This window comes from Mastigoproctus giganteus, chromosome 7 (genome assembly GCF_048544385.1).
Source record: "Mastigoproctus giganteus isolate SK-2022 chromosome 7, ASM4854438v1, whole genome shotgun sequence".
NCBI lineage: Eukaryota > Metazoa > Arthropoda > Arachnida > Uropygi > Thelyphonidae > Mastigoproctus > Mastigoproctus giganteus.
The window spans coordinates 97,725,998-97,787,812 of NC_143581.1; the positions used below are offsets into that span (position 1 = coordinate 97,725,998).

General features: G+C 38.4%; 1 protein-coding gene across 2 annotated transcripts; it reads right to left on the bottom strand.

Annotated features, from left to right (window-relative positions):
* Window positions 1–12,666: 12,666 nt before the first annotated feature.
* Window positions 12,667–53,005, bottom strand: LOC150083099 (uncharacterized). Of its 2 annotated transcripts, none has more exons than XM_090377038.1 (2): window positions 52,907–53,005; window positions 12,667–13,218 (listed from the first exon to the last, which is right to left on the bottom strand). In XM_090377038.1, the coding sequence occupies exon 2, from the start codon at window positions 13,208–13,210 to the stop codon at window positions 12,671–12,673; it is 540 nt and encodes a 179-aa protein (XP_090233164.1). In that variant the 5' UTR covers window positions 13,211–13,218; window positions 52,907–53,005; the 3' UTR covers window positions 12,667–12,670. The 2 variants fall into 2 exon arrangements, with proteins under 2 accessions (XP_090233164.1, XP_090233163.1); XM_090377037.1 differs by lacking the exon at window positions 52,907–53,005 and adding an exon at window positions 24,519–24,644.
* Window positions 53,006–61,815: the final 8,810 nt, after the last annotated feature.

The following is a 61,815-nucleotide window of genomic DNA, read 5'->3' on the forward strand; positions in this document are numbered from 1 at the left end:
CAGTCTGTAGGTGTGAGAGCTCTAAGTGATTCCCAGGAAAACGTCATCAATTTCAAAACACTGCCACCACCTGACTGTTTCTGTTTGGCCAAACAGCGGAATGATTCCTCTCCGCAGTTTGCAGCCGTCTGCTCCATCTACGGTCCATACAGCATAACAGAAAAATATGATTCTTTGGAAAGAGCAAAACCTTTTTTCCAGTTGTCAATGGTCGAATGACACCATTCAGATACATACTTTAGGCGTCGATGGTGGTAAGCATGTGGTATCTTGACCGGATGCCTACTCCAGAGGTGCATGCAGAGGGGAAGATTCGTTGGAGCATGATCTTGGAAACACCACGTCGTCCCCTGGTTAAAACCTATGCTCGGCCATTCCACCGTTTTCCATCTATCAGATCCTATAAGGCGGTCAGCCTACACTCATCACGCCATCGATGAGGCGTGAGCACCCGCCATTAGCCAGGCAACTACTGCTGCTTCCGAGATATTCATACACTTCTGGCTCAGCCTACAATGTCATGTCCAAAGCAGGTCGTTTTGCTCGTTCTCGCACAGAATTGCAGGCATACGTTCTGCTCACTTGCTTTTATAGCATGGTACCAATACGTGATGATGTTATTGAAGGAGCGCCCCCTCCCTTCATATCCAAATAAAAAAAAAATAATAATAATAAATTAGACTTTCCAGGTGTAATTGTTTGGGTAGAATTTCCTCTTAAGGAATTGGTTGTTGTTTTTTTTTTTTTTTGCCAACGAACAGATGACACTGGTCGGCATCAATTTACTCTCTGAAACAATTTCGGCAGATTCTCGTAGGAAATATGTTCAAAATCTCAGATATGTACTTAAAAAAATTATCATCCTCGCATTTCAAATATCGTAGGTTAATGACCGAAACCAAGGCCAGTAGTTGGTTTAATCATCTTTTTCATCTATTATTTTCATAGAACATTCAGGAGCTTTCTACTACATTCGAGAATGTTCCGGAATGTTCTGAATATTATTACGTGCGGAAGAAAGTGAGGATGTTTCTGGTTTTTTTGTTATTTTATTTTATTATTTATTTATTTATTTTTTTGGCTGGTGCAGCATAAGCCATAGGCTTCCTTGCACCATGTAGCCATTGCTAATACATGTACTAAAAGTCTGTCCTTGCAATTCCACACAAATGGACGGCGATAGATGAGTTGAAAACGCATGGCCAAATTGTGTTCGTGAGTGGAGTAAGGTACCGGACACGTATATAAATTTGAAAATATTTGCGTTTAGACTTCTTTCAGTTTTTGGTTCGACGTATGTACGAGGAAAATACATCGAACGAGGGAAATTTTCGAACATGAACTATATTAAAAATAAATCAAGAAACCGTCTGAACAATGCGAGTCTTTTAGCATGTTTAAAGATGAAAATTACGGCATCCTTGGCTGATGTTGACACTCGCAAGAGAAGTTCAGCAGCAAAAGTTACTTAATTCGTACCTAATTGAATGTTTGTTAGGTTTTTTCAGTATTAATATATAATATTTCAAAATATTATTTTTTTAATAAAACACCTCCCCACTTTATTCCATTTCTTAAAAACTGTTCCCTGCTTGAGCTGAGGAGCGGCTCTTCGGATTCTCTTTTAGATCAAAAATGGCTCCCCTCAAAAAAGGTTGCCAACCCCTGACACCCTCCAAAACACAGCGTACAGCCTCAAAAAATGGCGGCGAGGAGAAGAGGGGAAAAGCAGTGATTGACGGGTTGTGACTCTGCCCACTAATGCGTTCCCCCTCTTCCCTTCGACTGCACGTCATTAGAGGCGGACGTCACGAGGCAAAACAATACGGCGGAGCTGGAAATAAAGATAAAGGAACGGGAACTGGCAATTTTTTAAAAAAATGAAGTAACAAAAAAGTACTTATTCGGGGATTGTAAATGTCACGTGACATCGAAAATGAAGAAAGCTAAAATGCGAAACAGCAATTTTTTTAAAAAAAAAATTAACAAAAACTCACACCACGTTTAACCTGGTTCTTCTCACCCGTACATTACTAGGCGATTTTGCGAGCATTAACAACGAGAATTGTTGATGCACGTGAACAACAAAAATTGATTTTTTTTTTAATTTTTGGTGGGGGCTACCATCCCCTAACCAACGGTTTTTTTTTTTTTTTTTTTCATTTTTTGGTGATTACTACACGATTTCACGAGCAAAAGACACTTTTCCAAATACATTTTCCTTTTAGTTTTTAATTACGCATCCAAATAATCAGTCAATCAAATATTAACACCACGTGAACAGCGAAGTTCATAACCCAACGCGTGGTTCTGGCATGGTCTGGAGATCACGTAATCCTTCCCTGGACGCCGAGAGAGAGAGAGAGAGAGAGAGGGGGGGGGGACAGTGGTTCGCCGTGTCAATCACTGTCGTATCGCCGAGAGTTGGTACACGGTACACTGTACCCTGTACAGTACAGTGTACTGAAAAAAACTAAATATAGACAATTTCCAGTAGCTCATGTTCGAGGACATTAACAGGCTGGCTCAATGGTACACCCCAGGGGCTCACATCTGGTGAGTGTGGGCTTGGCACACCCAGGGTCCTGAGCTGGATTTCATCATTCTTCTCTTCCTTGGTGATTCCCTTTTATTTCTTTCTTTCTCTCTCTCTCTCTCTCTCTGGGTAGTTCGGAAATTTTTTTGTTTTTTTGGCTGGTGCAGCATAAGCCTCAGGCTTCCTTGCACCATATGGCTAATAATAATAATCATCATAAATCGATGCCTTTTGCTGTTCCGGTTATATGGCTTGAACCTCGAAACCACATAAAAGATTGTTACTTTTGAATGAACAATATTTCTGGCTTTTCTGGGAAATCCAAGCATAAAGTTGAGTATTCCAACATACCTTCTGCTCTAAGGCCGGTTCCTCACTGTGTAAATATGTCGAAAAATGTATGGACTTGACTCTGATTCAGATTTGATTCAGGATCGGAAAAGGGGGGTCTCTAGAAGATGCAGAACCCAGAACGAGTACAGATCCAGACTTTTCAAATCTTGTGGCTTTGCAGTATCATCTAATCATTCAGGCAGAATTAACGATTTGGTCAGAGATTTGGACCTCTCCAAAACTAAGGCTCAATTACCAGGTTCACAGCTTCAGCAGTGAAATCTTCTTGAAGAGGGTGTCAAGGTATCTTTTTATAGGAAGGGGCAATCTAACATAACGACCTATTACCCCATGGATGGTGCTTTGGTTTATTCTAACAATGTCCGGGAATTAATGAAAGAGTTACATCTGGGGCACGCTCCCAAACAGTGGAGGCTTTCCATTCATTCATCCAAGGTCAGTTTGAAAGATGGAAATAAGTATCCATCTATACCACTGCCCAGAGGCGGCTGGGTCAAAAATTCTTACCAGGGAAAACTTGTCAGTCCACCTCTACCCCATACAGTTCACATGAAGGAAACGTACGAGAACCTACAGGTTCTTTTGCAAAAAAATATGCTATCAAGAATACATGTGGAATATCTGTGCCGACCTAAAAGTGGTAGCTTTGCTGACTGAGTTGCAAGGTGGATGCACTAAATACTGCTACATTTTTATGCGAGTGGGACAGCCAAGTGAAGGGTTGCCACTACAAGATAAAAAAAAAAAAAAAGCAAAAAAAAAAAAAAAAAAAAAGCCAAACTGTTCAAAACTACACCAGGTCAGAAAACTGTGACACATCCTCCTCTGGTGGATAAGTCAAAAATGTAGAAGGATTTTCCTGTTTGAGGCAAAAATTTATTCAAATGAGTGAGACCAAGATAAAAGGGGGAATTTTTGTGGATCATCAAAAACTGCTATTCCAAGATGAGGAATTCACTAAAAAATTAACGCGACAAAAATAAAAGCCTGGAAGGCATTCGAAAACGTCCTCCGGAACTTTTTAGGCAATGAGAAATCATAAATTTACAGTGAAGTTGTGGATGGACCAATTTTGGCGTATAAGGGAGTTGGGATGCAAAATGTCGTTAAAGCTTAATTTCCTACATTCCCATTTAAACTTTTTTTCCTGAAAACTTGGGAGCTGTCTCCCAAGATATTTCTCAAATGGAAAAAAGATACCAGGGAAAATGGAGTCCAAATATGTTGGCAGACAACAGTTGGAATCTCGTAAGGGAGACGATCAATGAAGGATTATAAAAGGCAAAAAACGACAAAATAAGTGTTTTGTTATCGGATAAACATTTTTGTAAATAGAATAAGGTTGGCAGACACGTTGTTCAATACTTAGTAGTGTATGTAACATTTTCTTAAAATATATGAATCTTTTTTTACTAGAAACTTAGGTTTTGATGTTAATCCCTTATACCGGTGGGTGTTACAGCAATATGGTTGCCATATTTGAATTTAGCAACGTTAAATATACCCTGAATTTTAACAAGGAGCAAAAAAAATGTTTTTTTTTTTTTTTTTTCCTCTCTCACCAGTGTTATTTCAGGCAGCTATTTTTCAAAGTTACAAGAATTTTTTCATCTTAAAATTCACGTAAAAGACCTTCGTGCAGGATGGTGATCCGGCACATTATTCCGATATAATTGTCAGGGAATATTAGAAAATTCGTAAAGGAAATTCTTTAAAAATAAAATACATAGATAAAATGAAATAACAAATCATGCGTTATGTTAAAAACACGTTGCAAAAAATGTGTCAGAAAGAATGCTTTCATAGATTAAAGCCAAAAGTTTACATACCTTTCAATATGCCCATAAGTTGTTTATATTATGTTCAAGCTTGCTTCTCTCAGAAGCTCGCATTTCAATACTTTTTCAGAGAACCTAATGAAAGTTCACCCTGACTTTTTCTGTTTTTTTGGTACACCATGTATTTCAGACTTATCTTCTCAACGAGGGTCAAACAAATGAATTGTCAAAAATGCTGAACTGTTTAGCGTTAAAAATTAATTATAAAATGCAACAACGATATGCTTTGAATGATTTTATTACTAAGGCGCATGACAATAATGAAATGCAGGGGAGTTATGTTAAATCATTAGCAACTGGTTCAGTCCGTTTACCGGGTGGAGGGGCGATTGAAAGAGTTTATTTTGAACAATGGCGGTTCTAGGACTTTTGATTTAATCGTTATGTAGCAATAAACAAATAAAAAAAAATCCATATCATATTTTATAAAGGGGAAGGGACTGTAGCTCCTAACACTGCCACAAATTATAACTAAAATTTCCACAGATTATAATTGAAACCGTGTTATTAAATTACATGGTTTCATGGTTACTTGAAGGAGTTGTTATCCCAGACATCAAATTATGCATTTTGCTTAGTAGCTTTTTTTTTTTTTTTTTTTTTTTTTTTTATGAAAACCCCAAACACGAAAGGTATCAAAACCTATAGTACTTAGTACCGTGCATGGGTTGAAGGAGAAGTATGGGGGGGGGGGGATGCCGGAAACTTTGCTCTAGAGACTAAACATGGGTTTCACCACTTCAAGCCTCCAATAAGCAAAGCGGTGGTATTTCACCGGTTGATGAAAGTCATCTACAACCTAAAAATTTTGGGTGTATTATTTTTTGTGGTAAATATACTGATTCTAATGGTATAATCAAATAATGGATAGTTAGCAATTTAAAAGGAATGAAATTATTCTAATTGCAGTTGCGCAAATAAAATATATACTAAAAAAAGATTTATGGAAGTTATATTAATATAGGCCTACACGCTATTCGTTTCAATATTTGTTCTAATATAGGTTAAACTGAATATAAGAGCTTAACAAACCAAAAATAGCCTTACCTTACAGGCATAGACAGCACAAGCAAGCACATATAAAAAAGTAAAGAAATAATTCATAGAAAAATAAATGATTTTCAAATAACATTAAACTGCTGCAAGCGAATTTAAAACTAAGCACAACAAAAGCAAAATTTTTAAAGCATTGATTGCATAAAAACCAAACGACCACAGATTGCAAAACAATAAAGCCCCAACATCGTTCGTTACGCCCTCTACAAACACTTAGTCTCATCCAACATAAAAGATTTTACAATTTTAGAGAGAGTCTAAATTTGAAAGAATGCTGCCAAAAAAGTTACTAGCCAATACATTTTCAAATTCAGAAGCTCTCCATAATTTAAAATACTTCTGTATAATCCTTCTGTAATTATAAGAATTTTCAGGGTTAGGAGTTGACCAGAGTCCACGGCAATGCTCTTTTGGTCCATTATGCTCGTCGGTAACACAATGTACAGTACAGGGATTAAAAATAAGAATATTTTATTAAAAACGTGCCGTTTCGTAAAATTTTCCATTTCAATCCCAAAGTCAGGTTGAATAATGTAAATATTGCAATATTTACATAAAAAGTACGGTACAGTGCACGGGAAGCGTCAGCCTCTATATTTAGATCTTGGACATTCCTTCCCAAGTTAAATAAACTTTCTGCTTATACTAAGGGACGAGGTCAGAGTAGGTCACAAGAGAGGCAAAATACAAGAAACAGCACCGTATTTAGCAGCTAGAACCCCGGTCACTCAAGGCAAGTATATTTATGTGGCCTCGCACCCGACAACATGTCTATGGCAGCCTTATGTTTAAGTTTATGTTAAAATGTTTATCTGTCATTGTAGGCACTGATATCAAGTACGTTTTTTTTTTTTTTTTTTTTTTTTTATGAAAACCCCAAACATGAAAGGTATCAAAACCTATAGTACTTAGTACCATGCATGGGTTGAAGGAGAAGTATGGGGGGAAGGGGATGCCGGAAACTTTGCTCTAGAGACTAAACATGGGTTTCACCACTTCAAGCCTCCAATAAGCAAAGTGGTGGTATTTCACCGGTTGATGAAAATCATCTACCACCTATATATTTGGTTTTTATATAAAGTTACTAGGGAAATACTGTACATTTCTCGAAAAAAAAAAAAAAAAAAAAAAATGGCGCGCCTCCGTAGCTAGGTGGGAAGGAGCAGCAGTGCGTAGCACACGCTTCTTGATTAGACCGGGGTTCGAGCCCGTCACCACCAAATACGGAGGATGCGGAAAGGTCAGGGAATGACCACCGCATATTCCCGGAGCAATATGGCCATAGTTGCTAATGCTCCTAAAAACCAAATAACAAACAAACAAGCTCGAAAAAATTAACAGAAAACGTAGAAAATCGTACTGTAACATGTAACTCGTGCAGATTACGATGAAGCAGGACAATATTTGGTATGATAATGTACTATAGTACAGGGTTGTTAAAATTAAAGTATCCCTATATAGAGGGCTCTGGAGCGAATTCTAAGGCTCGTACTAAAGAGAAATTTGGACAACAGGTACAATAAAAAATACGCTCGCCATTTATTGAAAAAAAAAAAAAAAAGTTTTATCACTGTATGGCGCGCAACTATCTTAGTTACGATTATGCAAATAATGTAAGTTATTTGCATAATCGTAAGTTATTGCCACAGCGCCGTTATTCAGCTCTACTGTACAGTATAAAAGCAAAGCAGTCTCTTCAAAATCATACAATAGATGTTTGCCTGCACTACTGCAGCAATGCCAACAACGTTGCAGGAAAATGGGCTATTAGTGAAGCTGTACTATCAGAACAGCAACAATGCAGCTATGGCTATCAGAAAATTCCGGCGTCAGAAGCGCATAAGGCCCACGTGGACCCATGACTGTTTGTGCTATCCGCAAAATGATTGCGAAATTTGAGGCGACAGGCCATCTTGGCGTTCAACTAGGTAGAGGTTGAAAACGAGTAGACACCTCTCTTGGTGAAGATATGGCTATGGCTGTCGTGGATTTATCAAGTCAATCTCCAGAAGACAGCAAGAAACTTCGGGCAGGTATAAGGGACATTTATAGGGATTGTATAAGAATTACCAAAAAGGTCAGGTTACACAAGTGGATACAAGATGCTCGAAAATATGCTCATAAGACATCAGTGCGACGTATGATCCCTCCAACGGCTAAACAGTCCTGAAAGCGGCGAACCATGTTCGATATAAAGATGTCTATAAGATTCTGTGGCAACAGATCCCATTCTTGCACTAGTGCAAAAAGTGATCGAGGAATTAGCTGTCAGCGTGCGATGTATCGCCCAAGGGCGTCCCACACAAGTTCGATCGGATTTAAGTTTGCCGATCGCGCTGGCCACGGCAGTCGTTGGATATCTTCAGTTCCAAGTTTTCTCCAAACACTTGATTTTCTTCCATTGATTTTCCTCGAGGGACCCCTGAAAAAAAGTGAGCATAGAATTAAAGCAAAAAAACAGTGGGTTCTCCAGAAAAATCGGCTGGAGGGTTGGGGGGGGGGAATAATAACTTTTATTCCCTTTAAGCATAACCTATTATATTTTATGTTCCTTTTGTTAAACTACACATTCGCCCTCTGTATAGAGCAGTGTTGAATCCAGGGGGTGAGTTTCACCCCCGGTAGAATAAAATTATCCCCATCGGCGAGAAATAGTAATTTTTATTTTAATATTCATTCAAAGACGTTGAAAAAAAAACCCGTTATCACGAGATGGTTTGTGTGAAAATAAAGGGAACCTGAAAAAAAAAAATGCCGACACTTGAAATGTGGCTTTTGGTTACAATTTGAACAGCCAGAAATATTGCCCATTTAATTATTTTGAAAATTTCGTGTCTTTTGAATTTTAGTGATTTATTTTCGCCGTGTACCACCTAACGAGTACCATACTTAGTTGATGTGAATTTTTGTGTTATTTATTTGACATAAAATTATTTAATTCGTGTTATATCAGTTTACAATATTGTTTTGTTTTTTGTTTGTAGTTGTTGGCGCATCGGCTTCTTCGCATAATGCACCTCCCTAGGTTTTTGCAGTACTTTGATCCAAGCCCGAGGCGGGATTCGAACCCGCGATCTTTGGGTTGCCAGGCAGGCACTTTACCCACCCGGCTAGCCCGGTCGGCTTTACAATATTGTGTAAACTGATAATATATACGGGCCTTGAGTGACCGGGATTCAAGCCCGTGACTGCTGAATACGGTGCTGTTTCTTGTATTCTGTCTATCTTGTGAACTCCTCTGACCGTTTGGTCGTCCCGGAGCATAAACAGATAATTTATTTATGGCCCCGAAAGAGCACAGTAAGAAGAAAATTAAAATTAAACAAAAAAATGTTGAAAGGGTATAATGAGCGTGTATACCCTTTCAACGCCGTATTTATAGAAACGGTGATACAATGCCTTGCAATTATTGTCTGATCCAATAGAAGCGTTATCTGACGCAATATCTTTGCTTTGCGACCAACAAAATGACTCTAATCAAACAATATCTTATATGTTTCACTGCAAACGTTACTTTTTTTTTTTTAAGGTGATGCAGTTTTTTTTTTTTTTTTTTTGTCCGCCACTGTATAGTACACATTTCTCCCATCTATGGATCAGTTGTTTAATTTCTTGATCATAGAAGTTCCACTTTTTGCCAGAGACCACGATTCCACTTCATTGATGACTTTCAAAAACGAATCAAAGCGGTGCCCACACAATGGTTTCTTCATTTCTCGAAACAAGAAAAAGTCTGACGGTGTTAGATCAAGACAATAAGGGTTTCTTCATTTCTCGAAACAAGAAAAAAGTCTGACGGTGTTAGGTCAAGACAATAAGGGTGCTGCAGTAGTTCAAAGCCGCACTGGGCAACAAAGTTGGTGGTGGCAACGGCCTTATGAGCCGGTGCATTGTCTCAGAAGACAGACACCTTTGGGTAACATTCCACGCCTTTCCACCTTCAAAGCATCGCGTAATTTTTTCAAAAGATTTCTGTAGTGTTCTTCGGTAAGTGCGGAACCACAAGGTAGGTAATCTGTCAGGATAACCCCGTTTTCTATCCCAAAACACGGACAACATCACTTTCTTCGCAGACGGAGTGGTCTTTGCCTTTTTGGAAGGCGATGTGCTTCCACTACTTTGACATGTCTTTTGTCTCCGGATCATACTGGTACATCCAGCATTCGTCATTTGTCGCCAACCGATCAAAAACAGTTCTCAACATCCGCATTACACAAATCCAACAGTTGGCGAGAGCATTGCATTCGACGTTGCTTCTGCAAAGGCGTCAGCAATCGTCGAACCCATCGTGCGGAGACCTTAGACACGTGCAGATGGCAATGTAAAATGCTGTGGGCAGACCCATAACCAATTCCCACTGCATTTGCGATGAAATGAATTGTCACACGTCTGTCACTCAGCACCAGCTGTTCAACATTTGCAACCGTCTCACTGTCTGTGGATGTTGATGGCTTTCCTTCTTTTGGGTCGTCAAAGACACTTGTACGACCGCACTGGAACTCCCGTTTCCACTTTTTTTTACAATGTCATAGGATGGACAATTATGCCCATACACAGCTTTCATTTCTTCGTTATTTTCTGGACTTTCTTGCCCTGCAAATCCAGGAATTGATCACTGCTCGATACTCCACTTTGTCAACCACAGCGTCCTTCCTCAGATTCCTGGCTCCACCTCTGGTGTACGATCAGCTACAGGAATGAAATTTCACATGCTAGTTATTGAATATGAAGACAACTTATATTAAAAACGGCATCTTCCTACTGTTGTTTTATCTAGATCAGGGTACGAACTTTTTGATACCCCTCGTATTTATCATTGTTTCGTTTTTGATTTCTGTCCAGTTAAAGAACGGTTTCAGTCCCTTTAAAACTGAATCAAAAAGAGAATACTCGTTATAAAATGTGAATATAAACGGAGCATTTCAATTAGAAGGCACCGGGGTCTCTCTCGCTTGTGTTTTAGTTTAGAATATTTGTAGTCTGGATTTTTTTTTTTTTTTTTTGTCATATTTGGGTTGAATTATTTAAATTTACAAAAATTTCCATTTCTTATTGTTTAGGTTTTACTGTAGAGAAAAACACACACACACAAAAAAACACATATGTGTCGTTGCTCTTCGATACGCGCGTTTAGTTTTACGAGGGCAGGTATGTCGTGCCTCCTCATGCTTGCACCCGTGCTCGATTATTTATTTATTTTTATTTTTTATTATTTTTTTGTCCTTTCTTCAAGTAAAATCGGTGTGCCTTCGTTTCAAAAATACAGCGATGACCGTGTTTAGACTAAACCGATGATAAGGAATCAGTCTTTCCATTGTGAAAAAAAGTAGCTGATTTAGCAAAATTTAAATTTACAAATCATAAAATCTAAACGGTAATACTTGGTTCAATGTTAACATCAAAATTCTAAAATTTCAGCTCAAATAAATAAACAAATAATTGATTTTTATTCAATAAATCTTTATTGTACAAAATGACAATTACAACAATCCTTCACAGCAAGATGTTTGAGGTACAAACGTTTTAAATACGACAGAAAAGATAACAAATAGTCTAAACTTAAACGTAAACGAGATAGACCGCGATATAGACTTTTATTTTGCTTTTTACTTTACTGCAAATCGCTAGAAATTTCTAAAGTTTTGTATTTTTACGGACGCCTAAATATTTTTACCGACTTTATAGCCATGCTTAATTTTAAAGTATTTTTTTTATCGGACGGCTGACAACCCTGCTCTCCCCTCTATACTAACATGGAACTGCATTGAATTCATGGAACTGCACAAAAAGAACTAAAAAAACCTGATTATTATTTCAGGATCCTTTAAAGGGTTTCTAGATATCTTCGCATGCATCACGATAGTTACGATCTGTCTTTCCATATTGTGTGAGAAAGGCTTGTTTTCAAATCCAGTCATTAGGGGAGGAATTTTTATGGGATTTTACACACTGTTACGTAGTTAGCAAAGATCGCACATCCTCCTCCTCCGAACACGAAACTCGGATGTTTCCGGCAAAACAGACAACCCAAACCATTGGATACGTACTACGCCTCATAACCTTAGTTGTTTTGGCACAATAAGCGAACAACAACCAACGTGGCACCATACGCACCATGAACGTTTTTAGTTGCTGAATGCGTTGTTGCCCTGCTTAAATTCACAAAGTATTATATACCCAAACTGCTATTCTGAAAGGTCCAATTAGCTTAAAGCCTAATTAAAACGGGGAACTCTTAGCTCGTTGAAATCTAACGTTTTGATAGAATACACGTAAAATACATGTAGTGCGTGAGTTAGGACACTATTTGGTAAGGCGAAAAAGCCACATTTACTCATAGGATGACATGACATTTTACAGAGAGAGAGAGAGATTAAAAACTTAACAGGAAACGTCAATGGCGTTTTACACACTGCGGTAAACTGCAGCGATGTTACAAACGTCAATAGCGTTTCCTGTTAATGAGAGATAGAAATTTAGAGAAAATTAATTTTATCTTTCTGGCGAAGTTATTAATAGTTAACTAGAGCACTTTTTCAGTACCAGCCTAGAACACTTCAAAAGGTTTCAGTTTGTGTCCAAGAATTATCACTGTGCCTAGGACTGAGGGGAATGAGTGTGGCGGTTGCAATGCATATTTATGTGCTGTAACACTCGCTCTGCTTGGGCGTGGGAGGAACAGCGCGCATCCTCCTTGCAAATTGCAAATAAATAAATAAAATAATAATAAAAAAATAAATAAAAGAAAATAACTGGCTTCACTGAAATTGTTGGAATTTTCATTTTGAAATTAATTTGTGGTACAAATGTAGCCTACATATCAACTTGCATTACAAAAATTTACTGGACCAGATTGCCCATTAATATACTATTAATGTGTTTGAATTTATGTCTCCTGTAGACCACTAGGGCTTAATACTACGGGAGTTGGTGGGTTAACGACTACTGGTATGTCGACAGTCCCATTAGCATTCAATGGAGCAACCTTCTGTAATTTGTCACTTCCTGGTCCTGTCCAGCCAAGAGTTGGTTTCGGAGTTTCAGCCTTGCACACCTTTCTCCTGTCTGTGCTGTCAGAGTTCTCCAGTCTTGTTATTTTCCTCAGCTTAATGATGATTTCCACGGATAGTAGTAACACCATAACTCCCAAAGCAATGCACGTTGGGCCTGTCACAAGCCAGGGAGTTGAATTACCTTTGAACTGCGGTACCAGTAATCCGCAGCACAACAGAGTAACTCCAAGAGTAAGCAGAAGAGATCCGCACACAAAAATGCAAATTAAAGTGCCTCTAGTAGCCGCTTGGCGCCTTTCTCCAGCAATTTCCCTTTGAAGGATTTTCCTTCTCAAATCGATATCCACTGTTCTTTCTTGCTTATTTTTCTCTTCCATCTCTCGGTTCTTCTTTTGGAAAGATAAGATAAGCATGGTGGCCCCTGAATAAAAGAAAGAGCACTTATAAAAATCGATACCCACACTTTTAATTACAATATTTACGCCATTCAACACATATTCGCATTGCTCACTGTCATAAAATTATTCCACACTTTCTACTCTTGTAGTAATTATTTTATTTACTTTTATCAGATTTAATTATTAACTTAAGAACATTTTCATAACATTATTATTATTCATTATAACATGACACACACACACACATATATATATATCATTAAATTTAGGCACTTTTTAATGATTACATAGAAATATTAAAATTTACAAATACACTGACAAAGAATTTGTCATTTTATTTATGCGAGGGTGTACGAGAATTATTTTATTATCAACTTAAGAATAAGAAGCAGCTATCATGACTCAATCTAGTGGAGGGGTAATCGAGTAGGCACGGCAAGACTTACTCAATCTGCATGTGTAGCACAGTGGTTATAATCACCGCGTCGGGTGAAAAACGCATGGGTTATAATCACCGCGTCGGGTGAAAAACGCATGGGTTATAATCACCGCGTCGGGTGAAAAACGCATGGGTTATAATCACCGCGTCGGGTGAAAAACGCATGGGTTATAATCACCGCGTCGGGTGAAAAACGCATGGGTTATAATCACCGCGTCGGGTGAAAAACGCATGGGTTATAATCCCTTCAATGACACAAGGAACTTTTAAGAGCTTTTTTTTTTTTTTTTTTTTCACTCTATGGATAAGGTACAGTTGGTCCCAGGCGTAAATTCAAATTGAGAAAGGACAGATGTAGAATAGATGTGCGAAAATTTGCCTTTAGCCAGCGGGTGGTTGATTGCTGGAACAAACTTCCATCTGTCGTTGTGGAGGTTGATAGGCTGAATAAATTTAAGGAGGAACTGGAAGGCATTTGGAGGGAATGGTGTGATTTTTTTTTTTTTTTTTTTTTTGGCTGATGCTGCATAAGCTCATACATTTGCTTTCTTACATCACATGCCACTACTACTACTACATTAAGCCTGATATACCAGCATCAATATCATTTATAAATACCGAAGACAACAATGGACCCTACACTGAGGGACTCAACTAATAACATTAGTCCACAAAGAGCAGTGTCCATTGATTACCACTGTCTTCTCCCACTCAACCATCCCTTTATCCATAGCAGCAATTTGCCTCCAATGCTACACTGCTCCAATTTGCGCAGCAGTCTTCCATGTGCAACAGTATCAAAGTCTTTTCTACGATCCAAATATATTCTTTGTTCAAAGTTATTCTTTGCATCCAGTTCCTTTGTGACCACATCATAGTATCCAATCAAATTAGTCAGACAAGACTTCCACGTAACAAACCCATGCTGTGTTCGAGCTATAACTGAAGTCTTGTCTAGATGATTCTGCAATGCTTCTTTAACCAGTGCCTCCATTAATTTTCCTGGAACAGAAGTTAAACTCACAGGTCTGTAATTACTTGTGTCTCCCTTTGATCCTCCTTTGTGGATTGGGGTCACATTTGCACATCTCCAGTCCATGGGTACATCCCCTGAGTCCAGGGAAGCTCTCATAATTATGGCTAAGGGTTGGCTTACTTCCTTTGCTGCCTCCTTTAATATAACTGGATAGATTCCATCCAAATCAGGTGCCTTTCTTGTGTTTGTCTTCAACAATTTCTCCTCCACTTTACTCTCAGTTATTACAAGATTATCTAGCTTACAGCCAGAGTTGAATACACCTCTGGCATTCCCCTCCCTGAATAAATCCTCATGTGTGAATGTTGATTCAAAATATTCATTTAGTTTGTTAGCTACCTGAGCAGGTTCATCAACAGTTGAACCATCGATATCAAGTGGAATATCAAGATGATTCATCCCCTTCCTTCTAGAGTTTACATAAGTTAAGAACTCTTTGCTGTTTTTCTTTGCATCCTTTGCCAAAGATTTCTCGTAATCTGCCTTCGCCTGCCTAACCTCTTTTGTAAATTGGTTACAGACCAGTTTATATCTGTCACATGTTAATTTATATGTATCCCATGCATTTTTCTTCTCTGTCACATATCTAATTAGTTTATATGACATCCATTGAGGGCTAAATCTTGAACAATATTTCTTTGTTGGTATGAAAAGCCTAGTAGCTTCCAAGATTAATTCTTTGAATACTTCCCATTTTGAATTTGCTGTTGGCAACATCATCAGTTGGTTACACCGTATAGAATTTAAATACGGTCTCAGACCACCATAGTCACCTTTACGAAAGCAAACACCCTTCCCTTTACCCTTGACAGTAGTTACCTCTTTGAGTAAATCCTACTTCAGCACCCTGTGATCACTGACATTGTGGTTCCTTTATCTGTGAATTCTTGATGCATGAAGAATCACTACTGATAATCATATCAAGAGTATTACTCTCTAGTTGCCTCCCAAACATGCTGCTGTAGAAAACAATCATCCAATAAATCCACAAAAGCCTTGCTAGTGTGTATGTGAGTGACCAACCCACAAATTCCAGTCAATATCCAGGAAATTAAAATCCCCCATTATAAGACACTAATTTACTGGCCCACTCTGTTTCTCTGCACAATTGCTCATTGTACTCATCAGATTCGTTAGGCCTATAACACACGCCTACTCTCATTTTTCCTTTCCCAGTGCTTATGTCACACCAAACAGACAGGCGCCTCCATAACCAGGTGGACGGGAGCAGCAGTGCATAGCACACGCTTCTTGATTACAGCGGGGTTTGAGCCAGTGACCACCAAATACGGAGGAAGTGGAAAGGTCAGGGAATGACCACCGCATATCACTGGAGCAGTGTGGTCTTGGTTGCTAATGCTCCTAAAACCCAAATAACAAACAATAAACCAAACAGACTCAACATTCCATTGTCCACCCACATCAGTTGGATGCATTTCCTTAGATTTTGTGTTTCTTAACTAACAGCATAACCCCTTTCTGTACACAAAAAAATTCCTCAAATTCCAGTTCTGCACTGCTTATGTCTGTGTGACACCATAGCTCTAATATCCCAACAGTATCTGCCTTTGATGTCTTGACTAGCACTTCAAGCTCATCGAATTTATTAACTATATATACTCCTAGCATTGGTGTACATGCAAGTAGACATGCACCTGTGTCTACTCTTAGTTACCCTAACACAGCCCATGGATTTACTTGTTCCACTAAGACTCCCAGCAGTCCTGGAAATTTCCATTGTCTTGCTTTCCAGGCTCCTGCTCGGTTGCATTTCAATAGAAGTAGTGCAAGAATCAATTTTTCCTCTGCCAGCGGCTACTGTTAATCTATTAGTCCATGTATCCCCCCAAGCTATCAGTTTTCCGACCCACCTAACTCTGCCTTGATAGCATCAGCAAATATTCTTGCACCCTTTCTATTTAAGTGTATCCCATCCCTGTAGAAGCAGTCTTTCCTGTTAACAAGCACAGACCAGGCTGAGAAAAATTCTACCCTTTGAGCCTTGCACAGTCTCTCCAGAGCAGAATTGATTGACAAGGCTCTCATCATATACTCCCTCCTATCATGTCTGGGCAGAATTGCAGACACTTTCAAATTCAACCCTAACTCACGGCTTTTTTTCGGCATTGTCTTGTACTTGTTAAGTAATTCTGCCGGTCTCCTACTCTTAATATCATTAATGCCAGTGTTTACAACAATATTACCCTTTGTACCCTTAAAGGATGATATCTGTCCTACGTCATCAACCTTTGCCCCTAGTAGACATACCCTGGTCCTGTTCCATCTATCCTTTTTGCACAATATGTTCCCCGTTTCCCTGACAATAGAGTCACCTACGGCAACTAGTTCCTTTGGGACCAATGCATTCTGCCTTGGGGGTTACCACTGTGTTGCATGATGTTCAAGTGCAAACTCTGGCATTGATGTGGGCAGCTGAGAGATTGATGGGCCCCTCAATTTAAATCCTTCAAGGGCATCTACCCTGTCCTTCAAGCTCTCATATAAGCCCATAACAATGCCGAAGTGGTGCCTGATTTCCTTGCACTCCTTACGTCGCACACACACAAAGACATTCCCCTTGGCGATATCATGTCCCGTCCCAATTGTTCCACAAACATCAAACAAGCAGTGCATTTCAATAGACTGTGATTCAGAGGACAACTGCCCCCTCAGTCTGAGTCATGATTTCTATTCAAGTTCAATAAAATTCCAATACAAAATATAACACTATATACAACCCCGGGGACTCACATCTGACTTTTGACTCTCTCTCTCTCTCAGGGTAACTTGGGAATTTTTTTTTCCTGGTGCAGCATAAGCCTCGGGCTTCCTTGCACCATATGGCTATTATTAATAATAATAATAATATGTGAATAGCAAGGTCCTCCCCACTCACACTCGGAAACTGGGTTTTTCATCCAGCAAAACAGGCAACTCGACCAAAGAAGAGAACACACGCAATTTATGGGCATATTACACATTGGCAGATGGGTTCGTTCTCAGGGATCCTAATATGATAGGTTTTTTTTTTATTTTTTATTATTGTAATCAATACTTAGCGTCATGGGTGAAAGATCAGTGTCCAGTTTTCTTTCACATCGCATGCCTATAGACTTTTCATCGAAATAAAATGTGAAGCAGACGAAATTTTTTATCTAAGTTAAAGCTTATTTGGGTGGTTAAGTTTATCACGATCACAAGTGGACATAGTGCAGCAACGCCTTTAATGTAGTTGTAATCGTGCAAATGAGGTAAACGAACTCTCTGCTCGTTGATCAATGCGTGAGTTCCTTATGAGTAATGACGACGTGCAGGTTGCAGAATTTAAATTACACATTACGAGTGTCAGGAAATACGAGTTAGGTGTCGGAAATGACGTGGAAGGGTTAACGACTGACAAACACATGAATTAAAATCGAAATTTTAATAAAACGTAATAGGTAACAACTACATCAGTAAAATACTAAATAGAATGAAACTACATAGAAATAAAATTACAGATAAAACCAGGATTTTCCAAACTTTATTTCAATCGCGGACCAGTGTTTGCAGATTTTTTTTTTTTTTTTTTTTTGTGTGGTCCACCTATAGCTATAAATTAATGTACAGTATTTTCAATAATTATACTCGTAGGTTCAGGAAATAATGACACTACCATTAGGACATTTAACATACCAGTAATAATGCAATTAGATATTCGTTAAAGTAAATATAAATAAAAGATAGGCAATTCATTTCTTTGTTTATTATCTTTTTTTTTTTTGTGATAGTTGTTGGCGCATCGGCTTCTGTGGCCATAGTGCACCTCCCAAGGTTTTTGCAGTACTTTAATCCAAGAGCGAGGCGGGATTCGAACCCGCGACCTTTGGGTTACCAGGCAGGCACTTGATCCACCTGGCTAGCCCGGTCGGAAGTTTTTTATCAAAAGTTCACATAAAACTGATATATTTTAGGAAAGGAAATAAAGAAATTTTCTTATAGTTTTATGTAGGTATACAGTATTTCAAATAAGTTGTTCGCGGACCGGTATTTTCTTTTCGCGAACCGGTACAGGACCGCGGACCACATTTGGGAAACCCTCGATAAAACTATTTAGATAACTACTAAGGTGGAATGAGTGATTTGTAGTAAATATTACTGATGTAAGAGGATACCAGTTGTTGTTGTTATTTGGTTTTTAGGAGCATTAGCAACTAAGGCCATGTTGCTCCGGGGATATGCGGTGGTCATTCCCTGACCTTTCCGCATCCTCCGTATTTGGTGGTGACGGGCAATACCAGTTGTAATACACTTCAATCTGTTAAAGGATAGAAACAAATATATAGAAAGAGTAATAATAGATGAAATGATTTTACTGATGTAAGAAATAAAAATTGGTAATGTAAGAGAATGATTGAGTAATCATCGAGGATTCAAATTAAGTAATATACAACTGATACAAACTGATGTTAATAATTTGCAAATTGAGAATAGTTGATGAGAGAGAGAGAGAGAGAGAGAGAGAGAGATAGTATAGTGTACTGTAGTACGGTTCAAATATATGGAAATTATTTGTATGTAATTATTTGTTTCTTTTATGTAAATACTGTATATAATATTCATTAAAGGTTGTACATTTTTATGTAACAAATGTGTGCCTTAATGTTCTGCTGACAGCCGCTTTACACACTCTACAATCTAGAATTTTCTGTGAATGGCAGTCAGATTTGCGTAATATGGGGTGGGTTTGAGACTTCAGTAGGGTGGAAGTCAAAACGCAAAGATTTCCGTGAATTGCAGTTAATAACATTTTTATAACCCCCACAACCCTATCTTACAGGCAACTATCTTGAAACTGGATAAACGCTGGTAACAAATCCACACACGTCCGTGCAACAATAATGAGCAGCAACCTAGTAGTTGAATGCTTAATCTCATGTACGCACAATTCTGTATTCGTTAAAAATTTTGGCTCTAACGTCTTTATCCTGTTAGAATTGCCGATGACGGGGTCCAATACTTTGCATTTGTGACAAATGTAAAGTACTGCATATGGGTAAAAGTAACCCCAGAGAAACGTACCAACTGTGTAGTACTACACTTAAGGTGGTAGAAAATGAAAAAGACCTGGGAGTAATTGTGCAGTCAGATATGAAGTTTTCTGAGCAATGCAGACAGGCTGCCAGGGCAGGTCATGGGGTTTTGTCAATGATATACAGGAATTTTGTTAGCAGGGAAAAGGAGGTGATTGTCCCTCTGTATAAGGCAATGGTCATGCCACGCCTTGACTACTGCGTACAGGTCTGGAGGCCTCATTTTAGGAAGGATGTAGATTTGCTTGAGCGTGTACAGAGAAGGGCAACAAGATTGGTGAGGGGAATGAAGGGATCCTCTTACCAAGAGGCTTAAGTTCTGCAAATTGCAGTGGCTGGAGACTAGGCACCTGCGCGGTGATCTGATTGAGGTGTATAAGGCCTTGAATGGGTTGAGCACGCTGAATTCTGATGGGATTCTTCCACATTCAGATTACGAACCTAAGGGAGCATAAATTCAAATTGAGGAAAGACAGATGTAGAACAGATGTGCGGAAATTTGCCTTTAGTCAGCGGCTGGTTAATTGCTGGAACAAACTTCCATCTGTGGTTGTGGAAGTTGATAAGTTAAATAAATTTAAGGAGGAACTGGACAAACATTTAGAGGGAATGGCTGTGTGAATTTTTTTTTTTTTTTTTTTTTTTTGATGATGCTCATACACTTGCTTTCTTGCATCACATGCCACTACTACTACTATTACTACTACAGGCCCATTTACCTACATATGTAATGTTACTTTTATTTATTGAAACTTTTAGTGTGGATAAATTCACCAAGTGTAATTATATGCAATTTTTGATAAACTATTGATCTGTGAACGCAAACGAAAATGTAAAAGCTAATAAACTGATCTATAAGATGCTAATAATAAGTGAAGTAAAATTCGGAAGTGGTTCTAGCAAGATAACATAACATTTTATTTATATATGTCATAATGTTACAGGTATGGGAATCATTTCAAGCCATCCCAGATAGTTAGAGGGTCTTGTCTAAATTTGATGGTAAAAACAAGAGAATTATCGTAGATTTAAAGTACGGTATCCAAAATTGATTCACGAGCTATTCCATCACTATTTCCCAACTGTCCAAACTACACTGCTCGACAAAATTAACAGATCAAGACGTTTTTCATGAATATTTTATAATGAATAGTGTCGCCGAAGGCGAATATTTCATATAATAGGCGTCCTGGCATACAAATTCCGAGTATATATAATAGAGATCGATCTACCAACCTCCTGTAGCCCAGTGGTCAGGCGCGAGGGTGCATAAGTACACGTGCCTTGAGTGACCGGGGTTCAAGCCCGTGACTACTGAATACGGTGCTGTTTCTTGTATTCTGTCTATCTTGTGAACTCCTCTGACCATTTGGTCGTCCCGGAGTATAAACAGAAAATTTATTTATTTATTTTATATCAGCAAACTGTGCAAATTACTCCTGCGCGGTAGCACACCGGGTGGAAAAGGCCCAGGTTCGAATCCTGTCGATGACGCGAGTGGACATTTTTCATTCCGTGGCTGAGTTAGTCGGTCTCAGGCATAGGTAGCAAGGTTTTCCCCCCAGAAATTGGGTTTTTTTTCGTACAGCAAACAGGTAAATCAGACAAATAAATATATGGGTAGATGTAATCATTTACGGGGGACCCTAATATCATAATTTGTGCAAATTACTCATGCCTATAAAAACACAGGATGCGACCACACCGCTTCATTCCCGTTTTTTGGCTTGCTCAGTGAGATAGCCACATCTCCAGCACTCAGGATGGCAAGTCATCGTCGTTTAGATGATTCTTTGAGATGGCGTGCTGTTGGACGATTTGAAGTCGGCCAGTTGCAGGCGGAGGTGGCACGTTGGCTTAATGTGTCGCACAGTGTCGTCTAGGCAATATGGAAGAAGTTTCAGGAGACAGGAACCATACAAGAATAGCTGACAAAGATCGCTCGAGGGCTACGTCAATCAGAACAGACCACTATATGGCCCCATCAGCAAGATGGAACTGTACGGTGTCCTGTCATTAACTGTCTCTTCAGGTTGATGCGGGCACAGGCGAAAACACTTCCAACCTGACTGTGTTAAGAAAGCTCAGTTCAAGTGAGAAAGCCAGTGGTTTGTATCCCATTAACCCCAAACCACCGCAGAGCTCATCGAAATGGGTGCCAAGGTTGGTTATTGGAAGTTTAATGGCGCATCAGCATCTAAGGCTATCGTGCGCCAACTGGTGCCAAGGACATGTGACTTGGAGTCCTGACCTAAATGGGGACACAGTTCTGTTCTCTGATGAATCCCGTTTTAGCGTACAAACAGATTATAGACGTTATTTAACCCTCTAGACAACGAGGAATGCAGTCCCATCCTTCCAACATCAGAGAGAGGGACAGTTACAGTGGAGGCGGTGTTCTCATGTGGGGCGGAATAATGATCAACGGCAGTACCCTCTTTATGTTTTTGATAGGGGTAAGGTAACTGTGCAGAGATACCGAGAACAGATTCTTGAACACTATGTGTGACTTTTTAGGAGTGCGGTTGACCCAGATTTTCTTTTCATGTACCACAACGCCACTGCACATACAGCTCAAGTGGTTGAAGAATATCTTGAAACTGAAGATATTCGACGACTGCAGTGGCCAGCATGATCACCAGACTTAAATCCGATCTAGCATGTGTGGGACGCCCTTGGGCGTCGGATTGCACGCCGAAAGACAACTCATCAATCAATTGGTGAGCTTATGTCTGCGCTGGTGGAAGAATGGAATTTGTTGCCAAAGAATCTTATAGACACTCCTATATCGAACATGGTTCACCACTGTCAGGACTGTTTAGTTCGTTGGAGCGGAATCATGCGCCGTACTGATGCCATGTGGTCGTATTTTCGAGCATCTTTTATCGACTTCTCTGATGTGACCTTTTCGTTAATTCTTATACAACCGCTATAAATGTCCCTTATATCTGTCCGAAGTTTCTTACTGTCTTCTCATTTCATAGCTGTTCTATGGTACACCACCATACCAAATTTTGTCCCGCTTTATCGCTAGCTGCACGAGTTACACCACGTTTTCTACGTTTTCTGTTGAGTTTGTTGAGCATTGTATTTGTCATCACAGACGTTTACAAGAGATAGTCCCAAAAAGAAGCGAAGATTAGAAGAAAAAAAAAAACACTTCGAGAAGACACTGGAAAATTATATTAAAAGGAAATACGATTATTAAAAAGTTCGAGATGCATCTCCTGCGTTCGCACAACTAGCGGAGCGAATAGACACACAGTACCTGAATGTTGGCAAGTTATTTTTAAAAAAATGAATATACAGTATTATGCTTTTATATTTAATATTTCAGCCAGCCCTTCCGTTACCTATTCAGTTGTAATATTTTTTAAAAAAATTTTGAAACTATTGAATTTTCTCTAAATGATGTTTGCAAAAAATAGTCCTTTTGGAGAAATAATTCTAAAGTTGTTAATTAATGCCACTATCAATATTTTGCTTTACAATTATTGTAAAAAGACAAAAAAAAAATATATGTAGGAAAAGCAACACAAACGAAAAGTTTACCCCTTGAAAAGAGCTAAATTGAAAGTAAAACAATTTCTGTTCAACTACAGTAATCAGATTTGATGAATAAATATATACATTAGTTGGATTATAAATTACGAGTAAAGCATTCAAAATGTAATACAAAAGTTAACTATGAAATGTGTCTTCATTTCTTTTGAATATTATGATGAAAACAAATATCACACAAGTATCAAAATTGTAATTTTTTTCGTACTGTCTCTTGCAACTTATTACTCCATTATGCGCAGAAAATAAAGTACAGTGATATTCAACTGTTACTTATGCTTTTCTTAATTCTGTGCAGCGATGCACAGAATTAAGCTACTTATGGCCCACTTATGTGACGTCAACACGCAGTGCTATGGCTTTGTTCTTACGGTGGCGACGAATAAACCTTTTGACTTTGCTTTCGCCATGCAGATCTGGTTTCACATAGCACGGATTCACAATACGGTGATTTTTCAAAACACTTTCCGTATACATTGCAAGGTCAGGTGAATTAGTGGGCTTTTTTTTCATTTTTTAACGGAGCGAATACCTAGCAATAGGCTATATAAAATATTTTTATATATATGGACGTAATCATAAGATACTGATGATACTCAATGTCGGTCCCACATAGGGACCAAAGGGGATATAGCTTTCCCCCTGTGATCAAGAGCAAAATAATGCTGTTTTTTTTTTTTTTTTTGTACTGTTCCCGGAAAAGCGAGACGCTAATTACAACAAAATACCACTCCTTGGATAGACAGTTCATATTAGTAAAAAGTAAAGTGCAGCCATTATCAACCCACTGCAGGATGGAAGTCTTCTCAACAATTCATGCTGAGGGAATTCATGCACCCTGACCACTCGGCTACGGAGAATGGCCTCCGTAGCTGAGTGGTCAGGAGCGGGAGTGCAGTAGCACACGCTCTTTGAGTAGACCGGGATTCAAGCCCCTGACTGCTGAATACGGTCGATCTGCCAACTCGCACTGGCCAGCGTGGCAGATTATGGTCCATTTCCCTATTAGTAGCGCGTTATGAACTTATTCCGCGTTGTGAAATTTTATCATTTATACAGTCTAAGAAATGTAGCTCGTCTGCGAGTTGGAAAAGGATTTGTGGTTTAAATACGAAATCAAAACTCTGTCACTGTAATGCAGTGCAATTCAGTGCTTGTTTTCTCTTCTCATTACACCTTTGGTTCCCACTATAACTTACTAACTATGCAACTTACTATCGCTTTCGTTCTCCTGCTCTTCCTCCTCCTGGGTCTGAGTAGATTCCAAATTCTCACCAGCCATATCACAAAAGCTTACATGGTGTTACGCTCGCTCTATATAAGGTTCATCGAGGTAACGAGAACTATTCCGTTATTGACTAAACAGCTTGATTTTTATTGGATATGTAAATGTGCGGACTGATGAAACGGGCTACTTGAAAGCTGGTAATTCGATTTTTCATCATTCAAAGGCCTGTAAACGTTTGTATTCAGTTTCTGTTGCTAAGTAACTGTGGCACGTGGCAAGAATATGCGGTACCGTTATGTTTGTGATCTGCAGACACCTGTTGACAATAAATACAATTTTCGAAGAAACATCAATCCAATTGCAGCGATTTGCCACATCAAGAAATGAAATAAAAAATAAAGTAGATGCTCTTAACCCAATGTTGTTATTACTGACGGGGGGTTGGAAGGGTTATGTTTTTGGTTTAGAAAGACAGATTTTAAAATAGTACATAGTGGCAGAGTGGCATAGTGTTTTGTAGAAGGAGCCACCGGTGGTTTCCCATATCTGCGCCATGGTACTTTGTGAAGAAATACAGAATTTCTGTAAAAGCCAGAAAAAGTGTAATGTCTGGTTTGTGTCAGAGCAGCGTTATGTTCTTTTGTTATATCACTGGCTTCTTGGCCACAGGACCCCTAATAGGACCCGCGTTGACTGCTTCCACCACTGGGAGGTGAGCCAGGCTGGCCATAATACTCTGGCTGGCCTGTGCCAGGGTCGCCTAAGCTTCCTGACAGAGACCAAGTTAAAAAAAAAAAAAAAAACGAGAGAGATAGCTAAAGAGGGGGAAGTTAAAGAGGGAAGGAAGAAGGATGTGGAAAAAAAACACGTCCTCCAGATGACGGAAGTAGGGAGGGAATGAAGGTTGGAGCCCTGGCCTGGGGAGCTCACCCACCCAGGGCCGAGGTAAAAAAAAAAAAAAAAAAAAAAATTGCAGGGTAACAGTTACTCTGCAAAGAGGTGCCATATGGCGTTTACACCCGAAGGCGTTTGTAGCGCTTGACCCACCTTCCAGTATACAGGTGCAAAGTCATCCCACACCCGAAGGTGTCAGCAGGGTTTGAAGTTAACCCCATCCTACCCCGAATGGGGTTTGCAGCGTATCGTACCCCGGCAGAGGCACTAGTTTATCCTACCCCGGTCACTCAAGGCTCGTGTACTTATGCACCCGTGCGCCTGACCAGATCTGTTGGTGATTGTATCTTGTATCTTGGATCCTAATAGTTCTTCTAAGAAATTAGTAGTAACTGATCTTGAGGGATCACTGTGTGTACAGTGATTTTGTCCCCGAAGAAGTGACTGGCCATTGTAGATCATATTTTAACAAACCTTGAGTAGGGCTTTACTGCTATTGGCCTAAGTCCTAATACTTAAAAGTTCTTAGTTTACGGTACTAGCTTGACGAAATATTGCTTCCAGATTTTAGAAAGTGCCCCAGTGTGAAAAATTCCCCTAAAGATATGTAAGACGTGTATGGATGGACTGCAAATTTTAATCATGAATGCAGGAAACTGAACCATTGATTAATTTATTTGGCATTTTTGATGACTTTCATTAGGCCTGATGTAGTCAAGTGGTCAGGACTCAGGAGCGTGAGTGCAGTAGCACGCGCCACTTTGGACCGGGATTCAAACCCGTGACTGCTAAACATTTGATTGACGATTTTTTGTAAACTCCACTGTCCTGGTGGTCGTTCCGGGGTATAAACAAGAACATTATTATTTATTCAATTACAAATTTGAAAAGCTTTTTTCTTCAGAAGACTTCTTTCCTACGCGTTTTTGTTGCGTTATTATTGAGATTACTCTTTGTGGGTGGCCAATTGCCATTCCATTATTTTATAAAAATTCTCTATCTTTTCTCTTCTGTTTTATTTATACCCTCTGTTCTGTTTATAAAATCATGAATAAATTGTAAACGAGCAACAATAAGATGCGTTCCTTGGAGGATGTCTGTAAGAATATTGAAAACATTATTTTCCAAATTGTACATATTCTCCAAAAACTATTTCTCATATTTCTCAGCATCTCTTTTTCTAATGTGAAATCTCTTTTTCTAATGTGAAATGTGTATCTCTTTTTCAGTGTACATGTCATATGCTTGCCAGAAACATAGTGCTTGTGCTTTCCAGGCTCTTATGTTGCATTTCTCTTGGAATATATTACTCTGCTGTATTTCTTTGTTTATTCTTTGGAGGTCTCATTAGGTCACTTACATCCAATGTGTAAATTATTTTGGCCATAGGCTCTGCCAGAGTTAACGAGCATCTTTGAAGGGGTTTTTTGTGGGGATAGGCATCGGTTAGTATCGGTTGGAGTATAATATAGATGAGATGAGGCCGTCGTAGCCTAATGGTCAGGCGCCAGGGTGCATAAGTACACATGTCTGAGTGACAGGGGTTCAAGCCAGCGACTGCTAAATACGGTGCTGTTTCTTGTATTCTTTCTATCTTGTGAACTCCCGAAGGCGTTCACAAGATAGAAAGAATCCGCGATGACCACACCTCTGATCGTGTGGTCATCGCGGAGTATAAATAGAAAGTTTATTTATTTTAGATCTTGAGGTAGTGAGGGAGTTATTACCTCTGTTCAACCAGCTTAAGATCCGGTATCCATGCTATATACCATTCTTTACAGTAAGTAGGAGCAAACAACGACCAGGTCTCATAGGCATAGAGGAGAATTAGTAGCAAGCATCTGTCTGTGTTTCTTGATTATGGTTTTGGTTTTGGATCCCATTTCATTTTTGTCTAACTGATCATAGATTTCTATATGTTTTCTTTTTTGTGCTTATGATATAGTCTTTGAAGGACAAGCCTTGGTGCCATATATGCGTGTGTATAAGATGTTTATTTATGTTAATAGACTTCTCGTGATTGATTTTTAATCTTATGGAATGCAACTTGTTGATTTGGTTTTGAACTTTCTGCGTGATATCCTACTGTTGATGTGTGTCTTCCATTTTAACAAGATATTTTATGTCGTCTGCGTATGTTATATAGTTTTGGTTATTGAATAGAAATGGCTCAATCGCAGTCGCGAAAATTTGGCCAAAAAGGTTCCCGTCCCCCGCCCCCTTGTGGTAATCCTTTATCGTCTTTTATGCTGGATGTTTCTTTGCACTTAATTATTATTTTTCTCACTGGTGTATAAAGCATCCAGTACATTTAGTAACGAGTCTGCTAATCTGAAATATCATTTCAAGATATAGAGTGGGTTCGGATGCTTATACTGTCATGCCGCCCTAATATCTGGAGATATTACTGTTATCGTACAGCTGTTGTCTGGATTTTAAACAGCATGTGCAGAAGGTTTAATATAATTGATCTTTGTTTAATTAATTCTATAGGTGCTCTCACAGAGTACTACTCTGTGGGTGCTCTGGCCCCTTTTCGAAAAAAATGGTCTACAACTGCATGCGCCTTCTCAAAAAATTTCACCAGGCTGCATCCTGTAGTTATCGGCTTCACTCGTTTGCCTCTTTCGACACCTTTTCTTCGGTATTGGCTTAATAATATGTTTTCCATATTTCCAGGATTTATTGGTATATGTGCGCCAGTAGTTTCCTGATATATGTATTTTTTCTCCCGATATTTGTTCTTTACATCGATGAATTTCTCTCTCTTCTTCCATCTTCGTACCTAGTAGCGTATGCCGATGATATTTCCACCCTGATCACAGATAAAGACCCTAATCAGCTTCACCTCAAAATCTCTGCCTTGCTCTCGGTGATGCTAATAATAAAATAGCAAATGTTTAAAAATGTGATGCATAATTGGCTTCAAAAGAATCAGCTTATACTGAATCCAGAAAAATCAAAATACATGGTATTTAGAACGAAAAACCATAAATATTGATTTAGACGTAACATACAAATAAAAACAACTTGAAAGGGTGAATGAAACGAAGTTTCTCGGAATCTTGGATAGATGATAAACTAAGTTGGGTAAAACAAATAATAACCCTACGAAAGAAAACTTCGTCACTAGCGGAAATAATCGCCTGGGTGTCTCCTTCCTTTCTCAGACTAGTATTCCTTTTTTTAATTCAGCCGCGCCTCACCTATGGAATTATCTCATGTGGTACCACCAGCCAAGAAAACCTTGCGAGAATCACTCAATCGATGCGTTCGTTCAATTTTGGGCCTTCCCTGGAACGCATCGGTTAGTTCGAGATACAAGGAAGTGAGACTCCTCAGCATCTACCAGCTATTGCAGAAAGCCGAGGCGATCCTTGTTTACAATGCTATGAAGACAGCACACTTTCCCCCTCTCTTCAGATCCTTTTTTTGTAACCATAGAAGAAGAAGAAATATCGTACAATCTAAGAAATGAAGCCAACCTGAAGGTTCAGCTTTCAGAAAAGTCATAGGTCAGAAAAATATAAAATACAGAGGTGCTAAAACCTGGAACAAACTTCCTGTAAAATCAAAAACGGCACTTCAATAAACCGATTCAAGAAACTACTAATTGAACACATCTCCAGGGCTGCCTGATTTAAATTACCTTTCACTCAACTCCTGGATTTTAAAAACACCAACGTGGAAATAATGCGCAAACGTTACAGGAAGCAATTGGCAAATAGTTTGTAAATTTCTGTGCAGATATTTCATCATTTTTCTTTTCTCTCCTCATTTAATTGTAAAAATGTTCACAATGATGTTATAAGTAGAGATGGTTTACGAAGTATTCTGTAAAGAAATGTACAAAAAAAAAGTACAAAAAATTTATTTATGTCTTTTCTGTTCAACATTACCTGTACAATTTCAGAACTGTATATTTTTCAATTGTATATTTATCATTTTTTAAGGGAACACCCCTAAAAAGCCATTGGCTTATGTGTTCTCCCTCCCTTTTTGCTGTTATCTTCTAAAAAAGTGTAACAAAATAGGGATAAATAAATTATTGCTATATTTTATATTATTATATAAATACAGCATACTCTTACTATGAACATTTGGAAGCATCTGGGCTTACATTCCTGATTTCTTACTCAGCTTTATACAAAGTGCTTCAAATTACTCCCCTTACGTTTCATTTGCACTTAATGAAAGTATACGACTCATGTGTAGTGCAATGAGCAATCAGTCTTATTTCTGTCATTTAGGATTCATATTCTTGCGTCATTACTAGTGCCTTCAGTTCTACTCCGCAGATTTTGTAATAGACAACTTATTAGTTTAACTAATAAATGCTTACTTATGCCATTTACAGTAGTGCTAAAAAAATTGCTGGCTGTTTGTCTTCATACTGGCAGCTAATCTTTTAGAAGTAGCTGAAAGAACATAAACAAGTAATAACAATATATATATGAAACTGTTAATTTCAGAAAATTTTACTTTTACACCTTATGGGTAAATATACAATGAAATGAGTACTTTTCTTCAAAATAACAGCATGCTATCCATCGTTCATATAACAACAAAAATTTTACGAAAGTAGCGATTTTTTTTCATTACTTTGCTCATTACTACGACGACAGGCAGCTATATAACCAAAAAACACAATAAAATGCACACTAATATTTCGCTGGCCCACCCCTTGCTTTGATGACTGCTGCACATCGTCGTGGCATCGACTGGATAAGGTTCTAAATGCATTCCTGGGAAATCTCATGGTACCAAACACGAATTAATATCTCCTGCAGCTCTCTATTTTGTTCCAACAATTTTCAATTGGATTGAGGTCTGAACTGTTCGCAATCCATGTTAATATGTGAATTTATTTATCCTTCAACCAGTTTTACACCTGTGGATAGGAAAGGCAGAAATAAATTACATTTATTTAGGCAAGAGTGCCACGTGTCATAAAGTTAAAACTTTTGCTAACTTTTTGAAGTAGTTCTTACGGCTTTGGCTTTATGACATGGAGCAGAATCGTTCGGAAAATACTATTGGCACATCCCCCAGAGTGGTCTATAAATGTGGTAAGTAATTTTGTCTTAAGAATGTCCTTGTACACCTTTGTGAAGGGCACAAAATTCACTGTACCCTTCACAAATCAAGACGACCCAACTCCTCTACGTCAGATGCAAAATGTTTCACTGTGGAGACGATACAATCAGGATGAAATTCTTCTCCTCTTCTTTGTCTTTTTCTGTTCTGAACATTTCAAAACAGAAACTATCATGGGAGCAGAAATTGTTATGATACCCTTTTTAACGTTATCTCTCCTATCATTGCTGCATTTTTTCTCAATTATTTCATTAATGCATGCTTTTATTTCCACCGCCTGAGGTTTTTACTGATACCCTTATTAATACACTGAAGTCATGCGTTCCATTTTCTGCAATGAATGACTTCAACCTTCCCTGCTGTTATTTCGGTTCGCAATTCTTCTCTTGTTTTCAGGAGCGGCTAGAGAGGGCATATGCTCCCCCTTAAGCAAAAAATTGAAATTAAAGAAACAGAAGGCAGGAGGCGTTCTAAAAAAAAAAAAAAACTCAAAAGCCTGGTCGCCATGCCCCCCCTTACGATGATACCTGGATACGCCACTGCTTTTTTGTATTATGCTTGGTTTATAAAATATTTTTCTCTTGCATCTCGCAGCTGCTCCTATCAGGATGCTCCATCTCGCAGCTGCTCCTATCAGATTTTTAATTTTTGGCGATTTGTTATTATTATTATTATTATTGTTTTTTTTTGTTGTTGTTTATCTTGGCTTTACTTTGGTTGCTTTAGTAGACGTGTCCATTTACTGTTTTCTAGCGGAGATGGGGGAACCCCTGGTGCCGTTAGACACGAAAACACTTTACTGCTCTTTCTTTATTTTTGATTTAGGATTTTTTAGTTCAATTTCTTGTCTGTTTATTTGCCTGTTTTACAGGTTGGTTTTTTTCCTCTGCTGGACTACACCAAGTTTGTTTCTTTGCGACTTCATTAGTCACTGCCTATTGATTTTGTGGGGCTGTGTCTTTGGCCTCGGACCATTCTTGTGCAATGATTTCATTCCCGTTTTGACATGCCGGGCGTCACAACTTCTTTTTGAGTTTTTCCGCTCTGCTTTCTTCTATACAAAGCTATACAGTACACCTTGCACTTCTGCCTCTTTTGAAGGGTATGCTGATACTTACCTGCGAGCATCATCTCAGACAATTTAACTTTCCAGATGTCGATTGGAACTCGTGAGTTGGCAGCTCACTCAGATCTGGTTATCAAGCATGCATGCATTCATCAGGACGCCTAAGCGAACAAAGTACGTTGGGCTGATGAGCCTAACCATATTCATAAATCCAAGTAACAAAAGTGGTTGTCAAACCTTTAACAATGAGAGATGCTTAGGGGAAGTTCCAACAGGATGGCGATGTGCAAATGTATCTCCATTCATAAGAGCGAACTAACTACAAACTTATAAATTTGACTTCTGAGCTAGTAAAAATAATGAAATCAATAGTTAGGTAAGTAATGAAAGATCACCTTAACACTGCTGTACTTCCTAGTGGAGATATAAATAAATCACATCATCGATTGTAACAGGAAGATCATATTTCAGCAATATGACTGACTGCTATGAGGTCGTAACAAAGGAACTGGATTTAAAGAATAATTTTGACGTCATATACTCAGATTTCAGTAAAGCTTTTGATACAGTTCCATATGAACGATTATCGTAGAAATATGATAGGGAACAAATTACTGCTATGCATGGGGAGGAGGTAACAAATATTTGTATTCATCTAGAAGCTGTTGTGATAGAAAGATGCTTTTTTGTTTGATACCTTGAAATCTCTATAGCAACCACACAAATTTTGGTTTCGATCGGACAATTAATTTTTTTTTCTTTGCAGCGCTGAATGAAGTGAAGTGGAATAAATGGATAAAGTGGAATACAGATCCGTGATTGTTCCTCTTACTGCAAGGGAAAACACACAAAACGATCCACGAAGAAATGGTTGCTGTTTATGGAAAATACTGCCTAGGTTACAGTGTTGTTCGTATTAGCAATTCAAATGTGGAAGAATCTCAGGTGTACGATGAAAAATTCCCAGTACGGTCAGCAACTGCTGTGACAGAAGAAAGTGTTGCAAAAATTGAAGCATTATTCTAGATTCTTAGAAGATCAAAGATGTCAAAGAACTAGCTGCAGAGCTCCAAATTAGTGTAGGCCCTGTGGAAAACATCATCTGTCAACAGTTGCATAGGAATAAAGTGTCTACTACATGGGTTTCCAGGAATCCGACCCCTTACCAGAAGAAGCAAAGGGCACAATGCGCACAAGAAATGTTGTTGATGTGCCATGAAAAGCAAGCGGCGTTTTTTTTTTTTTTTTTTTTTTTTTCACGGTTAGTCATCATGGATGAATGGAACTTTGATCCATCACTATGATCCCAAAACTAAACAAATGTCAAAACAATGGTAGCATGCAGAATATCCCCCCCCCCGAAAAATGGCAAAGATGCAACCAAGTGCTGGCAAGGTGATCTTGTCATTTTTTGGATCAGCATGGTGTAATACTAACAGATTACCTTCAAAAGGGCTGTACTGTGACGGCCAAGTATTATTCCAACCTCCTCATAAAGCTACGTGCTGCTATAAAAGAAAAAAGACAGAGAAAGCTGTCAGAAAATGTGTGCCTGCCCCTGCGCATTTCTCGCATGCTGCAGCGAGGTGTGCCCACGAATGTGGGTTTGAAATATTGCCGCTTCCTGATTCTTCCACCGACCTTGTATTCTCGGATTTCTTCCTCTTTCCTGCCTTGAAGTTCTTTCTTCGTGGAAAACACTTTGTGCTAATGGTGAAGTGATTTCTGCTACCGAGTTGTGGTTTGAAGGACAGTCAGAGGACTTTTACAAAAACTGCCCTGCGGAAGTGCATTGAGAGATGGCAAAAATGTAATTTTATGTGGTGACTACGTTGAAAAAGTGTAATACATGGTGTTTGTTTCAACCTTCTACCACAACTACTTCTGGGTGAATACAAACCTTTTTTGAACCCCCTTCCGGAGACAAAAGAATGGCTAAGTAGTAGGAAACAAAAAGTAATCATAAATAGTCATCGCTTTTCGTAGATTAATATGAGGAATGAGGTAACCATAGTGTTGATGATGACTCCTTGATGTTTTTAATATTTATTAATGATATTGATATGGATATTTCAAGTTTAATATCTAAGTTTTCTGATACAAAAAGGGCAGTCACAGTAATCAGGTGCTGTTACTTCAAGAGGATCTAAATAAATTAAGTAGATGGAACAGGCAGAAAATGGTAGTTGAGGTTTAACTTTTTGATAAACTCAAAGTAATCCATATGGGCAAAAGTAATCATTGAATAACGTACCATTTTGGTAGCACAACTAAGGTTAGTTATAAGGAAAAGCCTCAGGAGTAAATTATAGTCCGGCATGAAGCTCTCAGAGCAGTGCAAACAGGGTGCTGGAATAGCTCAGAATTTTTTGTTTTATGGTAGTAAAATAAGATCAAGTTTACTACCTGTTTATAATAGATTGCACTAATAGAAAAGACCAATAAACTGGAAAATGCAATTTTTTTGTTTTATGGTAGTGACTTTATAGAAAATTATCACAAAGCCATTCAAAATTGATTCTACTTATTTCACTTTACAATGGGCTTAATATTGTCTCTGACCGGACCAAGTGGTCCTTTCTCTCAGCCAATAGCAAAGTTTGTAAACTTGCCCAGGGGGCTCACATTTGGTGAGTATGGGCTTGGCACACCAGGGTCCTGAGCTGAATATCATTATTCTCTCTCTCTCTCTCTCTCTCTCTCTCTCTCTCTCTCTCTCTCTCTCTCTCTCTCTCTCTCTCTCTCTCTCTCTCTCTCTCTCAGGGTAATTCACAATTTTTTTTTTTTTTTTTTTTTGGCTGGTGCATCATAAGCCTCAGGCTTCCTTGCACCATATAGTTAATAATAATAATAATTAACAAGAACTTTGCTAGCAGGGACAATGATGTGATTATTCCATTGTAAAGCTGATAAAGCAAGTGCAGAAACAAAATAACAACATAACACCTAAGATAGTTGCGCAAAAAAAAAGAAAAAAGAAATATACTGTATATATATATACACACACACATACTGTATAAGTGTATATAAATATATATACACTGAGTGATCACTGAATTATGACCACCCCTATGAAAACTGAATGCGACCCGTTGATCACGTAAGGTACGAGAGTACTATGTAGCATAGATAAGGCAACAGTAGTTCAGCAGGTAGTAAAATTCCGGGCGTGTTGGGTACAGGGAAGGATTTATCGGACTTTGATAAAGGACAGATTGTGGGTGCTCGACGAGCTGGTGCTTCGATTTCCCAAACGGCTGAACTGGTGGGGTGTTCCAGAGCCACCGTAGTTAAAGTGTACCAGGACTGGCGTCAAACAACGACCCGACGGTAAAATTGCAAAGGTCAGCGAAAGGTTGATGTTAGAGGTGAGCTCCGGGTCCGACGACTCGTACAGGCGAACAGGTGCAACACTGTTGAAGAGTTGACTACCCAATACAACATGGGCCAACCGGGAACAATATCTGGCATGACCATGCGTCGCACGTATGGGCTATATCAGCAAGATGACCCCTACGTCATCCTCTCCTAATCAAGGTTCATCGGCGTAAAAGACTCGCCTGGTGCAAAGAGCGTGAAAGTTGAACGTTAGAAGACTGGAAGAAGGCGTGCTGGTCGGAAGAGTCAAGTTATTTACTCCACACTGTGTACGGATTTGGCGTCAACAACATGAGGAGGCTCTTGATCCATTGTGCATGGTATAAAAAGTGCAGGCCGGTGGAGGCGGTTGTATGGTGTGGGGCACGTTTCACTGGCAGGAACGTGGACCTCTGGTGCATGTGGAACAACGTATCAGTGGTCTCCGCTATCGCCAACTGCTTGCTGACTGTGTGTACCCTGTTATGTTCCACTTTTTTCCCGAATGGCGATGCTGTCTACCAAGATGACAATGCGCCGAGCCATCGGGTACTTGTTGTGCAGGAATGGTTTGAGAAACACAGTTCTGACTTCCAGAATATCGATTGGCCTACGAACTTCCCCAATATCAATCCCATAGAGCACTTGTGGGACACTATGGAAAGGCATATCAGGCGTTTGGATACACCAATCACCTCAATTGCCGACCGCATTACACACAGCTTGGTTGGCCATACCTCCCGAACGCTTCCGACATCTTGTTGAATCAATGCCATTTCGGATAGCTGCTGTTCTGAGGGCAAAAGTAGGACCTACGAAGTATTAGGTAGGTGGTCATAATTCAGAGATCACTCAGTGTATATGAAAAAAAAAATGTATACACACTTTGATTGTTAATAACTTCTATGTTTATTTTCGTAAATTCAATTTTATAATTTTATAATGAAGGAAAAATGTGAGAAAAAAATATGCATTAACGCTAATGTTGAAATTATCCTCCATTCTCATCCAGGCATTGTTGACATCGTTGAGAAACTGAAGTGCGTATATCACCTAAGATATCTCTTGATATTGCTGCAATTCTGCCTCAATAGATTGCGGTAATTCAGCGATTGTTGCTGCTTTTGTGGCATAAACTTTATCTTTGGGGGTATCCCCATAAATAAAAATCCTATTATATTTTACCTTTTCTTGTATATTTTAGCCATGCTTTTATTTTAATTTTATGGTAATCCCCTGGCATTTTCTGCCGTGAAGGAAATTTGTCACTTACCAATATACACCTATACAGTATTTTATTTTTGGTAGGACAAATAAAGATTATTAAGCGTGGAGATCCAACACGGGATCTAGAGCAAATAAAAATCCATTCAACTTTAATGTTGCCTCGTCACTCCAAACGATCTTTGGCAAACAGAGTGTCCTCTGCAGATTTTCTTAAAAACCACTCGCAAAATTTAACCCTACGATCAGGATCATCTTCTTTCAGGGCCTGCACGAAGCTTGGAATGTAGCTTTTCCATTTTGCACGCCTTTGCACACTGGATTTGGGGATTGCCGTTTCACGAGCAGCTTGTCGGATAGATTTCCATGGTGTTTGTCGAAAAAGTTCCATCACCTCTTGTGATGTCGTGGATTACGAAGTCTTCCTCTGATCGTTGCCTGTGTATATTTTGCACAGTGCCATCCGCTTCAAACTTATCACGAATACGCGAAATTGTGAGACGTGTTGGTGGTTTAGTGTGGTATTCACTCCTAAACTGTCTCTGGACTTCATTGATATTTTCCAACTTCTACTATCACTTCAACACAAATTTCTGCTGTTCAAATGCTGTCTGGTCTTCTCCATTATTACCACCAACTTGCAACTGAAAGAGAAAAAAGGTTACTGAGTTATGGGCTGATAAAGTATGTACACATTTTTTGGATACCCCATGCGTGTGCCCTCAAACCGTAGGTTTATATTTATGTCTATATAAGTGGGCTTCACAGACCAATTTGCACGTTGTAAGGGTTGAAAACCCAGAATAACTCACGGGGAACCCTACTCCCACCTCCTGAGATCGGCTATTGAAGCCTTTATTGAAGAGGACTTCAGAAATTCCTCCAGTCATCCAACCCAGACCTCTCCAAAAGAGTAGTAGATAGGTTTCTATGGAGGGCATTTTATATAAGCATTTATTAAAAATCACTCTTAATTACATATGAGAACGATATGTACAAGCACACGTGCCCATTTGCATCAGTAACTTGATCTTTGTGCAGAATTTCAGTTCGATTTACCCTTTACAAATGTGTCCATTTGATTTTGCCTTAAATTTTGTCTACCCATGTATGTATATTATGGCCCATCCCTGCAAAAGTTAGCACTTGAAACCACGCCAGAGAAAGAGCAAAGCTTCGTACAGTCTCTCCAGTCTGTTTTTAATCATTGCCGGTGAACTGAACTTTTCTTGCAAGAATTCCTCAGTTTATTAATTACATTTTGAACTTCATTCTTCCTGTCATTAGAAGTACGCTACTTTCTTTGATCCAGAAAAAGGAAAAAGACGTGCGTAGCATCTCGTGTGCGCATGTTTATCGATTAGAAAGGAGAGGTACACGTAATTTGCTAATGAAACAGCATCTAGAATATCTGATATACTTATGATATATACATGATTTATGAATTCTCCTGTCCATTCTGTCCTCTGGAGACAATGTATTTCATTATCACTTAATTAATCGTGTTGGTTTAGTCAAAATTAATGGCTCCTCCCCATAGATGTGTTGACATTCGCTTGATGATTACCTACCGATTTCAATTATCCTTGAGAATTATTCTACACTATCAGTACATATCTTCTTCAAAATATATAGCCAAGGCTACTGCGTGACATGCACCGTAGGCTAAAGGATTAATAGTATCTGTAGAAGTAAAAGATAACGCGAGCAACTGGTTATTACTTTGAGCGAGTAAATTACTCGAAGTAATGACCTGATCTACATTTGGCTTCTGGTCATTACTTCTAGTCATTACTCGAAGTAATGACCAGAAGCCAAATGTAGATCACTTTGTCAAAAGCAATTGTATTACCGAAGTTCAAAAAATGAGTACCACGCGAATTTAAACTCGCGTGGTACTCATTTTTGATTAAATAAATAAAGATTATTTATTTAATCAAAATAAATAATCTTTATTCCCATCTCGGCAAGTTTCCAGGGATGTCAACGGATATTTCATACAGGAATGGGGGATGCCCCTGGTGCCGTCAAACAACACATTAACACAACAAAGGAAATGGTAAACGTAGAAAAATAATACACAAGAAAAATAAACTAATACATCTTGTAACGACAGGAAAGTACACCATAATAAATTTGCGTACGGGGGAGGGGGGAGAAGACAAAAATCCTATGCATCACTGTAGCACAGGGGTTGGCAACCTTTTTTGAGTGAAGAGCCGTTTTTGATCGAATTAAAAAAAAAAAAAAAAAGACTCCGTAGAGCTGCACCTCATCTCAAGCTGGGAGGAAGGGGTCAGTTTTTTAAGAGATGAAATAGAGTGGGAAGGTGTTTTATTAAAAATATATATATTTTTTGAAATATTATTTATTAATATTGAAAAAGCGTAACAAACAACCAATTAGGTATAAATAAATAAATGTGACTTTTGCTGCTAAACTTCTTGAGCGAGTCGCTCAACATCAAGCGAGTATGCCGTAATTTTCGTCTTTAAACATGCTGAGAGATCACATTGTTCAGAAGGTTTCTTGATTTATTTTTAATATAGTTCATGTTCGAAATTATTTGCCCGCAGAAATACGCCAAACCAAGAAGTGAGAGAAGTCCAAATGCAAATATTTTCAAATTTATATACGTGTCTGGTAAGCTACTCCACACATCTAACACAATTTGGTCTTGCTTTTTCAACTCATCTGTCGCTATCATTTGTGTAGAATTGCAAAGGCAGCCTTTTGCCTCTCCAAATCCTCAATTTCAGTCTTGCACTCCACACGTCCTTGATTTTTGAAATGAAGAACTCCACATGTCCTCCATTTCAAATTGTGCTTCATGTGGGCTAAAAGTTAAAGAGCCGCATGCGGCTCGAGAGCGGCAGGTTGCCGGCCCCTGCTATAGCACATGATAGCAGTCAAGCTCGAGATTATGGCGAGTTTGCCCATCAACAGCTGGAGATGCTGAAAGAAATCACTGACGTAGCATATTAGCATTAGCTGAAGCATATTATGAAAGAAAGCAAGCTTATATAAAGAAAAAAAAAAAAAAAACATTCCCATTTCACCTATCCGGTCACTCCAAATATTAGTCTAGTTCAGCTTTAAATTTATTTAAGCCATCATTTCCACAACAACAGATGGAAGTCTGTTCCAGCAATCAACTACCCGCTGGATTAAGGCAAACTTCCGCACATCTATTCTGCAACTGTCTTTCCTCAATTTGAATCTGTGTCCCCCTCAGGTTCTTAATCTGAGCAAGCGGAAGTGTGCCATGAACATTGAGCTTACTCAATCCATTCAAGGCCTTATACACCTCAATCAGATCACCTCGCAGATGCCTAGTCTCCAGATGCTGCAACTTGCAGAACTTAAACCTCTCTTGGTAAGATCAACCCTTTGTTCCTCTTACCAATCTTGTTGCCCTTCTCTGTACTCGTTCTAGCAACTCTACATCCTTCCTAAAATGAGGCCTTTAGAGCTGTACGCAGTACTCATGGTGGGGCTTGACCATTGCCTTATACAAAGGGATAATCACCTCCTTGTCTCTGCTAGCAAAATTCCTATACATATATCAATGACAAAACTCCATGACCTGCTCTGGCAGCCCGTCTGCACTGCTCAGAGAACTTCATATCTAACTGCACAATTACCCCACCCCCCAGGTCTTTTTCATTCTCCACCTCCCTGAGTGTAGTACCACACAGTTGGTACGTCTCTTGGATTCTGCTACCCATATGCAGTACTTTGCATTTGTCAATATTAAACTTCAGTTGCCACTTCTCAGCCCATCTGCCTAACTTTTCTAGATCCTGTTGCAGTAGCATACTGTCTTTAGTGTCATTCACAACTCTGCCAACCTTTGTATTATCTGCAAACTTTGACATTAAGCCTCAAATATACCTTCATCGATATCATTGATAAACACACAAAACAACAATGGGCCCAGCACCGATATATAGTGGGACTCCACTATACTGATGTAACATACTGACGTATTAATTACATAAAAGCAATTAAAGAAAATGAATCATCACTTCTCGATTGTTCAGTTTATTAAAATAACTTAATATTAATGTGATCAGTCTCATTTTGATATCTCATTATTTGTCATACAAAAATATGCTGACGTAAGCTTAGTGTTTCAACTTGTAAATTCGGATAAAAACGTATTTACAAATTGACTGGCACTTTTTCAGTTTAAGTTGGTGATAGCTTTAAATAGTTTTTCGAATTGCAGATTGGGCTTTCTTGATTTATTATCGAAAATAGCCCGTACTAGTTGGATTAGTCCGAGCGGTAGCACAGTAGTTATAATATCACCGTTCTCTCCAAACGGTGGAAAAGACCCAGGTTCGAATCCTGTTAATAATGCGAGGAACTTATGGGCCTCTTTTACTCCGTGGCTGAGTTAGTCGATCGCAGAGATGGACAGAAAAGCACCCCCTCCCCCAGAAAACTCAAGTTTTTCGTCCAGAAAAACCGCAAATCAACCACAGAACATGAAATTTATAGACATGTTACACATGGACAGATGAGTTCGTTCACATGTGGTCCTAATATGAGGATTTTATTTTTATACTACTTGGATTAGTTTGCATGGTAGCATAATGATTATAATCGCCGTTTTCCCCCCACACTGGGCGGAAAAAAGCCTGTTTTCGAAACTCGTCAATGATGTAAAAAACTTTTACTGATGAAACATATCAATGGTGTAAAGAATTTTTTTTTTTTTTTTCAATCCATGTTTGAGTTAGTCTGAGGCGTGGATATCAAGTTCCCCCATCCCGAAACTTGGATTTTATGCCCAGCAAACAGGCAACACAACCAGAGAAGATATGCAATTATGGACATAAAACACATGGGTAGATGAGGCTATTCTCGCATCAGCTGATATTTTGCATATTTATTTGTAGAAGAATGAAAGAAATTTACCTCAATATGATAGCAAAACACTTCCGTATGGGCGCCTCCGTAGCCAGTTGGGCAGGAATAGCAGTGCGTAGCACACGCTTCTTGATTAGACCGGGTTTCGAGCCCGTGACCACCAAATACGGAGGATGCGGAAAGGTCAGGGAATGACCACCGCATATCCCCAGAGCAATATGGCCTTAGTTGTTAATGCTCCTAAAAACGAAATAACAAACAACGACTTCCGTATGATAGTCTCCAGAAAATAAAACGAATAAAAGCTTAACGCAAAATGATTACAATAAAAAAATCAATCGAAAACAAATCAAAAATTAATTAAAAATTCAAAAAATTACTTAAAAAAGTTTAACGTAAATTTTGAAAAACGATTTTCCTTCCTGAAGCAGACAGTACTTTTCGACTGTATGTCGAAAAGTATGTGAGCTTAAATCTTAAATAGAGAGACTGTCCTCGTGCATGCACGTGACTATTTGTCTTCGCGCATGAGAGCAAAAGACCACGAATCGGAGATTAGATATGGACAGCGAACGTTAATAGAATTCTAACGTAATTTAATTTCGACGGTTTCTGCAATTAATAGTCTCGTATAATTCGTTGTACCCTAAGTATTTTGGCCTCATTAAATCAAAATGTATGGTTTTTGTTAACGGCATGGAAGGCTAATTCTGACGCTGCTGAATAAGAAGCACGTACTGAGGAAGCATGCTGTTTTACTCGAATATTTAGCGGGCATTTCGTATATCCTTGGTAAGACGAGTCATAATCACTGCAAGAAATATATACCAAGTCATTTATTTGTGTTGCTAAAGAAGAAAGGACTGAGTGATTGTTCAGTATAGCATGTAATTTCCGTATTGGTCCGGCTACAATTTTAAATTCGGTATCTTTAAAGAATCTGCTAAACTGATTGTGCCACTGTTCAATGTATAGGACAGAAATAAAGTAATTTTTGGTGTTACTATTGTTGGTTGATGTAGTTTTTTGTATCCTATCCTTAACTTGTACCCTAATTCGGTTTATTGCAACAAGAGGGCAACCCCTGTTTATGAATCTGCTGGTTAATATCTATATTTCTCAGTCTAAAGCAGCTTCTGTCATGGAATATTTGTAGGCATTGAGCAACTGGAGTAGTATCGGGGGAGTATCTGAACCGAATGCTTCTCAGTACATGTTTGACTTGACCATTGCCTGACTGAGGGGGTCAGGAAAAAATGTTTCTTTTTCTGGTGTTAGTTTGTTTTTCTCTCGATAGATGGCGATAGTTGTAATTTCAGAATTTAATTTTCAATTTATTTTTAACTTTTACCTTTGGGGCGTGGCATGAACTGATGTTGTTGTTGTCCAGGGGGTCTTCCACTTTACCTCCCAAATAATGGGTTCCCCTCCGATATTGGAGGGTAAGATGTATGTTTTCAATGACGTCACAGTAATTTTTTTTGTGGATATTTGTAACATTAATTTTGTGGCATTGCATTGTGGGTCTGAAATTGTGGAGGTCTATATTGGGGGTAGTTATATTGTGGAGGAGGAATGTCTTCTGGGAAGTTTATTTTGGAGTGGTTATATTGTAAACTGTAGTATCAGAAGTGATACTAACCGAATGCTTTCAGTACACGTGTTTGACTAGACCATAGTCTGAGGGGGGTCAGGAAAATTGGTTTGGCTTGGATTTTATTGGCGCATTAGCAACTAAGGCTATAATGCGCCAAGGCCAGGTGGTCAGTAAAAAAACTGGTTTATAATTTTGACATTAGTTTGTTTTTCTCTCGGTAGATGGCAATAGTTGTAATTTCATTAATTTTCAGATTATTTTGGGGGGAGTTTGGGTGTGAACCGGGGTTGTTATGCTTGGTGAGTGGTGATTTTCCTCACGACACTGCTCTTCACGGACTAATGTTATTAATCGAGTCCCTCAGGGTGCAGTGTTGGGTCCATTTTTGTTTTCTGTATTTATAAATAATATTGATGATGGTATATCAAGCTTAATGTCCACGTTTGCAGACGATACGAAGGTTGGCTGGGTTGTTAAGGGCACTAATGACAGTAAGCTGTTGCAACAGGATCTAAAAAAGTTGGGCTGAGAGGTGGTAAATGAAGTTTAACATTGACAAATGTAAAGTACTACATATGGGAAGCAGTAACCCCAGAGTACGATTCAACTCTATGGTATTACACTGACAGTGGTAGAGAATGAAAAGGACCTGGGGGTAATTGTGCAGGCAGATATGAAGTTTTCTGAGCAGTGCAGACGGTCTGCAAGAGTAGCTCATGGTGTCTTGTCAATGACATACAGCAATTTTTCTAGCAGGGATAAGGAGGTGATTATCCCCTAGTATAAGGCAATGGTCAGGTCACACTTTGAGTACTGTATACAGGTCTGGAGGCCTCATTTTAAGAAGGATATAGAGCTGTTGGAACGAGTACATAGAACGGAAACAAGATTAGTGAAAGGAACGAAGGGTTGCTCTTACGAAGAAAGGCTTGAGTTTTGCAAATTACAGTGTCTGGAGACTAGGCACCTGCGAGGTGATCTGATAGAGGTGTATAAAGCCTTGAATGGTTTGAGTATGCTCAATGCCAATGGGATTCTTCCTCTTTGCTCAGAATAATCACCTGATAGGTCATAAATTCAAATTGAGGAAAGACTTGTAGGATAGATGTGCGGAAGTTTGCCTTTAGCCAGCGGTTAGTTGATTGGGGGAACAGACTTTCATCTTTTGTTGTGGAAGTTGATAGCCTAAATAAATTTAAGGCTGAGCTGTCCAGGTATTTGGAACGAACGGGGGGTGAAATGGGAGCGGGTTTTTTTATTTTTTTGGCTGATGCCTCATAAGTTTTCTTTCTTGCATCATATGCTTCTACTAATGCTAATGCTGCCGTTTTAGTTGTTAGCAGAAGATGTTAATGAGAAATTGCGAACTTTAAGTTCGACTTTTTAGCTGTCACAACAACAATAAAAGTGTATATTAATTGACATCAAGTATGCTTGTTTAAATGAGTTTAAGTGAAAATTACCAACGTTAAGGTTGGCATTTTAGGTTATTTTCGATGTTACCTCAAGAATAATATCTATATATATTTTAGCATTATCAAGTGTGGTTTTTGACTCTACTTAGATTTCCAAAAACAAACTTGCTGATGCTATCACTGCCTCGATAGCATCAGCAAATATTCTTGCACCTTTCTATCCTGTTCCAGATAGTCTGCAAAAACAGTCTCTCCTGTTAACCACGCTCAGTGGCAGATTACCCATTAAGGCAATGAGGCACATGCCTAGGGGCCCCAGGCTTTGGGGGGGCCCCAAGCCAAGACATTTTCCTATAGTGTTCTAAAATAGATTGTTTTTTTTCAGTAAACATCATAAAAATCTTGATTATTTTAAGCGAAAATTTTTTCAAAACAATTATTACGTTTTAATACGTATTTTGAACAGTGCGGACTATCTACGCTTTAAATAATGCCGCAATACCAATGGCTGTAATGAGCCAAGAGCGATTAAATGCCTTATCCCTCATTTCCATTGAACACGAGTTTGGCGAAAAAATAAACTTTGAAGACATAATAAATTCGCGAATTCTAAAATTCGCAAAGTAAATTTGTAAACACGACATAAAAGGCAGGAAGTTTTATTTTAGCCAGCGAGTTATAAATTACTGGAATAAGTTGCCTTCATGGGTGGTAGAGGCCGACAGTTTGGGGAAATTCAAAGGTCATTTGGATAGTACTTTCGGGTAAGGGAAGCGCATAGGATGATAGGTTTAATTTCCTTTTTATTTATTTTGTATTTTATTTATTTTTTATTTATTAATTATTATTATTTATTTAATTAATTAATTTATTTATTTATTTTTATCATTGTTTTGTTCGGATTTTTTTTTTTTTTTTTTTTGGCTGGTGCAGCATAAGCCATAGGCTTTCTTGCACCATGCGGCCGTTACTAATACTAATACTAAAAAATTATTCATTAAACTAAAAAGTTTTATTTATCATCCTTTAACTCTTTAACAGGCAGAAAAATCTAGAAGTTCAAAAAATTCAAAAGTACAAAATTTCATTTATTTGCCACCTAACTTATATATTTTTATTATTATTATTTTTTGGGGACCCCCAAATATAATTTGCCTAGGGGCCCCAACTATCCTTAATCTGCCACTGATCATGCTGCAAAAAATTCAACCCCATGAGCCTTGCACAATCTCTCCAGGGCAGAATTGGTTGACAAGGCTCTCAACATATACTTCCTCTTATCGCATCTTAGCAGAATTGCAGACACTTTCAAATTCAATCCCAACTCACGACTTTTTCCCAACGCTGCCTTGTTCTTGTTAAGTAAGTCGTCAGATCTCTTACTCTTAGTAGCATTAGCGCCAACGTGTCCTACAATATCGCCTTTTGTGCCCTTAAAAGATGATATCTGCTCTACAACATCATCTACTTTTGCCCCTAGTAGACATATCCTGGTCCTATTCCACCTATCCTTCTGGCAAAATTTCCCGTTTCCTGACAATAACCACCTCTTCTGGGATCAGTGAATTCTGCCTTGAAGATTGTCACTGTTGTCTGATGCACAAGTGTGAAGTCTGGCGTTGAGTTGGTCAGCTGCAAGCTTCATGGGCTCTCCATTTTATTCCTTCGACGGCATGTACCCTAATCTTCAAACTCTTATAAACTCCCATCAGAACACCGAGGTGGCGTCTAATTTCTTCCCACTCCAAGCGCCTAACACACACACACAAAGACATCGCCGTTGGCTGGATCATGTCCTGTTCCAGATAGTCTGCAAACATTTCACAAGTTGCATATTTTGTTAGGCTGTGATACGTTGGAGAATCGCCCTCTTCAAAATAGCGGGGTTCTGTGGCAAGGGAGAGAGGTTCTCCCCCTAGCCCCAGCAATCCGGCTACTTGGTGCCCGTGGTTTTGCTGCTGTAGCCTGGGGCATGATTTTCGTTTAAATATAATTTAACTGATCAACAATGAAAATTAGTCAATTGCATTGATTAAATGACAATACTACACTAAACTAATAGATTCCTAAATACAGTGATACGTATTATGCTAACACGTTTTATGTTATACCTTGCTATCCAGTTCAAGATATACGTTACGCGCTATAGTTACGATCGAAATGTGAAATTAGTTATATCCTTACTAAAAAGTAAAATCACTTAGCTAATCATAAAAAAAGATAGAACCTTCGAGCTCCTTATTTATCATATTTCACTGCACTACTCGTTACGTGCTAACATATTCACGCCAAAACAAGCGATACAATAGCGTTACGAATAGTAAGTCGTAACCTGCTATTCGTAAGGCCGAATTTTATTATTCGGCCCTGGAAAGATTGTACAAGGCTCAAGGAGTAGAATTTTTTTCAGCCTGGTCTGTACAATACCTGGTCTGTTATCCTCGGTAATAAGAGAGAATGCTTCTACAGGGATGGGATACACTTAAATAGAAAGGGTGCAAGAATATTTGCTGATGCTATCGAGGCAGTGTTAGGTGGGTCGGAAAACTGCTAGCTTGGGGGGATACAAGGACTAATAGATTAACAGTAGCCATTGGCAGAGGTGAAAGTGATTCTTGCACTGCTTCTATTGGAATGAGCAGCAGCCTGGAAAACAAGATGCAGGATATTTCAGAGACTGCTAGGAGTCATAGCAGTACAAGTAAACACATGGGTTGTGTTAGGGTAGCTAAGAATAGGTGCATGTATACTTGTGTGTACACCAATGCTAGGAGTTTGATAAATAAATTTGATGAATTTGAGGTATTGCTCAAAACATCAAAGGCAGATATATCAGAGACGTGGTGTCACACAGATATAAGGAATGCAGAACTGAAATTTGGGGAGTACAATGTGTGCAGAAAGAATAGACAGGATAGGAAGGGAGGATGGGTTATGCTATTAAATAAGAAACACATAAAATCCAAGGAAGTGAAGCCAGTCGACATCGCTGGACAGTGCAGTGTCGAGTCAGTTTTGTGTGACATAAGCATTGGGAGATCAAAATTGAGAGTAGGAGTGTGTTATAGGACTAATGACTCTGATGAGTATAATAAGAAACTATACAGGGAAATAGAGTGGGCCAGTAAATCAGAGAGTCTTTTAATGGGGATTTTAATTTCCCAGATATTGACTGGAATTTGTGGGTTGGTCACTCACACTCTAGCAAGGCTTTTGTGGATTTATTGGATGATTGTTTTCTTCATCAGCATGTTCGGGAGGCAACTAGATGGAGTAATACTCTTGATCTGATTATCAGTAGTGATTCTTCATGCATTAAAAATCTGCAGATAAAGGAACCACTAGGTGGCAGCGATCACAGTGTGCTGAAGTGGGATTTACTCAAAGAGGTACCTACCATCAGGGGTAAAGGGAAGGGTTTTTGCTTTCGTAAAGGCGACTACGATGGTCTGAGACAGTATTTAAATTCTATACAGTGGGACCAACTGAAAATGTTACCAACGGCAAATTTAAAATGGGAAGCATTCAAAGAACTTATCTTGGAAGCTACTAGGCTTTACATACTAACTAAGAAATATTTCAAGGTTTAGGCCTAAAGGGATGTCAGGTGAACTAATGAGACATATGGCAGAGAAGAAAAATGCATGGGATACATATAAATTAATGGGTGACATGGAAGCCTATGATAGATATAAGCTGGTCTGTAACCAAGTCACAAAGGAGATTAGGCAGGCAAATTATGAGGAATCCTTCGCAAAGGATGCAAAATAAAACCGAAAAGAGTTCTTTACCTATGTAAACTCCAGAAGGAAAGGGATGAATCAGATTGGTCCACTGGATATTAATGGTTCAACAGTTGAGGATCCTCCTCAGGTGGTCAACGAACTAAACGAGTATTTTGCATCTACATTCACACATGAGGAGTTATTCAGGGAGGGGATTGCCAGAGGTGAACTAAACTCTGGCAGTGAGCTAGATGATTTTGTAATAACTGAGAGGAAAGTGGAGGAGAAATTGTTGAGGATAAACATAAAAAAGGCACCTGGGGTGGATGGGATCTATCCAGTTATATTAAAGGAGGCAGCAAATGAATTAAGCAAATCCTTAGCCATAATTATGAGAGCTTCTTTGGACTCAGGGGAGGTACCCATAGACTGGAGATGTGCAAATGTGATCCCAATTCACAAAGGAGGATCAAAGGCTGACACAAGTAATTATAGACCTGTGAGCTTAACTTCTGTTCCAGGAAAATTAATGGAGTCACTGTTTAAAGAAGCACTGCAAAATCATCTAGACAAGACTTCAGTTAGAGCTCGGACGATACACAGCATGGTTTTGTTAAGGGAAAGTCTTGCCTGACCAATTTGATTGGATACTATGATGTAGTCACAAAAGAATTGGATGCAGGGAATAACTTTGATATTATATATTTGGATCTTAGAAAGGCTTTTGATACTGTTGCACATGGAAGACTGCTGCACAAATTGGAACAGTGTGGCATTGGAGGCAAATTGCTGCTATGGATAAAGGGATGGTTGAGGGGGAGACGACAGATAGTGGTAATCAATGGACACTGCTCATCGTGGACTAATGTTATTAGTGGAGTCCCTCGGGGTTCAGTGTTGGGTCCATTATTGTTTTCTGTATTTATAAATGATATTGATGATGGTATATCAAGCTTAATGTCGAAGTTTGCAGACGATACAAAGGTTGGCAGGATTGTTAAGGACACTACTAAAGCTATGCTGCTGCAACAGGATCTGGAAAGGTTGAGCAGATGGGCTGAGAGGTCGCAAATGAAGTTTAACATTGACAAATGTAAAGTGCTACATATGGGAAACAGCAACCCCAGAGCAACGTATCAACTCTGTGGTACTACACTGACAGTGGTAGAGAATGAAAAGGGCCTGGAGGTAATTGTGCAGGCAGATATGAAGTTCTCTGAGCAGTGCAGACGGGCTACAAGAGTAGCTCATGGTGTCTTGTCAATGATATACAGCAATTTTTCTAGCAGGGATAAAGAGGTGATTATTCCCTTGTATAAGGCAATGGTCAGGCCACACCTTGAGTACGGTATACAGGTCTGGAGGCCTCATTTCAAGAAGGATGTAGAGCTGCTGGAACGAGTACAGAGAAGGGCAACAAGATTAGAGATTTCTCTTACGAAAAAAAGCTTAAGCTTTGCAAATTACAGTGTCTGGAGACCAGGCACCGGCGAGGTGATCTGATAGAGGTGTATAAAGCCTGGAATGGTTTGAGCATGCTCAATGCTGATGGGATTCTTCCTCTTGCTCAGAATAATCATCTGAGAGAGCATAAATTCAAATTGAGGAAAGACAGTTGTAGGATAGATGTGAGGAAATTTGCCTTTAGCCAGCAGGTAGTTGGTTGGTGGAACAGACTTCCATCCCTTGTTGTGGAAGTTGATAGCCTAAATAAATTTAAGGCTCAGCTGGACAGGTATTTCGAACGAACGGAGAGGTGAAATGGAATTTTTTTTTTTTATTTTGGCTGATGCTGCATAAGCTTGCTTTCTTGCATCAAATGCCTCTACTAATGCTAATGCTTACAAAAATGCTAAATTTAAAAATAAGCTAAAGAAAGTGACTAAGACTATTTAAACTACATATTTGAAAAAAAGCACAATTTAATATGTTAACTAATCAAAAAGACGGTAAAAATTTCAAGAAAAATAAATAAATAAAAACTTATCGTTCCCACGAGCTTAAAATTTTGCATCTTGGCACTTATGTGGTGAGACTTCTTCCCTCCTGTATAGAGGACATCGAAAGAATTGCGACAAAAGAATCGGTGGCGGTCAGTTCGAATAAGTTTAAATGAAACTTTGTTTTGAAATCGATTACGTGAATGAAATAGTTCGATTTCGAATGCCATCTCTTACAAAATAACCTAAAAAACAGTTCGCATGGCATCACGCAAAAACAAAAGAAACAATCCCATCTGCTCGATGAATTGTTTAGAGGGCATTTTTTCGAGGTAACAAGTAAAAATATCTCCGGAAAACATATCCCTGGAAAAAATATCCTATCTTCTAATTACTGTTATAATACTTAACACACATTTCTGACAATAATCACAGTTTAATTATATCAAAATCACAGATTAAAATTTGCAAAAAATCATACAAATTATAATGAAATGTTTAAGTAATATAATAATCTTAATATGCTTAAATAATCTTAACAATAATACTTAAAGGCTAAATCCATTATTTGGATAACACTTTTCTCTGTGCAGTGTGCGTTGTCGTAGAACGGATTGATTGTACGGTCGAATTCTGTGATTGGGTGATTATTGTAAGGGAGTTTTCTTTCTGATTGTTTTGTGTCGTCGAGGAGGGGGGGTGCTTAGCTGAGGTAGGATGTCCCTTCCCGGTAAACGAGTTCGCGATTTAAAAACAGCGTCATGTGGGGGGGGGGGATAAACACCCTAGGCATATCAACTAGGACAGTTGGCGGGGAAAGCAGTATCAAATTTTGCGATTTTTTCACTATTTAATATTAAAAGTAACCATTAGTCGAAATATGGACTTGTACCCAAGATCTGGAGTTTTACCTACTTAAATAATCTTATTATATATAAATAATAACAAGAAAATTTTTCCGGGATTCTTTTTGCATACGGAGTACAAAAATGAAGCAAACCTTCACGCTGATGCCATGACATCCGTTAGCCGGGTAATGCACAATAAATCCACCTGGCTGAAAGGTTGTCAGAATTCCATTTTATAGTGCATGCGACTATTAACGACTTATATTAACCAAATATGTGAACTGTTCATATATGTCAATGTATCATAGCCATGAGCCTGCTGTCTATCTAAATAATTGTTGTATTTATTAGTATGTAATTGTATATTATGTAATTATTTTAATGTAAGTGAATCATCATCCTCTTGGCCTAGTGGCTGTGCAAGGGATGTATGCCATATTCATTGGTTAAATAAACTGATTTTAATAACGATGATAATAATAATTATTATTGCTATCTAAAACAATCATAGAGCTCCGAAAAATAGTGTCAATGTCAAGTACGATATTTCCTGCTCAATTTTAAATGAAATTTAATTCGGTAATTAATCTGATTTTTAAAATGTAATGAATATAAAGTTTCAGGATTTCATGTTTATAAATATATTCAGGGACTTCAAAAAAAAAAAAAGAGCAAAGGAGTAGTGGCATGTGATACAAGAAAGCAAATCTGAATCGTCGTTTGAGCAATCCTCCCACGATATCAAAATAGTCCTTTATGCCACATTTGCCGTTTCACCATGAAATGCATTGTTTTCTCGAGGAACATAAACATATTGCAGCAACTAATTTCCCAACGGATGATTTCATCTGCAGTAAACAAGGCGCCTCCGTAGCCAGGAACAGAAGTGCGTAGCACATGCTTCTTGATTAGACCGGGGTTCGAGCCCGTGACCACCAAATACGGAGGATGCGGAAAGGTCAGGGAATGACCACCGCATATCCCCGGAGCAACATGGCCTTAGTTGCTAACACTCCTAAAAACCAAATAACAACAACAGCAGTAAACAATACTGTGTCTTAATATCCTACAAGAAGAGAGGGAGGAATCGGTTTAGAAGCAGACTTTCAAACGTTAGACATTTAAATATCTTATTCTCAAACAACGTAGTGGAATACTGCAATTCTCTTCAAATTGATCAAGGGAGTTTTTGTTCTGATAGAAAGTACAGTATATCGATTTCTCCATCTGTATTTTTTTACAATGACGCTGCCAGTTATAACTTAAGAACTTTGATTGACTAACCATTCTCTCTCAGTATTTCCAGTTTATATCCTATGAACTGCTAGTATTTTAAGAGATATGTATCTAAAATCCTGCATATAAATTATGCATATGTTGATAATGCTATTTTGAACATTATTAAATGATATATTCCATGATTGAGAATGAACACCCTTCTAGCAAAACTTCTATCCAGGAGTGAAAATCCTGTATTAAACTGATAAATAAAATAAACAATGCTGGCCCACCTTTCTCCATAGGCTGCACATTCCAATCCCCCACTCCCAATGTTTGGGCCTGGGTAAGCTGACCTGCCTGATCCCCCCCTTTGATTCTTCAATTACGGTACAGTTGCAATGTGATACATTAGCTCATTACTAAAATCACAATCCTGTTATGGACAACATAGATACAGCAGCGGTTAAAAGTAGGGGCTGGAGGGACTATAGCCTCCATACCCTTAATAATAAAAAATAATATGGAAATTTTTACTGCTACATGATTATTAAAGCTTATTGATTCCCCGGAAGATTTCTTTAGCTTTCCCTACAGAAAATCCTAACACCGTGACTACACAGACAATAAGAAATGCACACAAAAAAATCTTTATGGGTTTAAGATGGTCTGAGCCAGGAGTGCAATCAGAAATTCATATTGGGGAGTTCAGTGCTTATATCTGCAATATTTATTAATTAATTTCTTTCTTTATTTATTTATTTTTGCTCATAAAAAATAAACTATTATTTTAAGTTAAAATTTTAGTTTTCTTTTACTTTTTTAAAGCATTTTAAAGTGCATAGCAGTCCCACCTGTCCTAACTGACAGGTAGGACGTTTTTAATCATCTGAACTGATAATAGTAAAATATATGAATATCTTGTGGGGGGGAGGGTTCATCTGCGTACTCCTCGTCCCTGATTCAGTTACTGGTCTGAACAATGGTGCTTAGCAATTCCAACTGCGTGAACAATATCATTCATATTATTTAAGAATAGCGGAGAATATAACCTACGTAGTAGTAGTGGGGAAAGCATGTTACTGACCGTTGCTTTTATAGAATCAATATACTCACCTGACGACCAAGAGTGAACCGGGCCAACCTATTTCAAAAACTGTATTTAGTAACGGCTCCGCTTGCCGTTCGGTACTTAGAAGTACATTTAGAAGTACCTCAAAATATTTCTTGGCTTCAACTGGTGGGACAAGAAAATTCACAAAGAATAAGGAAAGTTGCAAAATCAGATTCTCTTAGTCCATTAATCACTAGATATCCATTTTATTTAACGAAATGAAAATTTTATTAATTTTAAGAAGTTAAGTCAGTCAAATACAAAAGTTCCCTAATAACTGATTTTCTGCTCTCCGCGCACGTGCAAAAACGTCAAAAGAATACACTGCTCTGTTTTAAGCAAAAAAGATTTCCTGCTCCATCATATAAACGGCCTGGTCATATGACAGGTGAATTGCTGACGTTGGCATTTATTGATCGGAACTGACACTGTTGCCTGTTGGAGAAAGAATGAGCGTTTCTAAGCAAACGGTTTGTTTGAAAGAAATACAATTCAAACATTGTATACAGTTCACATCACGGCGAAAATGTCAGGAGTTAACAAAGACGAGGACGTCATATGATTGCTTCAATAAAACGTGAGAAGTCAGTACAGTATGTGCATAATGAACTGCCAACGAGCACATACATTTCATTCAAACAGCGAAATCATAATCTCAACTAATGAAAATCTATGAATTCCAGCGGACATAGGCGTGCGCACAGGGGGAGCGAGGGGTTTATGCCCCCTGAAACCTTGATGGGAGCCCTCGTAGCCTCACGTGTCAAACATTTTTGTTAAATCATAAAAAACCCGTATTGTTGAATTTTAAAACTAAAGAATTAAAATAAATAAATATTTAAATAATAAAATAGATTTATTTATTTTTATTTTATTCATGTTTTTTATGTGTAAAACATATTCCGATATTTGAATTTCCGCGCTCATTTCATTTGAGACAGTCGTCCACTACGTTGCGCGACGGTAGCCTACAGAACATGCAATATAACGGTACTGTTCGCAGCACCTCCACTCGCTAAACGAATAAACAACGCTTTTCATATACAGACATCTCTACTCTACGCTTAACTCCTATTTTTTTTTTTTTTGGTGATTCACGGAATTCATGGAAGATCTTCTTGGTGATCGCGAAACGTAGGGGTTCACAAATGAGTTTATAATATTGAATAAGCCAAAAAGCGGAGGTAAGGAAAGACAAAAAAAAAAAAAAAAATCAACAAAAAACGAATGTGCTAAAATGAATATCAAGGCATACTTTAGTAAAAAAAAAAAAAAAAAAAAAAGAAAAGTCAAATGCAGTGAAAATGAAACGTAAGTAAAATAATTTTTTTTTTTTTTTTTTATATATATAAATCCTGTTCAACAAAAGCAGTTAAATCCTGTTCAGGATTTAAGGAACAGGATATAACTGCTGCAGTCACTGTAGTAGAAGTAATTGGCGAATTCGTCGCCTTTGTTCCTTTTTAACGTAGAATATTATTATAATAAATAAATTAATAGACCTAAAAACATTGCAAACCTAAAAAGGTTTACAATGTTTTGAATGTTAGTCACGAACTATTATAATGTTTTTTAAATAAATTTTTATATAAATTTATTTTTTAAATAAATAAAAGTGTTAATATATATACAAAATTGGATTTATGAAAACATATTTATTTAAAAATAAAATATTTTATTTTTTATGGGTAGCCAAAATGTGGTCGTCCCCCCCTTCTTGTTTTAGGCTGCGCACCCTATGCTAGCTGATAAGGAAATATGAAACCTTCGCAATAAGGATCAGGTCTGCACATTATTTTCACCTGAAGTTAGATGTCAAGATGGCGTCTTTCATACATATTATTTTCAGTTAAACATTAACTTTTACGCATCTTTCGCAAGCGGCTCTATGAGCTACTCGCCTGTCTATATAATCTATAATCTAGCAAAGTTTCAGGATGACAGAGGCTATTAGTGAAGCTATTAACTTGTCCCGTGATAAAGGAGACTTCTCCATACTGGATGCCTCCCAAGAACAAACCTCCAATGTGGAAGAAAATACAGGCGCCACTAATTTGTCGGTAAACACCGATGAGTTTCCACCTCTGGTTTCTTCACAGGAACAAAGTAAGTTAAGGGAAACTACAAGTGTAACCGCTTCTAAGGCTAAACTAGAACATCTTGAATTATCAAGTAAGGTACCAATTTCTACAACAAATATGTCATTACTGATTCCTATCAAGAAAAGCTTTTAAGTCCTGGCATTTTAACTAGGTCTGCTACTTCAACTGCCAGGAAAATTAAAATACCAAATGTCGGGCCTATCTTACTTTCAGATCTTTTCCCTGATGCACTTACTTTCCTGCGAGAAGAAATTGAAACTTACCTATTAAACGACAATAGTAAGGTAACAAAAACTACCATAAAAGCTGTTCTTCATTCTTGGAGCGGTCTTGAACTAGTTGTGAATGGCTTGATTACAGAAAACGAAGTTCTTAAGATGAAAATTAAGATGCGGCAGATAAGAAGTGATGACTCAAACACTATGCCCACACCTGCTCTCTCATATGCTTCTGTAGTGGCAAAATCTTCAACTTCTACAGAATTAGTTGATACTTCTTTGAACTTAGTTTCTCCTGAAAACTTATCTCAGGCTACTGCACAATCCCTTGCAAAAATTTCTATTAACCAAACAGACAGTCTGCAAGCCGCTAATGTTAAAACTACTTCAACCAAAAAACCACATTTATTACTCCTAAAGGCATCTGAGAGTTCTACTCTAACTACGAGCACTGATGTTAAAGAACATGTAGTCAAAACCTTAAAGCAAGATTTGAAAAAAGTTAAAGCTCTCCGTCTCATTAAAATCAAAGATGTAATTTTATCATCTCGTCCTCAAAAATCCTGATGTTGGAATTACCCCTGAGATACCTAAGAAATTGAATCCAACCCTATTGGTATTCAATATTGATAATTATTTAACCAAGGAGGAAATGCTCGATGATTTCTACTTAAAAAACTCAAAGAATTTAATTCCACAAGTGAAGAAATCTCACAAGACATCACTTTCCGATTTAAAATTAGCTCCAAATCAAAGAACTCTTCTAATTGGGTGTTTGATTTCTACTTTTTTCTACTTCTGACAGGACTGCTCACCGTTTTAAGCCTTTCATTGTTGTGACGAAGTGCTATTGTTGTCTTTCTTTCGGACACACTTCAAGTACATGTAAACAAGAAAGACCTTCTTGTGGACATTGTGGCAAACAAGGCCATATCTTTGCTGAGTGCCCCAGGAAGGAACATTCACCTGTCTGCATTAATTGCAAGAGGCACAAACGTGATGCTAATCATTCGGTCAGAGATATAAACTGTCCTGAACACATAAAGGCTCAAGACACAGAAGACAACGAACAATTCCCTTCTAATATCACAGTCTTATCGAGTTCAAGCGCTTCCCAGCCAAATATCTTAACTGTCAACTTAAAATTTATGCAAGCTAATGCTCACCATTCACGCACCGTGGCAAATGAGCTACATTGTGTGTCTGAGGAGGAACTCATTGACATTCTTATTCTTCAAGAACCATACCATAGTAAAGGACGAATATCCTTGTCGGATCTCGGATTTTACAACCAACTTATCCAGATCCTAAGATAGCCATCGTAATATTTAATAAAAATGTTTACGTTTCACAGCATGCCATTTGCATTCAACTTGAATGCAAATGGCATGCCTTTGAGCCCTAATCACCCGACATATTATCTCAATGTATTGCCCTCCGTCATCTAACATAATTTCTCACTTACACTATATCGATTCCGTATTCAGTTTATTAGGCCCGATACCTCTGTTAATTTTACTCGACTCAAACTCCAAGTCGGCATTGTGACATAGTTCTTTCACAGATGCTCGTGGATTACTGCTTGAGAATATCATCTTCTCCCATCAGCTTACTGTCTTGAGTCAACCAAACCAGTCATGTACCTTTTCTAATTCCCTGAGTGAATCAAATATAGACATTTTTCTGGACACAGACCGTATTACTCCTTATTTAACTGACTGGCACGTAGAAACTGGCCGAACAAGTGACCATCGCTCTATCGTCTTCCTGCTGGGATCAACTCTTCCTCTTTAACAACCTCTTCGTAAGCTCATAGGTTACTCTCTTAGAAACATAAAATAGGATCGTTTTAATCGTTCCGTTCTCTCTGATTTGCCTGAAGACAACCTAGAAAATTTTAATTCTCTCACCGCCGAACAACTAGCACTGCAGATTCAAAACATTATCAAAACTAACTGCACGCCTTGGTGGAATAACGAACTTTCTTCTACTCGAAAACTTGTACACAAAGCCAGAAGAAATTTTCAGCGCAAACAGCGTACTTCGCCTCAAAAAGAAATCAATAGATTACATGAAGAATACAAAACTCTCAAAGGAAAATACGTAAAATTGATTTATGAAAGCAAATTGCAGTCCTGACACAATTTCATCTGTACATTTGGGAATAATAATCCTTGGGGTGTCATTTAAAAATTGCTAAAAATAAAATGGTCCTAGGTGACATTTTTAACTCCATTACCACCAACAGTATCGAAACTCTTACATTAACAGACTAAACTAACATTAACTTACATGAATGCCATCTTGAACCAACTGCTGCCTAATGATGATCTCACTAATGACACTTCATACCATCTATCTATTCGAGATTTAAATCAAAATTACCTTCCTTTAGAAGAAACAAGTCCATTCACTGCAGAGGAACTTACTTCAATTCAATCCTGAATAAAATTCAGTCAAACAAATGTCCTGATTGATAATATATTTATCAAACATTTTTATGAACTAAGGCCCAAAGTTCTATTTAAATTATTCAACAATTGCTTAAATACTGGAACATTTCCCAGACCATGGAAACACGCCATTAAGATTTTACATAAACCAGGTAAGCCACTGGACAATGCCAGATCCTACAACACCATAGCCTTGCTCTCTCACCTGGGAAAAGTTTTAGAGAGACAAATTGCAAAAAAAAAATTACCACACTGTAGGGAGCTACAAGCTCCACATCCTCTCTTCGGTACGGTTTTAGGCAAGGGCTTGGATGCGAAAACACCTTATTAGAACTTCGCCACCTTATTGATAGCTCCACTTCCAAATAAGTTATGGCGATCTTTATCGATTTAGAGGGCGCTTTTGAAACTTTATGGTGGGAGAGCGCCCTCAGTAGACTCCGTTCCAATCATTGCTCTCTTCAGCATTATAAACATGTTAGAAATTACTTTGCTGATCGCACTGTCACCGTCATCACTAAAAGCACGAAGATTCATAGATCTGTCTCCCGTGGTTGATCCCAAGGATCAACTTTGGGTCCCTTGATTTGGAAACTAGTTCTTGATGATTGGCTGCTTAGGACGACTGAATTTCATAATGTGCAACAACTTGCATATGCAGATGACCTTGTCATTTTGGTGAATGGAAACTGAAACTTGGTCTGTGCAGTTAGATTTAGAAATCCATGCCAATAAAGTACTCTTTGAACCATTGTCTTGGTCCTCTTAAGAACAAATTGAAATTATCCCCAACCAAATCGAAGATTATGATTTTTAAACACAAATTAGACTATGTCAGACCACCAGTTGTAAAACTACTTGATAAGAAATCACTTCCACTTGTCCGAAGCACCAAATTTTTAGGAGTAATCATCGACGACCGCTTTTCCTTTACTGCACATATTCAACACCTGTCCATCAAAGTTAAGAGTTTACTGCAATGCTGCTCCAAATTATCTGACAAGACTGGGGACTGAACACTAAAATCCTACATCTATTTTTTACATCCACCGAGTTATTTCTACATAATTTCAGGGATTCATTGTCAATCCTGAGGCTGATCCCAAAACTGAACGAACCCGATGCTGGAATTTGTTAGTCTACACCTGACATAATAGATGGAATTCTACAGAAAAAGGAGCTAATACAAAAAATTCATTCCCGACGTAACTGTACTACTTTCATCATCCACCAGAAAATGGTTTTCACCCTCACTGTTTACCTCCTACATACTAACTGGACATGGTTCGCTTAACGCAAAACTCTACCAATCCTGTCGATGTGGGCTACCGGAAGACTCTCCTCACGTTGTTTTGAATGCTCCATTTCCTAAGGACCTAAGATTGGCTCTTAAGACAACAGTTCCAAACTTGTCTCCTGGATGTGAGAAGATATATCTCAATAAATTCCAGGCCCTTCAAACCTTCTGCAATGCTGGTTTCCATCGCAGGAAGACTTTCAATGTTAATGCAAGCAATCAAACTGAAAACACTTCATAAATGAAAATACAACCTGTTCACCTTTTCTCTTTGTGGTCTCCTTTGGGCAGCACTGCATAAAGACATGGGCAAAGATATGGATAAAGCCCTTTTTTCTTGTTTTTTCACTTTATGCTATTCTTTTCTTTATTTCTTCTTCTGCTGTCCTGTCTCTTGGAATGGCTGTATGTGTGTGTGTGTGTGCACATGCACTGTTGCTGGCACAGAGTTCTTTTGAATGGCTCCAAACTCGCTTTGGACATTCAGTGCGTGACTGTTGAGGTTGGCCCAGGTTAATGCGTAGTTGTGACCTACCACCCCCGTGGTGTAGATGGACACTGGGCAGGCTTTCAAGGTGATCGCCTTCCTAGTGGCAAAACGGACAGAAACAACTAAATAACACACACTGCACAAATATATTACACACATTTCTGATATGTTAGTGCTCTGTAATCATTACGGTGTACAAAGGCGGAGTTGAACTTCCGTTCAGGTTTCATCCTACATAAGATACTATACGTCTACATAATCTATTAGCTCGGCCCTGGTTTTGCTATATTTCCTGCTCTGCATGTTTTTGGCGAAAGAACAGCGGATAAGTAGGTAATTTCTACAGTTCACAAGCTGACTACTTCAGATAAATGGTTAAAACTTAAGAACTGTCAAATCCTGGTCTAATTGCTACTGGTCTGTGCGGTTAGAGTGGTACTGGTATTGTCAGCGTCCTCACACCGTGTGGAAAAGGCTCGGGTTTGAATTCCGTCGATGATGCGAGGAACATTAATGGGCTTTTTTCACTGTGGCTGAGTTAGTCGGTCACAGACGTAGATAGTAAGGTTTTTCCTCCCTGAAACTGTTTTTTTTTTTTTTGTCCAGCAATTTTTTTTTTTTGTTGTCCAGCAATTTTTTTTTTGTTAGTTGTTCGTTCATCGGCTTCTGTGGCCATAATGCACCTCCCAGAGTTTTTCATTTTATTCTGATCCAAGCCCGAGGCGCAATTCGAACCCGCAACCTTTAGGTTGCCAGGCAGGTACTTTACCCACCTGGCTAGCCCGGTCGGCATGTCCAGCAAATCGACCAGAGAACACACACAATTTACAAACACAAATACGGCTTCACATATTAAATTACGGGTAAACCTAATATAATATGGTCTAATTGCTAAAAATTGGTGTAAAAAACTTTCTGATAACATGCAATCAGGGTACTGTATAGTGAAGCAACATTTCACAGGTGATCTCCTCAGAAAAACTGGACACTATTGGTTTTACATATCCACAGCTCACGGTTTTGAACGTTTGCATCAATTACTTCAGGGTACATAGGCCTATTGCATGGTTTACATAAAAATATCCCACATATCAATGACACACAGTTCTCATTTAGAAGGGAGCTAGATCTAATTTGAAATACTGTATAATGGAGCAAAACCGAAACTATATTCAAAATAATAATCTGTTACTTTACGAGTTCAATTTGATTGCACAAGGTGTTTATCGATTTTTTTAAAGAAACATCTTTCACATCCAAAAAACTGAGAGGTATATTATAAAAAAAAAAAAAAAAAAAAAAAAAAAGAGTAGAAACAGTAACTTCATACAGCTTCATCGTACAAAATGTTATGTTCACCATCCATAGAAATTGAAATTTCATTGAAATATTGGAACCTTCATTATTCTGGCTCGCTGCAAATCATAAAGATAACTGAATACAGTTCGACCTGAACAACAATAATGGTTGTAGAATGTTTAAAATTCGAGAAAACCTACTATAATTGAAACAGAATTAAGTAAGAAGGCCGCCGCAGCCTGGTGGTCAGGTGCGCGGGTGCATAAGTACACGTGCCTTGAGTGACCGGGGTTAAAGCCCGTGACTGCTGAATAGGTGCTGTTTCTTGTATTTTGTGTATCTTGTAAACTCCTCTGACCGTTTGGTCATCCCAGAGAATAAACAGAAAATTTATTTTAAAATTAAACGATCAAACATATAAAGTTACAACAAAACTTACTCAGATAGAAAATACCGGATAATGTTTACCGAACACCTGGCAATATTAGCATTAGTAGAGGCATATGATGCAAGAAAGCAAGCTTATGCAGCATCCGCCAAAAAAAAAAAAAAAAAAAAACACTTCCACTTCACCCCTCCGTTCGTTCGAAATACCTGTCCATATTAGTCAGGATGCACTGGACATCACCCTGTTTTGAAAAAAGATGGCTCATTTTTTTTATTATCTCTCTATACATTAAAAGCGTTTTCCTAATAGTGATATTTATTCGAGCCAATGGGAGAAGAGGGTGGGGCATTTACGTCACAACAAATGCCCAGCTAAATAATTATTGTTGTCTGCCATTGAAAGATGTCTCCATAACGTTCCCCAACCGTGTGCACGTGCTTCACTCTGTAAAACATGACCACGCACGGCATCATTTAATGTTCCATTAAATGATGCCGTGTGTGGCTTTGTTATATATTATAAAAATGGCTATGTTTATAATAAAAATGGCCAGTGGCCATTTTTATTATTAAGTGTAGTGATATAGTGTGTTATGTTTTCAGTCGCTTCCTGGATCTTAGCAGATGGGAAGTAGCAACACTTGGTCACCACACCCCAACACGTG

Excerpts from the sequence above, each read along its gene's own strand:
- LOC150083099 (XM_090377037.1), bottom strand. The coding sequence starts at position 24,585 with ATGGCTGGTGAGAATTTGGAATCTACTCAGACCCAGGAGGAGGAAGAG. Across the intron at positions 13,219-24,518 it reads GCAGGAGAACGAAAGCGATA|GGGCCACCATGCTTATCTTA; the intron begins GTAAGTTGCATA and ends TCTTTTATTCAG.